Source organism: Paroedura picta, chromosome 1 (genome assembly GCF_049243985.1).
Source record: "Paroedura picta isolate Pp20150507F chromosome 1, Ppicta_v3.0, whole genome shotgun sequence".
NCBI lineage: Eukaryota > Metazoa > Chordata > Lepidosauria > Squamata > Gekkonidae > Paroedura > Paroedura picta.
This window is the reverse complement of record NC_135369.1, coordinates 165131569-165203657: the sequence shown is the minus strand read 5'-3', so window position 1 is coordinate 165203657 and position 72089 is coordinate 165131569. Positions and strand designations below refer to the sequence as shown.

General features: G+C 45.2%; 1 long non-coding RNA gene across 1 annotated transcript; it reads left to right on the top strand.

Annotated features, from left to right (window-relative positions):
* Positions 1-19393: 19393 nt before the first annotated feature.
* Positions 19394-46525, top strand: LOC143819773 (uncharacterized). Its single transcript, XR_013225091.1, has 3 exons — positions 19394-19442; positions 43226-43269; positions 46204-46525. It is a non-coding gene; the product is annotated as an uncharacterized LOC143819773 (long non-coding RNA).
* Positions 46526-72089: the final 25564 nt, after the last annotated feature.

Genomic DNA, 72089 nt, shown 5'->3' with positions numbered 1-72089 from the left:
AACCTGTAATACAGAATCTGAACTGTAAAATAATCAATTTGTATTGAAAAGCTCAATCTCCTCATTCCAACTGCCCCTTTCTTCATCGTAAAATAAAAGAATGCTAGTTGTTATCAATATCTCAGTGCCATTCTCACAAAAGGTTAAAGAACAGTGAGCTCTTCCTAAAAAGTTCCAGGACTGAGTAAAGCCAAAAGCTCTGTCAGTGACAGGGTGGGACAGTCAACTTTATTTTATAACAAAGAAACTATGCTATGAGGGCTACTCAGTCTGTGAAGAAATAATACTTTATTATTTTGGAGGGAAAATTCATCTCAGAGTAGGGAAGTGTGCAGGGGTCCATCATACCTGGGCTATCAGGCTGATTGACTAAAACATGGGTAGTCAAACTGCGGCCCTCCAGATGTCCATGGACTACAATTCCCAGCGTTCGCTGGCAGGGGGCTCCTGGGAATTGTAGTCCATGGACATCTGGAGGGCCGCAGTTTGACTACCCCTGGACTAAAACATCTTCAATTTCCCAGCAAGGAAATCTGATCACAGACTTCAGAGAGGAATGGACCCACATTTTTGTTTACAGATAATATGACTTTGTGAATTCCTTCCTGGTCCCATATATGACATGCGGTGCAAATGCGCATGGCAGCAGTCTTTTAATATATCTTGTAAATCTCTAACAGCAAAGTGTATTCACACCACTTACCCAGTTACTATATTAGTATCAAGATTAGGGAATGTATAAATATCTATATTTCTGATCTGCTTAAATGTTGTGCATGACTCAGAAGACTATTTTTGTTTGGTTTATTGATACGATAACATTTACTGTATGTAGCCGAAGGCCATTACAAAGTACAATTAAAACTGTAGGGTACAAATGCAAAAAAATAATATTGTTCCAATATTAGATACATACATCTGTAAACATGGACTACTGAGCCACAATAAAATAAAATAAAAATTGGTGTATCAAGTTGGAGACTCCTGTACAAATGCTTTGTCTCGAATCTTCCCGGAAACCAAAGCAAAAAGTGAGACCTTATATGAAACATGGGGTCGACAACTGATAACAGATAGGAGAGTTTGTCAAAGACCGTTTATGCACTGGGAATTTCACTGCTCCAGCTCCCATGCAAGAGCACAAATAAGGGGTTGATGAGGTGCACCAGGCCAAATGCTCCCCCATGTGGGTGCAGGAAGAGGTGGGCCAACCTGCCACGACTAAAACTCCAGCCTGCAGCACAGCATGAAACCTCCAGTGCATAAACGGTCAAAATCAGAAATAGGGTCTGAGTTGGGTAATAACTTGGCAAGGAATTTGCCCTTGGGTTTGGAGCACAGGGGAGAAGTCGAAACATAGTGGAGCAGGTCCTCCAAAGAAAATTACCCATTTTTTGTAGCAATAGATGCAAAAACAGGAGTCCATTTAAACAGCCATATTTCGTACAAGTCTCAGTATTGTGGATGAGGAAAATGAAAACCACAGTTTCATATGAGTGTGGGAAAACTATGAAAGACACTTGAACTTTCAGATCAAACCAGAGTTGTCTCAAAATTTGATTTTAAAAACTTTCTCAAAGCCAGATCTGTGTCCAACAGCACCTTAAAACCAACAAGCTTTGGGGGGGTATAGACGTATGAGAGCCAAAGCTCTCTTTGTCAGGTACCTAAAAAGCTTATACTTCGATAATCTCATTGGATTCAAAGGTGCTACTGGACTCAAATTTAGCTCTTGTACTGCAGACCCACTAGGGATGCCAGTCCAGGTAGGTCTTGGGGATTCCCTGGTTTTACAGGTCAACTCCAGACAAAAGCGATCAGTTCCCCTGGAGAAAATGGCTGGAGGGTGGGCTCCATAGCATTATACTCCATTGAGGTCCCTTCTCACCCCAGATCCCACCCACTTCCAGCTCCACCCCTAAAATCTCCAGGTAGAGGTGGCAACTCTAAGACCAACTTAAGTACCCTCTGAGACGATCTCTAATCGACACATAGCACTGAAAACCGCTCTTGTCTTTCTCTGTTTTCTTAGATTATTTTCTAATTTCATTCTTGAACTCTCACTGAATACCACACTAAAGATGACAGCAGTCAAATATTGGATTTTAAAAGAAATGAAATTTGAAATCTAATGAAACTATAGTGTGATGTAGTGATTACAGAGCCACACCAGGAACCAGGAGACCTAGGTTGGAATCCCTTCTCTGCCGTGGAAAGTTGCTGGTAAAATTGGAGATGAGAATAAGCTACTTTGGGGCTGATTCCACATGGGTGGAAAAGGCCGAGTGGGTGCTCATATAGAAGAGGGGCTAATCCCTGCTAACACATGACGCAGCCACTGGGCACGCCCCCTCCCAGGCCTGCGATGTACCAGGCCCTCATTTGCCCCTGACTAAGGGAATGCAGGAAAATCCATGATCCCTTAGCCTGCTGCTGGGGCCAACAGGGCCTGTCCTGCAGCAGGCCCATGTGGACAGAGAAGAGCCAGGCCTTCCAGGTCGGGCTCCTCCCTATCCTATGGTGGCCCAGAGAGGGCAAAAATGCCCCGGTCTGCTTTGCTGCACCACAGGGCGGACTGGGGCATTTTGTTTTATTTTGCAAGAAGGTGGGATTACATTCCAAGCAATCCCACCTTCCAGCAAAATTTAAAAAAAAAACACGACCCCCCCCCCCCCCCCGTGTGGTAGAACCTATCCGCCACTGCTGTGTTTCCCGGGGGAACACATTTCAGCACTGGCGCAGATTCAGCGCTGAAATGTGTCCCCTGTGAGGACACAGGAAGCTGCGGAGCATAAAGACCCACAGCCCTGCATTGACAGTGGCCAGGCATAGTTGCTGCCATGCAAAATGGCCCTGGGTTTCCCCTTAAGGAGAAAACTTGGGTATACATATCTCAATAAATAAACAAGCCAACGTGACTTTTAAAAAATAATTCCCAGATAAATAATTTCATGTTTTGGTGGGAGTGCATGATTCACCAAGAAAGTTCAAAAGCCTTTTCCTGAATGCTCTCAAAATTAAATTGTGAAAAAGCAGTGTATTCTAAGCACATTTGTTGTGGTTATTTTTTTATACTTCTTAGCAACCAGAGATATACTTGGATCTGAGTAATAATCACATGCAGTCAAAAACAAGGGATTTGGAGAGGGATAGGTGGGAGATTGTCTCCTGTCCTCCTAAAATACTGTTTCTGCATCAGATGAAGTTATTTAAATGCTATAGACAGGCCTCAAGCAGCAGTACTGCCTAAGACTGCGGCATCTCTGTGTATCTGGATATGTTTCATGTTTCTAGGTTTTCCTATTCCAGTTTGGGAAATTACTGGAGGTAGAGCTGCAGTGCCTGCAGAGGGCAGAGTTTGGGGGAGAGAGGGATTTTAGGGGGAGATCATCCAGGAGGAGTCATCTTGGTAGTCTGGAGATCAGTTGTGATTTTAGGAGATCTCCAAGCCTCACCTCAAGTAAAGCAACCAAGTATTTGTCTTCAGGGACAGATTGATTACATAATATACTCAGGCTAAAAAAAGAAAAGGAAGATGGCAGAGGCTGTTTCTGCATTAGGAGATACTCTTTTTTAGTCTCACTTTCCTTTAGATGCTGCGAGCCAACTCTAGACTTTCTGCACTTGGGCTTTCTTCCCCTCATTTCCCTGGCTGAAATTCACAATGTGCTTTACACACCGAATCCAATGGAGGCAGCCTCCCATCATGCTTTGCTCCCTTCCCGTTTTCACAAAATTTGTTTTTGGCAAAATGGTGCCCACATGCACCTTTGGTTTCATTGTGCTCAATCCCAACATTCTGCGCCCTTTCCCCCAAAGCGTCCTAAAGGTAATAATAATTTTAAAAATTTAAACTCTGGGTTAACTGTTCCATTTAATATTTCTGGTAATGCCTTGGAGGAGGAGCATGACTCATGGCTAAAGTGCTACTCGGTGCTTGTCACCCACTCAGGGCAGCTGTCCCGCCCCCGCATGCCTACTCCTGCAACCAGCTTGCTTGTCTGTCCAATGGCTAGCCAGTCACCTTCTGTCCCTCACCCATGACCATCCCCTCCTCCTTCCATTTCCCTCTGAGGCTCGGAGGCTGCAGATTCCTGCCATGTAAGAGCTGCCCCTGCCGAAGAGTTCCCTAACAGCTGCCTGCAGCCTTTCCAGGTCCTGGGGGGAGGGGGAGGCCATCCACATATTTCTTCCACTCCACCCCCCTACTCTAGCACCCATTGCATTCCTGTAGGCTTGGACCCTAGTAATATTATAATGCTGCTGTGCAAGACTGATTTTTTTTTAAGATTTAGAAATAGTGTTGTAATATGATCACCCCAGTTTTTTTTTTTAAAGGCAGATTTTTCAGAAGGAAAAAATGATTCCCAAATGACTCAAAATGATGAGGAAAGGAGAGTGCTCAAATGACTCAAAATGATGAGGAGGAGAGTGCCCAAATGACTCAAAATGGTGAGTGCAGCAGAAAACCCAAATGCACATATTTCTGTGCTGAACAGCCCCAAATTAGACCCCATTAGATCCCTCTTGAAAAGATGAAATTGGGTTTTCTGGGGATTTCTTTGCTGCAGGGCAAGTGAAGGGGCAATTTGGGTCTGTATCTGAAGAAAAGTATTTCAGTGCGGAAATGGACAAAAGGGTCGACCTTTTAAAAATGCAAATCTGAGCAATATCGCTATTGTGGAAATAGTTCGAGATTGTATAGGATATGGGTTTGAGTCTATGGAACAGTAACTGCTTCAAGAGAGATCAGGAGAGTTGTCTCATTGAACATCTACTTTCCATGAGGAAGGCTGTATGTATGTTAAGTGAAAAACAAAAAGGGAAGAAAACCCCAATGTATCATCTCCAGGAATTCCCCAACTCAGTTGGTGACCCTAGAAATAGGTCTCAAAGACAGTGATTTTTTTTTTAATTGGAAAAGGGAATATAAACAGAAGAGCAACTGGAAACACACAGTTAAATACTGGAGAATTTCATTTGTTACTGAATCATCATCTAGACCGTTTATGCACTGGGAACTTCACTGCCCCAGCTCCCGTACAAGAGCAAAAATCGGGGGCAGATGAGGTGCACCGGGCCAAATGCTCCCCTGTGTGGGTACAGGGAGAGGTGGAGCAACCTGTCACGACTAAAACTCTAGCCTGCAGCCCGGCATAAAACCTCCAGTGCGTAAACGGTGCTAGTGGTAAATCCTTTCTCTCAACTGCAACAATTAACTTACCCACAGCAATAGAATGAGGAAATGCAGAACTACCAGGTATGGTGGTAAAGCAATGTTTATCTGGCTTCCTAATGCATATTCGACTGTAAAGACAATTTACCCTCACATAATCAGCTCCTTGACTACTACATATTATTACTATTCATTGTTATTTATTAAATTTCTAAACCACCCTCCCGGAACTGACTATGGGCAGTGTACAACATACAATTAGCAGTTAACAATCTGTTCCATTTAATATTTCTGGTGAGGCCTAGGAGGAGGAGCTGGTCGTATGGCTTAAGCGCCACTCAGCGCTTAACCCCCACTCAGGGTGGCTGTCCCACCCCTGAGTGCCTTCTCCTCCTGCAATGGGCTTTCTTGCTAGTAATAAACATAAAAACAGTTTAAAACTTTTGGCAGCATCTACACCCAGGAGCAGTTTCCATTATTGTTGTACTTCCCAGAGATTGGTCACTATCAACGGATCTCTTCCAGGCTATCTATCTGTGGGTGTGTTTTGTTGGAGAGGGGAGGGCCCATAGATGTGATGAAGTCACTGGCCCCAACCAAAGGCTTGGTGGAAAAGCTGTCTGTGCCAACTCCAACAGCGCCTCTGGGAGCTCATTACACCAAGTAAAAGGGGCTTTAGAGAAGCCATTTTAACATTTTGAAATTTCCAAGCCGTCTGGATCACTCTGAGAATGGAATGAATGATTTCATTTTTCACACAGGTTTTTAATTATTATTATTCAGACAGCAGGACAGTGGAAAACACACATTTATTTTAATAATTTAGAGCCTGCTTCTGGTATGAACAAGCAGCTTCCCAAGCAATCTAAAACACAACAATCAATCAATGCAATAAAAAATAGCCGTACTGAAACACCACAGTAAAGTAATCAACACAGGCCAACAACAAATACACTCCCCCGAGTGCAACCCCTTCATGCCGACCGGTGCCACGAATGACCACCAGCAGCAGTGAAATTCAATCAACTGCAGCACAGTCCATTAGCAGACAAACAGCTTTCAGATTTCAGCAGCAATAGAGCTCAACTATGGAGAAACTGAATGAGGGAAAGCTCTAGAGCAAGGTTGCCTTGCAGTGCTTCCAAAACTCTGTGTCATCTCCAGCAAACCTCTCCCTAAAGGGGGAATGGGGAGTGAGCTGCAACCATTCTGTTGGTAATATTCCACAGACCCTGTCAGCCTCATCCCAATCTACTCTGCTGTCTCCTTTGGTGCTGGCATCTTTTCACGGCTTGGTTGGGATGCAGAGAAATTTTATATGTGGCTGACCTACCGAAGGCTTCTGAATTGGATGCTGAGGAGAGATGCAGTCTGATTTCAGCCTTAGCTGAGAGCAGTTTAACATGTGGAACTGGGAGAAAATTGGCAAGGAAGTTTGGGAAGTAGGCAAAGACTCCTATTTAGGCCAAGTAAAGGGGACAGAGCCTCTTGTGGTGCAGAGTGGTAAGGCAGCCGTCTGAAAGCTTTGCCCATGAGGCTGGGAGTTCAATCCCAGCAGCCGGCTCAAGGTCAACTCAGCCTTCCATCCTTCCGAGGTCGGTAAAATGAGTACCCAGCTTGCTTGCTGGGGGGTAAACGGTAATGACTGGGGAAGGCACTGGCAAACCACCCCGTATTGAGTCTGCCATGAAAACGCTGGAGGGCGTCAACCCAAGGGTCAGACATGACTCGGTGCTTGCACAGGGGATACCTTCAAAGGGGACAGAACTTCAAAAGAGAGAGAAGGAATTTCCGTAGCCAGTCAAACAGGGAGTTACCTCTCAAGAGTGTAGAGATCCATGGTCTGGTGTGGTTACACTCTAGAGACCTAAAGAGTCAGTTAAAACCCAAGACAAGTATTGGTGTTTCAAGAGAAGGACTTTGGGTACTTGGAAAAGTATACTCTGGATTCCAAAAGAGTACACAGGATTAACATCAGGGATTCAAACCACTGCACTACACTGGATCTCTGGCAGGGGAAGATAATTCCTAGCACCTTTTTAACTGGAGATCCTAAGGATTTAACCCCAACTCTGATTCTTCAAAGGGCAAAAGGAAAAAGGAGGAAGATTGTCCTCTTCCACTGTATCACCATTGCTTCTCAACCTGGACACCCAAAAAGCATCAGTCTAGGTGACAAATCATTGATCTCTGTGCACAACTAGTTCTCCGTCTGAATACATGAAAGGCTGCAAAAAATAATGAACCTTTGTTTGTGTGTCAAAATCCAGGCCACCTGGCATCCGTAAGAACACTGTCTGCCTTTGGCTGCTTCCCTCTTAACATCAAACTTGAGTCAGGCTCCTTGGAGAACGGTCACGCTCCCAATCACCTATTAACTTGGCGGTGGGAAATCTGCTGCTCTGCAAATATGCAAATGCGAAAGCAAGTTCCCCCCTTTCTCGCTTTGAATTATTTATGTTTACTAGGCTTCAGTTTAACAAACTAATTAACTGCTAATTAATAAGCAGATCTTTCAGGGACATTCAGCACCTATCAAAATCAGCGAGTTCTCTCTGTCGGCTGACTTGTCAGTTGTTGGACAGGCTGCCTGCGCCTAGGTTAGAGCTTCTTTCTGTCATGCCCCTGACATTTGCATGGATGACGGGAGCTTCTTTTCCTCTTTGCTAATGTACAGTACACAGCTTTGTATAAACGAGTGTGTGTGCGTGTGAGCGTGAAGGAGACTCTCAATTAGAAAAGCGTGGAATTATCACACGATATCAAGAGTTTCAAGAAACAAGGAGAAGATACATCCATTCATAGAGCCTCAGAGCCTAGTGCAATGTGCAGCTGCTCAGTTCCTTTTAAACAGGTCCTTACAGATCCATGCCTTGGCTGCAAAACACCCAAACGCCTTTCCTGCAAAATATCCCATGAGAATAGAGCGACAAGTGTTACGGACACTGCAGGACAGCGCATATTTGGGCGATCAGCAGGAATATTTGCCCATTAAATTATGTACCGAGTCACCCTCTCTCCCCTCTGCTCCTCCCTCTGCCCATCCCTTTCCTTTTGCAGTTGTGAAAAGCAGAGAGCGAGGCACCAGAATAACATTCATTCCCAAAGACTTTCAGAGGCTGATGAGCATCATTATTTATTAGCAATTGGAGGCATCATTTCTTTCCAGTTGGTTGGTTAATTTTAGGAAGCATCTCTCAGTACATGGAAGCCATAACAACCATTTATCCAGGGGGTGTGTGTGTGTGTGTGTAACAGTAATTAACAAGCATTGCATTGTATAACCAAGGTGAATCCTGCCGAAAAGCAGAGCAGCTTTATCTAGAAAAGGGGTAGTCAAACTGCGGCCCTCCAGATGTCCATGGACTACAATTCCCAGAAGCCCCTGCCAGCATTCGCTGGCAGGGACTCCTGGGAATTGTAGTCCATGGACATCTGGAGGGCCGCAGTTTGACTACCCCTGATCTAGAAGCATGGGAGTCATTTGCAGTTGAGCCCGCATGCCGGAGTTATTTTTCTCACACACCTGGGATGAGACCCTTCTAGAAATAAATCACTTCAGTTTAAAAAGTAGTACATGATGCTTTCTTGCATGCTTCTTCTTCTTCTTTTGAAATATGGAAGGTAACCCTAATTACATTTTTTTCCCTTTTGTTTTCTCCCACTTGTATCATTTATCTGAAAAGTCTAATGCTAATTTTGCTAGGGAACGGGACGTTTACAGTCGTCTGTCTCCAGACAATGTGTCCGGTGGTGGAGAAATGATGGCAGACCGTGGTTGCTTAATGAGCAAAAGGAGGGGTTTTTTTTATTATTATTTGCATCGCGGTGACTGTGCAAGATTTGCTGGCTTGCCCTTCGTATTATCTTCCTAGGAGTGAATTGGTTTATTGGTCTATATAAGATTCAAAATAGTTTACTGCCTAGCAGGAAGGTTGAGTCCCTTCTCAGAGAAGAAGCAAGATTTGCTGTGATTGCCAAGAACATTCACCATAAATATTTTCCGCGGGAACACAGTTGTTTGCAGAAGAGAGAAATTTATATAATTGGGTTGCCTGTGTCCATGGCATTTGGAGATTTGCCTTTATTTTTATTTTTATTTCCCGCCTCTCCCGACAGGCTCGAGGCGGGTCACAACAACTAACCCCATTAAAATTCCCATTAAAACGTCAATCTACTAACATGACGGCTAAAAATCCCATCCCTCCCCCAATTATTAAAGAGGTGAAGAGGAAAGGATGGGGGAGTGGCGTACACTCCAACTCCTAGGGGGGGGAGCGATGTCCCTGATTCGCTGGCCCCAGCCTCAACCATAGACCTGGTGGAAGAGCTCCGTTTTACAGGCCCTGCGGAAAGCTGACAAATCCCGCAGGGTCCTAAGGGCAGACTTTTTGTGGTCCTAGGGTAGACTTTCTCTACCCGGGTGGGTTTCTTGAGGGCCCTGGAAGGGACCAAGCCCTATGAAGATAGGTTGAAGGGACCAAGCCCTATGAAGATAGGTTGAGGGACTTGGGAATGTTCAGCCTGGAGAAAAGGAGGTTGAGAGGGGACATGATAGCCCTCTTTAAGTATTTGAAAGGTTGTCACTTGGAGGAGGGCAGGATGCTGTTTCTGCTGGCTGCAGAGGAGAGGACACGCAGTAATGGGTTTAAACTTCAAGTACAACGATATAGGCTAGATATCAGGAAAAAGTTTTTCACAGTCAGAGTAGTTCAGCAGTGGAATAGGCTGCCTAAGGAGGTGGTGAGCGCCCCCTCACTGGAAGTCTTCAAGCAAAGGTTGGATACACACTTTTCTTGGATGCTTAGGGCTAATCCTGCGTTGAGCAGGGGGTTGGACTAGATGGCCTGTATGGCCCCTTCCAACTCTATGATTCTATGATTCTATGATTCTATGATTCTATGATTCTATGTTTCCTGAATGGGTGGGAATTAATGTTTTTATATATATTTAAACTAGTTAAACATTTATCGGGTGATATGACCATACATAGTTATGTCAACCTAACCACCCTTCCCCAAATGGCCACTGATGGGCCTGGAGGGGGTGGGAAGGGGAGGGGCCCTGGGTGGGCGTGTCCACAGCTATGCTACCCAACCATATTCTGCACGATCACACCACTTCTGGGGTTTCTGGAAGCCTGAAGAATGTTTCAAAGGTTTCTTAATGGTGAAATAGTTGAAAAGGCTGCCCTGTGGTAATAAAAGTTAGCATTTTCTTGAGGCAACTCATTATCTGTTCAAAAAGTAACAAAGGTTGTATTATAATTGCCATTGTGAGAAGATCACGAGAGCTCTGCTTCAGCCATTAACAGGATACCATTCCCGTAGAAGTCCCAACAAATAAAGGAATAAGAAAAGTAAGAACATATAAGGAGAGACTATTCTTGTTTCAAGAGCCTCTTGTGGCGCAGAGTGGTAAGGCAACAGTCATGCAGTCTGAAGCTGTCTGCCCATGAGGCTGGGAGTTCGATCCCAGCAGCTGGCTCAAGGTTGACTCAGCCTTCCATCCTTCCGAGGTCGGTAAAATGAGTACCCAGCTTGCTGGGGGGTAAACGGTAATGACTGGGGAAGGCACTGGCAAACCACCCCGTATTGAGTCTGCCATGAAAACGCTGGAGGGCGTCACCCCAAGGGTCAGACATGACCCGGTGCTTGCACAGGGGATACCTTTACCTTATTCTTGTTTTTGGTAGTATTCAGTTTATTGTACTGCCTTTTCTGAGATTGTATTCACCCAGGCAAAAGACTGGCCAGCTCAGCATCCTGTTTCCCACAGTGGTCAACCAACATTGCAAATGTGACAACAAAAATTTATTTAAAAGCCTTTCGGTGCAAAAATATTTTCCTTCCTTTTCCTCATAATCCATAACATGGAACTTGCCCTTTTCACTATTGCTACACAATGAGCCTCATTGAGCTATTACCCTCCCCCCAGCCCAATCCTTTTTCATAACAATTCAGAGCCATTCAGTGAGTGCACTTACATTGAATGTCATCTGCCATTTTGCCAAGCAGTTCTGAGAGAGCCTTTTGGAGCATGATCATCCTCATTTTCATTTATTACTTATAAAATGTCTGCAGTGCACTGAATGCTGCAGAAGAACGGAAACATCAGCAAGATGTTGTGCAGATCAGTGGTCCCCAACCTTTTTGTCACTGGGGACCGGTCAACACTTGACAATTTTACTGAGGCCTGGGGGGGGTAGTCTTTTGCCGAGGGACTTTGCCACCACCTGAGCCCCTTGTCCGCTTGCTTTCCCACTGGCGCCCCTGACTTCCCGCCGCCTGCTGGGGGGCGCTGCCAGCAGCAGCTGTGCAGTGCCATGCTGAGGGGGAGCCCCAGCCATGGCAGCCGCTGGAGAGCACCAAAGGTGAGCTGGTGGCAGAGTGGCAGGGCAGCCCCCGAGGCAGCAGCTGGGGAGGAGGAGAACAAGGAGGAGCTGCGGCCCAGTACTGACTGATCTATGGACCGGGACCGGTCCCCGGTCCCCGGTCCGAGGGTTGGGGACAGCTGAATTAGAAGATGTCTGTAAGCTTTGAACTCTGCAACTGCTTTCTTTTTCGTTGCCTGGGTTCTTACCTGGAAAGTCAGCTCTTGTTCCTGCATATATTGCAGGCGCTTGAGCAGCGTTCCTTTGAAGGGGTTTCCTCTCCCATCGCCCTGAGATTTCCAATCCAATTGCCTCTTCCAGCCTCACATGTGAAGTCAAGAGGCAGCAGCTGGGGAGGAGGACAAGGAGGAGCTACGGCCCGGTACTGACTGATCCACGGACTGGCACCGGTCCCAGGACCGGGAGTTGGGGACCACTGGTGCAGATGCTTACAAATCTGAAAGGGCTAAAGGAAAAAGGAGGAATTGATGCCAGGTTCCAGCTCCTTCTAAATACACCGATCACCGGCCCTGTTGTCACCTACTTAAACTGGTTTACACATACACAGCCTCAGCCATTGGACTGGGTTATGAACTGCTCTAGGCAGTCCTCACTGGTGTGTAGAGTTTCTCATCCACGTAAGGATATGTATAAATGAGCTCCGTATGCTCGTAAGACATGGATACATAAGCCCTGTACATGCATCACAGTGAAGGTTCATGCATCTGACAGGAGCATACACCATCTCTAAACATAATAAAATCCAAGTTGCATACGGATGAGGCATCCCTACCTGATTGGCCCTCTGTGGTGTGGGCTTCCTATAGAGAGCATCCACCATGGAGTACCAGTGGCTGGTCTTCTCTGCCCCTGGCTGCCTCCCACTCCTCCTTCCACGCAGAGGAAGAGCCAGCCCACTCTCCAGGCCCACCTCTCAAAGGTAAACTGGCTGGACAGCGTGGTTGCTGGGAGGGAGAGGCTGGGCCACAGGCCAGCCCCAGGGAGGCCAGCCTCTAAGGTGGCCAGCCATCTGCCTGAGATGGGGTGGGGGGGAGGCCAGGAAATGCCCACCCACCAGCAGGATGGGGCCTGCAGCGGCCTGTAGAGGTCTTTGTGTGGCCTAACCAACTTCTCCCTTCCCTTCCTTTTCTTTCCATTCTCCCTTTCTTTTTCTTTAGTCCTCCTTATCTCCTTTTTCTCCCTCCCTGTAGCTTCAGCTCTCTCTGCCTAGTAAGATGTTTAACCCTTCACTTACTGTTGCTCTTACTTCCTCTTCCTTTCTCAGCCTTCAGGGATTGAAACCTGACTTTCTAGGCACTGGGCCTTTGAAGAAAGGGCCTTTGAAGAACAAGAGTTGGTTTTTATAACCTACTTCTCAATGTCCAAAGGAGTCTCAAAGCGGTTTACAACTGCCTTCCCTTCCTCTCCCCACAGCCCACACATTGCGAGGTAGATGGGACTGGGTAAGCTCTAACAGAACTGCTCTGCAAGAACAGCTCTATCAGAACTGTGACCAGCCCCAGGTCACCCATCTGGCTACATGTGGAGGAGTGTGGAATCAAACCTGGCTCTCCAGATTAGAGCCCACCAATCTTTAGCCACTACGCCAAGCTGTATCGTGTCAGCAAAGACACAAATATCTCTTCGATCCTCAGCTTATTTTAAAAGGGGACATTTGCAAAGGAAATAAATGACCCTCTGTCATTGTTTTGTTCAAAATGGAGACACAACGGTGTGTTGACTGCACCTGCTCAAAGTGGAGTGGTGATTGGAGGAAACCAATGAGAATGCTGCTAAGTTTATGGAAGCAAAGGATGCAAAAATAACCCATCGAAGGTTGTCAGCAAGGCTTAAGAATTGTTTTTCCCCTCCTTCCTTCTTGCCCGATCTTTCACGCAAGGATCTCCGAGTTTGGCACACGGAGTTTTCTCTCATTTTGCACTGAAGTGAGCTCGGCAAAGAGAGAGTAAGTGTCCCGAGACCATCTCGTGAGCATCACGGGTGAACCTAGACTGGCATTCCAAATCCCACACCCACTCCCCTACAACAGCTCTGCAAACAAGACTCTTGCTCATTGGCGTCGCTAAGTATTTGGGACCGCTGGCAAGAGGCCTTCCCATTTTTGTGCATGCATGTTTAAAACGATACATTCCTATTGAGTTGCAAACACAGTCTCTCTTCCCATCTCCTTACTCAAGATTGCAAAAAACAAAAACAAAAAACGTTTTGAACATTGTGTCTAACAACACAATGAGAGGGGACATGATAGCCCTCTTTAAGAATTTGAAAGGTTGTCACTTGGAGGAGGGCAGGATGCTGTTCCCATTGGTTGCATTGGAAAGGACACGCAGTAATGGGTTTAAACTACAAGTACAACAATATAGGCTAGAATCTAGCTGCTAGATATCAGGGGAAAAGATTTTCACAGTCAGAGTAGTTCAGCAGTGGAATAGGCTGCCTAAGGAGGTGGTGAGCTCCCCCTCACTGGCAGTCTTCAAGCAAAGGTTGGATGCACACTTTTCTTGGATGCTTTAGGATGCTTAGGGCTGATCCTGCGTAGAGCAGGGGGTTGGACTAGATGGCCTGTATGGCCCCTTCCAACTCTATGATTCTATGATTCTAACAACATGCCCATCTCCCCTGGTTCTTCTGATCTTCTTAATGACCACGACTGCATAACTTGGTTTATCTGCTTGTTGGTTTGTAGCCTTGTTGAAATGCAAAGCAGCAAAAGCATCCCCTGTGCTATTTCCCCCTAATCCAGCTCTTCCCCTAGTAGCACTGCCCTGGCATTTGACTGGGGCTTAGGTGCCAGATGGAGTACAGGCCCTTGGGAGCTGCTGGATTCAGTCCACTAAGCCTAGCTGCTGCTTCTAGGTTAGATACACACTTTTCTTGGAAGCTTTAGGATGTTTAGGGCTGATCCTGCGTTGAGCAGGGGGTTGGACTGGATGGCCTGTATGGCCCCTTCCAACTCTATGATTCTGTGATTCTATGATTCTCTGACTCTCACACCATCTTCAGCAGCAGGGAAGAAATCCTGCCGGTTGGGCCACATTACCAGGCTGCTCGGAAACATACAAGAGCAGCAGGCGACCCAGCTCTGTAGCAGCAGCCGTGCTTTGTTTGGTAGATGCTGCAGCCTCGTTCTAATTGGTTTAACCTTGTCTTTCCGTTAAAATCGCAGGAGCTAAAAGGTAGTGAAAGGGATGCCACAAATTGGGCATTAGAAAGCCCTTCAACTAATATGTCGTCAGAAGAGATTATCCGAGACAGCGGAGTAGGCTGGAAGATAGTGACTTGACTTCACATGTGAGGCTGGAAGAGGCAATTGGATTGGAAATCTCAGGGCGATGGGAGAGGAAACCCCTTCAAAGGAACGCTGCTCAAGCGCCTGCAATATATGCAGGAACAGGAGCTGACTTTCCAGGTAAGAACCCAGGCAATGAAAAAGAAAGCAGTTGCAGAGTTCAAAGCTTACAGACATCTTCTAATTCAGCTGTCCCCAACCCTCGGACCGGGGACCGGTCTCGGTCCATAGATCAGTCAGTACTGGGCCGTAGCTCCTCCTCGTTCTCCTCCTCCCCGGCTGCTGCCTCGGGGGCTGCCCTGCCACTCTGCCACAGGCTCACCTTTGGTGGTCTCCAGTGGCTGCCATGGCTGGGGCTCCCCCTAGGCGTGGCAAGCGGAGCAGGGGCTCAGGCAGCGGTGGCAACAACGTCCCTTAGTAAAAGACTACCCCTCCCCCGGGCCTCAGTAAAATTGTCAAGCATTGACCGGTCCCCGGTGATAAAAAGGTTGGGGACCACTGTTCTAATTGACCAAGAATGGTGGGATAGTCACTGATTGGCACATACATATAAGTTATTTCATGTTGCATTTCTGTCAAGGGATGGGCATGTTCCAGCTAAAGTTAAGAGTGTTTTAAATCCTATTAATTTCAGCGAGGCAGTGCTGTGGTCTCACTCTGTCCTAGAAGAACTACACATTATGGGACACCCAAGGCTGTTGATGCAAATGGCACCCTTCTGTTGAATTCTGCTGGTATGCCTCTGAAATGTGCAGCACTCTTGTTCCATGCTTGGACGTCATGCTGTGGGGCATTTCGCCATTGGGGAAGGCAAGAATATGCATCCTGTTCTCATTTCTAGGAAGAAGTATCACTTGTTGAAAAACGCGAGATCTGTAGTGTGCCCGATTCAGCAGCATAAGGAGAATATCGTGCAGGGGGCATCAGAGGAGATGCGTAGGCAGCATCGTCAGATTAGGAACTTCCTGGTATTTTTTCAGAGAATCCCCTTCAGTGTTCTGATTGGTTCATTCGGAGACTTCCTGCTCCTTTGAGCACACTTTCTTCCTCCTTCCAGACTGAATGAATAGCTGGCCCAACAGTGCTGACCTTGTCTAATACTGGTTTCCTCACTACCACCCACAATGTCGTTTGGTTCCCACCAGTGCACAGTCAGTGAGAAGTACGCATCATGTGCCTGAGGGCAAGTCCAGATGTCAAATTTGAAGTGCACGGTTCTCCCATGAATGTGGGAGAACTGTGCCTTCGTGTAGTCCCTGGCAGCCCTGTAGAGCGAGGGCATCACAACCCTGCTCAGCGTGGTATGGGCAGGGACTACATACAAGGGATAGGCATCCTGAAGTAGCCTGCAAAAGCTAACATCTTCGATCATGGAGAAGGAGTAACCATCTAGAGCTATCATCTCACCAATGAGGTGAGTGACCCTCATTCCCTGCCTGTTGTTTCCCCTAGTTCCCCTAGTTTCCACTAGTTACTCTAGTGCCAACTTCACTAAACATCTCCATCTGAGATGGTTGGTGTTCCTTCCCTACTGAAGACCATCCAAGAAGAGCACAGGAGGATGACTCACCTCCTGGCTTGCTGGTGACAGCCATCCAGGCACCCCAGCAGTAGAATCTCTCTCACCTTATGGAACTTCTTCAGATGATCCCACAATCTGGTAGCTGAGAGATGAGCCAGGTTAATTAGCATAGATCAATTAAAATACTTTCTAATGTGTGTTTTGAACTTCAATACTTGGAAGACACTCCCTTGACTGATCAGGGCCCCACACAGATGGCAGTGTGTGAAGGAGGGATCCTCAGTGTTCTGGAAGTGCTTCTAGACCATGGAAGTGTCAGGGCACCCATGATGGCAATCAGTTGCACCCCTGGAGCTGCCACCTGTGCAGACATGCTGTGTCCCGGAGGGACAGGAAGAAATGCCCTAGGGCGGTGGGATTGATATGGATTCACCTTAGATGTATCTCCATCTCTTCCTCTTATGCCACTTTTGGCCTTCTCTCCTCTTCCTCCTCAAAAGAGTCTGCTAGATTCTGGAGGAACTCAAGCTTGGCACGCAGTCATTCCTCCAGCAGCCTCTGGGTCCCCGGGGTGAGCTCCAGAGCCAGGGAACTGTTGTCCCCCAAAGCTCATCCCAAAGTTCAGGCAACTCCTCCCCTTCCTATTGCTGAGCATCAGCAACAACAACTGGAGAAGGGGCAGCCTGAGCAGCAGGTCCCTCCCCAGTGTCAGCACTTGTGGGTACTTCTGCAGGGGATGATCCAGCAGAGGGCCTTGTGTGGCCTCTTTGTTGTACTGTTCCAGCAGGAGGATGGAGTGGTGGAAGGTGATTGTGGAATATGCTTCCAAACTGGGGGGGAGGAGCCTACAGGCCTTTCTTGCCCCTCCCTCATCTCCCCCCTCCCTCCTCTAGTCTTCTCCTTAGTCTTGCCCTCAGTACCTGGCCGCATTCTCTTCCTACCAATCATTGTTACCTTGGGCCAAACTCTGAGGAGTGCTTGAAGGAAGATAGGTATCTAGCCATCTGCACTACAGCCTAGCAGACTCTGAAACCTTTTAAATCTACCTTTTATTTTTAAATGCACCCAAATTTCACCTTTTGGGGGGGGGGCTTGTTTTTTAAAGCTATTGACTTCCTATATTGAAATCTGACTATGTTTTAATAGAAACCCCCCTTGCAAACATTTTTAAAGGTTTTTAAAAACAAACAAAACACTTCTGGCTTTATTCTATTTGAGCAGACCTGATTTTCTCTTCACAAATTTAGGAACTCCCTTCTGAAAAATGAAGCTACAGGAACAACTTAAAGCAATTTTTTTTTTCTACGAGCACCTGTTTTCAAGTATTGAAGCTCAGAACACACACTGGAAAATATTTTTGAAAGTGAATCTAGGCTAATTCAACTACTGCTTTTGCAGACAGAACCTTGCCTCTTTTAAAAGCCTAGCACTGACCTAATTAGGAAGGAACTAAAGCCTGATGCTAAAATTGAATTGGTTTAAACAATTTCTAACAGACCCTTATAACAAAAAGCCTCTATTTAACACCTACTAGAACAGAGATTTAACAATTAAGGTGCCCCTTGAGCCAGAAGCGCACACACTGCACCAAACCAGACCTTTAAATGAAACACCGAACCATGAATCTCCAACACCTCTCCAACCAACCTGGTAGAAATTAAAGGGAGGACATAAAAAAGAAACCCCAACTCAACTATTCAAGTGAAAAGTAGAACAAAAATCTTTCAGCAAACTAAACCATCAGCAAGTGAATTGGGGGGAAGGTATTGGGGGGCAGGGGAGAAAACAGGAAGCAAAGAAGAAACAGACCCCAGAGGACATGAAAAATAAGCAGAGAAAGCAAGCGGCAAAGCCTCAAAGCTCCCTCTCCCACCAGACCCTGCCCCCCATAAAAAACAAAGGAAAGAAAGCAAAGGATGGTGCAGGGGGGAGAAATGGAAGTTCAAGTAAAATAGCTTTTCAAAACCCAAGCACAACCCACACATGCATAAGCCCCCCAAAGAAGCAAAAATGAAAAAAAAAAACACTTTTAAAGTACCTCAAGAAAAACAAATGAAAGCTATAGCATGGAAGGAAGGAGGAAGGAAGGAAGGAGGGAGGGAGGGAGGGAGGGAGGGAGGAAGGAAGGAAAGGAAGGAAGGAAGGAAGGAAGGAGGGAGGGAGGGAGGGAGGGAGGGAGGAAGGAAGGAAGGAAGGAAGGAAAGGAAGGAAGGAAGGAAGGAAGGAAGGAAGGAAGGAAGGAAGGAAGGAGGGAGGGAGGAAGGAAGGAAGAAAGGAGGGAGGGAGGAAGGAAGGAAGGAAGGAAGGAAGGAAAGGAAGGAGGGAGGGAGGAAGGAAGGAAAGGAAGGAGGGAGGGAGGGAGGGAGGAAGGAAGGAAGGAAGGAAGGAAGGAGGGAGGGAGGGAGGGAGGGAGGGAGGGAGGGAGGAAGGAAGGAAGCCTGAGGCCCAGCAGAGTCACTCTCTCAGGACGCAGCAGGAGTTGAGGCTCCGAGCAGCAGCAGCTGAAGTAAAAGCCAGCACTGCACTTTCTCCAAACCGCTCTCAGAAATGGAGTTTAGTTTATCCAGGCCCTGCTTTGATGCTTTTTGCCCATGCATCGAAGAATCTGAAAACAACCAGCCATGAAACATCTGTAACTGGGCACTGTCCCCCCTAACATTGAATCCTGTTTTCCATTTATTTATTTTCCCATTTATACCCTGCCCCTCCCAGCATGATGGCTCAACACAGCCCCCAACATTATTCCTTGGGAAACCTATTATGGGAGTTTGGGGGCGGGGGAATCATTGGGCTTTATGTTCGAAGCCAACAACCTTGCAAAACCACTGCAATGGCTGGCCCTAAGGTACTTTTCCCATTTGCTTGTGGAGACGCCTCACACAGCCTCCCTTCTTTTGCCCTGAAAATCCTTTAACTGTCGCGATTTGGAATTGCCAAATATTTCTGAGGAGACTCCTCTCCCCAATCAGTTCTTTTTTCCAGGATCGGCAATGCCAGATATCTGGTCAGATTCTCTAATATGTATTCAGCTGGAAAAAAGTATCTGAAAAATACCGGCAAGGTAAAAAGCAGAGATGTTTTCCCCAGTCCTGCTGTTGGAGATCTTTTAACAGGAGGGGCCTAAGAGAAAATCTGGGGGCCTTCTTCATTACTGCACAACAACTGACCTACCGCCCCTCTCTTTCTCTGGAACATAAGGGAAACAGCTGCCTAGGAATGCCCCCCACAAGAACATGGGCAGCCTAAACAGTGAGGTATCTTGATTGCCCCCTCTGCTGCAGCGATCAAAGTGAGAGTTCGGCCTCCCCCAGTCCCTTATGCCTTCGGATTCCCCTCACAGCTCTTCCTCCACCTCTGACCAGAAAGCTGCCGTTTTCTCCGGGCCATTCCCTTCAGCCCTGCACAGAAAGGCGCCATGAATGATTAATGAAGTTTCTCATCTCCTTAAAAAAAGAAAGATCTCCACGTCGTGGTGTAGTTGCAAGTTTTACAGTAGGATCTGTTACCGGGGAATGTACCTCTCGATGTTTCATTTGCTGGCTGTATTGTGCCGTGAACTGAATAGACCTTTGCCGATTCCCCGTCCTTCCCTCCTCACCTCCCTTTCGGCGGAAATTTATCCACCGAGCAGAGGTTCCTAATCCAATCATGTCACAAGCGCATTAGAGTCCGCAGGCTACGGAGAGCGTAACTCTGCTTAGGACGGCCCAGTAAGTGGCTTTTCCTGTCAGAGCATTTTCGTATTTCCCACTTTGCCTGCTGAATTGTTTGGGGAAATGAAGGGAAAAGAGAACTCCGGGTTGGGGGGAAAGGAAAGGAACCTCAACCGAGAGTTTGTGCTTCTTCTTTTTTTTTTTTTTAAAAAAAAAGGTCTTTTTTTCAATTATGCTGTCATTTGCATAATTTACCAGGGCAACCTCTTTAGAGGCTTTATTAATAACCTCTGACGAAAGAGAGATGTGGTCCTCCCGGTAGTGTGAGCCTGGAAATGCCGAGTCATGACTGAGTTGTTGAAGCGGAAAGGAAAGGATGAGTCATCGCAAAATGGAGAATAGAAACTAATCTGACTGGAGAAACAAATGGAAATGTGAAGGGAGGATGAATAGGAAGGCAAGTTCTTGCTTTTTGAGGCAAGCTGTTGATCAGGTGCCTGATGAGGCTGAAAGGTTTGGATGACCCGTGAACAGCCCTTCAGCTGCTTTGTAAATAGCAAAGCCAAGGGTGTGTAGATTGCTACTCAAAGTCTTGAGGCTAGAGTTCAGGAACAGTTCATTTCTTTCGGGGGAAAAAAATATATTTTAAAACAAAGCAAAACCGCACCTTGCTAAATCAACCTTGTTTTGTTCATGGGAAGTAGGAATCCCGGTAGAAGAACCCAAAATGGTTGTGGCTTCATTTTAGTTTGATGGTGGCAGGCTTTTTTAAATGAGCCAAACTCCAAACCTTGGAGTTGATGATATGGTCAAATTTTATAACATTAGAAGTAGACACAAACGGTCCAGGAAGCTCAATGCAGTCTTAAAGGTGCCCCTGGACTCTAAATTTGTTGAGCTGTAAAAATACCCGCTAACGCAGATGCCTTCAGTACAAAACATTACAGACATTGCTATTAGTGTGCATAAAAGGGAAGCATGATGGTCCTGGCCCCTCCTCTGCACAGCCGTCAGCTAATGAGCATGGTTTTATGTATGCACACTTCCCTGCCTCTGTTCAGGAATGCTGTTTTTCAAATGTTCTCAGCCATGTACTGCCTGGTCTCAGAAATTGTTCCCTGACTGTGGGATCCTGGGAAAGGTAGTTGAACTGGTTGCACTCCCTTAGCAAACCTTTTCATGTCTGCTTGTGAAAATGATTTGAAGATGGCTTGTAGAATAGATTTTCCCCCCTCAAGCACACCTTAGACCTTACAGAGTGTATGAGGTATACGCTTTGTTCTCTCCTCTGAACAGCTCCTGCTGTTTGCAGCACCTTTCTTTGCTAAGTTGGGAGATAACCTTTCCCCCATATTCATTAGCACAAACTCACATGGACACAATCATTTTATCAAGTAAGGACAAAACTTTCTTTCTTTCTTTCTTTCTTTCTTTCTTTCTTTCTTTCTTTCCTTCCTTCCTTCCTTCCTTCCTTCCTTCCTTCCTTCCTTCCTTCCTTCTTTCTTTCTTTCTTTCTTTCTTTCCTTCTTTCCTTCTTTCTTTCTTTCTTTGCCTGCCTGCCTGCCTGCATTCCCTTCCTTCCTTCCTCCCCTCCCTCCTTATCCCTCCCCCTCCCCCAAATACTGCAATTGAAAGCAGAAGGCCCATGTTGATGTGAAAAAGTCCTATGACCCCCAGCATTTTCCCCCTGCCACAAAATGACCCCACCCAAGCCAATATTTTTAAACCTTTGAGGCAGCAAATAAATTGGTACAATTTTCCCCATAGGGGGACAAATCTATCTCTGATGCGTGTGTGTCTTTCGTTTTTGTGTCACCATCGCTGCAGAGGGAGAGGGGAAATGTGTGCCTGGCCCAGAGCTGCTCTTCAGCCTGCAGCCTCTGGATCTCCGTTTTCTAAAATAAAAGAAACATTGGAGGCCGCTGCTTGCAGCTTTGCTCTTATTTCCCACAGAGATTTCTGCTGTTCGGTTATGTATCGGAACAAAATGTGTGGCATGATCCACATCCCATAGATCAGGGGTAGTCAACCTGTGGTCCTCCAGATATCCATGGACTACAATTCCCATGAGCCCCTGCCAGCAAACGCAGGGGTATGGCAGGGGTAGCAGACGCTGGCAGGGGCTCATGGGAATTGTAGTCCATGGACATCTGGAGGACCACAGGTTGACTACCCCTGCCATAGATATCACGGGAAATAGTCCCTCTAAGAGTCTCCACAGCCCTCGCCTAGAAGGCCAGCTTCACGGATTCATGACTCTGAAATTACAAAAGAAAACAATGGAAGGCAGATTGCCCCAGGACCCCAGACAAACAGACATTTGTCGCTCAGTAAGTTCCAGTTGTCTGGCCAAGGCCATAGTTGTTGTGGTCGTCATCATCATCATCATCATCATCATCATCATCATCAAGCAAGCCAGAATGTAGACTGGAGCTATGCTGGGTAGCAGACGTCCCTTTCTTGAGCTACTTTAAACAGTGGAAACGAAGTGTACATTCTTCTGCCTCATGCTCAAGTCGCTCAAAAATAGCCGAACTGTTTCCACTGAAGCTGTCCAATCACACTGCCTTCCAACTGAGATCAAACAAGGAACATCTCAAAGTGTTAAACGAGGGGAAAAAATCGGGAAAGTTGGCCGTGACTGAAAGGGAATGCAAAGAATGAAAAACTTACACTTCCAAGAATGCAGTAGAATAACACATTTTACCTGTTTTGAATCGCTAACCAAAGCTATTGTCTTCTGAGGTCCATCCGGCTTCTTTGGTATGATCTTCAGGGACAAAGTGAGGGGTTTTTTTGGGGGTGGGGGTGGAGTGGAACCGTATTTGAAGAAGCCGTTTCTAGAGTCCCAATGGACTGTGGTTTTAAACTGTCATGCATACTTATTGTCCACTAGATGCTTTTGTTGTTTTGTAATGTCTTGTGTATTTAACAGTGATGGTCTTGTTATATTGTTTTGAATATTTTAATAAAGGTAAAGGTAAAGGTATCCCCTGTGCAAGCACCGAGTCATGTCTGACCCTTGGGGTGACGCCCTCCAGCGTTTTCATGGCAGACTCAATACGGGGTGGTTTGCCAGTGCCTTCCCCAGTCATTACCGTTTACCCCCCAGCAAGCTGGGTACTCATTTTACCGACCTCGGAAGGATGGAAGGCCGAGTCGACCTTGAGCCGGCTGCTGGGATTGAACGCCCAGCCTCATGGGCAGAGCTTTCAGATGGCTGCCTTACCACTCTGCGCCACAAGAGGCTCTTATATTTTAATGGCATACCACTATAGATAAGTAGGAGATTGGGGGGTAGGGGGGACTTTAGGGCTTGGGGAGGGACCTGAGGACCCACCTTCCCAAGCAGCCATTTTCTCTGAGGAATCTGATCTTTGTCATCTGGACATCAGTTGTAATTCCAGGAGATCGCAAGGCCCTGCCTGGAGGTTGGCAACCATACAGAAGAATGTGGCTAAGAAATGGCTTTAAATGAATAAATAAGTGCACACATGAATGGTTATATAGCCTCAAAGTAGGACATTCATAGAATCATAGAGTTGGAAGGGATCTCCAGGGTCATCTAGTCCAACTCCCTGCACAATGTATGAACTCACTCTACGCACAGTGACCCCAATTTTATGTCCAAGTGATCCCCGCCCCCAACAAAAATGTTCAGAATACAGACTGACTTGGAGGAAATTCACCTACCACTCCACAGTGGAGATCAGCAATTCCCTGGATATGCAAGGAAGGGCCACAAAAGACAAACACTGACACATCCCTTCCTGCCCATCCATTTACAATCTGCCTAAGTTCATACAATCAGCATTTCTGTCACATGACTATCTAGACTCCAAAGAAGGAGAACCCACCACCTCCCGAGGAAGCCTGTTCCACTGAGGAACAGCTGTAATTGTCAGGAACTTCTTCCGGATGTTTAGCTGGAAATTCTTTTGAATTAATTTCAACCTGTTGGTTCTGGTCCAACCCTCTGGGGCAACAGAAAACAACTCTGCTTATTTTATTTATTTTATTTATAATTTGATTTATATACCACCATTTTCAGAAATTCTGTAGATTCTTTCGTAGTCTGGAAAAAGATCTTTTTCTTTATGGGCTGAGCATTCCTCCCTAAATGCCTAGGCTTGAATGAACTTCACCTGGGGCCTTGAAAAGCTAACATTGTCTCTGATAAGGTAATGAGTCACAGATGTCCCCAATTAGTGTTTTAAGAAATGGGCTTTTAGCTAGTTGGGAGTTAACATACCATCCTAGGATTGGCTCCTTTTGGATCACCTGTCTTGACACCAGTAGTTTTATTGGCTCATTAATAAAATTGGCAGATAGTTCTTGACTGGTTTAAGGGTCCAAAACCTCAGGTGGGAAAAGGCCATAAAGAGTTTAATTTGTAACACCATGTTGTTCAGAGGTTAGTGAAACCTTTTTCTGTATCCTTTGTTTACCTGCAACCTGCATTACAGGCTCTGGACTTTAAAATACTACATCAGAGCTTTGCCATTCTGTCTGCTTTTGTGAATATATTGTGCTAGTTAGAAATATTTCACAATATTTTTATTTTCTCACTGCTTAGTATAACAATTTATTCATGTGCACCTTAATAAATATAAAATAACTTGTAGAAACCTGGGCAGAGTCTGCACTTATTTTGTTTATTCCATTGTCAATCCTGTTGAATTCAGATCGCTTTGAACTCGAGTCTTCCTCTTCCCCCCCTCCCCATTGAAACAGGAAAGTCTTCTGCACGTGGTTAGGGAGGCTCAGAAGAGGGGGGGAAATGGAGACTCTTTCTTTGTTTTCTTGAAGGGGAGAGAGGATCCAAGAAGTCAGAGGAGGGAGGAAAAAAATCCTTTCTTTTCTTGAAGGGGGAGTGTAAGAGGATCGAAGAAGGTAGAAAAAAAATCCAAGACCAACAGAAGTTGAGAGAAATTAGGGGCTTCTCCTTTAAGGCAGGCTTATCACATGACCACCTGTAGCCAATCATGGGTTCCCTACCACGGAGGAGAGCCCAGATTCAAAACAATGTGATTTTATAATATATTCAGGATTAAAAGTACTCTAAGATATTGCACAATAAAGGTAGGGTCACTCCGGATCAATCCTTCTTGCTGCAGAAGGAAAATTTAAATCGCCCAAAATCCAAACGGAAATTGCATTCTGTGTAGAGGGCAGGGACTGAATCAACCTGGGGTTGGAATAAAAGCTCCGTGCAGTTTACACCCTATTGTCTGATTGTTGAACAAGCTAAGTTGTAAACCTATGCCTTTGCCTTACTTGTACTACCGTACCCAAAACTCATTTGCTTGGTGGTATCTTGTCTCTGGACAGAATCAAGACTCCTGTTAATTCTTGACAGGCCTCAAGACTGCCTCTGGGTCTAGAATGCCTTGGGAAGCCATCCAGAGGTGATAGCTGTACTATTTTACAGGGAGCTTGGCATATCAAACGTCCTTGGTTTTGTAATTGTTTTGACGCTCTCATGGACACCTTCTTAGTTTAGGACTTGACCACACCCCCTGGTTGCCCCTTCCTCTTTCTGGGAAATGAAGTTGTCAGCAAGACAAGTCAATAATTTATTGGACTTTTCATTTTTAGCAGAGCTGGTCTTCCAAGAGATATCTGAGTAATTGAAATCTCCCATGACCACTAGGGCCTGTCTCTCTGAGAACTTTGGAATACCACTATTATTTCCTACTCATTTTATTTTTACCCAATGACTCAGCTAAACTCTCATGTTCAGAGACATGTATTTCCACACAAATATACACATTCTTAACATATAGTCCTACTCCTCCCCCTTCTTTCTTTGTCTGTCCCTTTTAAATAAGTTATACCTCTCAATCCTGTTATTCCAGTTGTGTTATGCCACCAGATTACTGTAATGCCTATTAGATCATACTCCCCTTTGTTTATTAAGACTTCTAGTTCATACTGCTTGTTTTCCATACTCTGCGCATCAGTGTACAGAAATCAATGTATATCTTGCTTCCCCATTAGACTTGGTTTAAAGCCCTCCTCACCAGGCTTTTCTACAGTCTCTCCCCAACCTGCTTTGCTGAAAAGTTTTGGAAAAGATAGCAGCAAAGCATAAATGGCTACTGTGTGGGTGGGAAAGTTCTGGTTTTCCTGGGCTGGTTCACACAGCAGCCATTTCCCCTGCCTGTCCCCATAGCAACCATTCTCCCCTTAGCACTGGGAGGGGGGGGACCTTATTGTTTTATAAGTCAACAATTGAGTATAGTAACATCAGTATAATAATGTATTTGTCAGAGCTTCTGAATCCCCAAACTACTTTTTAAAGAAAAAAACAAGTATCGAGATTCTTTCTTGGCAGAGATTTGTCTTTCCTATTATTTGTGCAACAAGAGGGGGTAGAAACTAACTTTGAAAAAATGAAAGTTGAAGAGTTGGACAACCTGATTTACATGCTGTTATAACATTATAACAATACTAACAAGAAAGCCCATTGCAATCAGGAATGCAATGGGCGCTAGGACCCAAGGGACACCGGGAGGTGCAGATCTCTCTCTGTGTCTCTCTCTGCCTCTTGCTGCGTGTCTTAGTGTGCCTTGCAGCAGGAGGCATAGCAGGTAATTAGCGCTCATTCTTATGAGGGAAGGAGGGCTGGTGTGCAGTTCGGGGCAGCTCTCTCTGCCTCCGTTGCAGCAGGGGCGGCTCTCTCTGTCTCTCTCTCTCTCTCCTTCTCACTGCTCCCAGCAGGAGTCATAGCAGGTAATTAGGGCTGGTTTGTAGGAGGGAAGGAGGGCTGGTGTGCAGTTTGGGGCAGTTCTCTCTGTCTCTCTCTCTCTGCCTCCGTCGCAGCAGGGGTGGCTCTCTCTGTGTTGCTGTCAGCAGCTTGGGGCAGTTCTCTCTGTGTCTCTCTCTGCCTCCCTCACAGCAGGAGCAAGAGGAGGGAATGAGAGCTCGTATGCAGTCTGGCAGGGCTCTATGTGTCTCTCTCTGTCTCTGGCATGTCTGAGAGGAATGTGGCTAGCATCCAGGAAGAGAGGGCCAGAGCTGTAGGGGTAGGGTGTTGCTGGCTGCACCCTGATTGGCACTATTCCAATTTGGCCAGCTGGACACGTCCCACCGCCCAGGGGTGGGAACCATGGATAGAGGAACCATGGATAAGGATATAATGATACAGGGTGGGATCCAGTGAAATATATGGAAGAGTAAGCAAACCAGAGGACACTGGGACACCTATATATTGATATTTAAATTCAAGCATCAAAAAACCCAGGGAGAGGGATAGTGGCTGCTAGGGGGCTAGGTCAAGGGAAACATGCCAGAACAGCAAGAGAGAAACCATTCAAGCCTGTATCTCATTACTCATTCTGCACTGAGAAGGGAGTGGGACTAGATTACCTGTATGGCCCCTTCTGACTCTATGACTCTACGATTCTCTACATAGCCATTTTTTCTGTTAATTGAAGAGAATGCAGCAGTCAAATCTCTGAATTGCCCTGAAATTTGCAGTAATAGCAGAAGTTGCTTCCAAAAAGAGGCTCTGTTCCAATTAAGCATCTAAACCAGAATGGGTTTTCTTGGATCATCTATGTGACATTATTGGCAAATGGACCTCAGCTGACAATTGCATCAGCCAATTGCATAATTGGTGCATTAGTAGTAGATGCCTGCATTAGATGATGATTCAAAACAGTTCAAATGTGTCATTCTACTGTATTACTGTAGGCAGGAAATGTTGTGCTCTTGCATTCTCTTTCAGTTACACACAAAGCCAGTGTGGTATAGTGGTTAAAAGCAGCTTCTAGTCTAGCCTAGAGCCAGCTGGGTGACCTTGGCCGAGTCATAGTTCTCTCAGAGTTCTCTCTCAGCCCCACCTACCGCATAAGCTGCCTGTTGTGGGAAGAGGAAGGTAATGTGATTGTAATCCATGTTGAGACTCCTTGAGGTGGAGAAAAGAGAGGTATAAAACCCTTCTTCCTACCCTTCTAAGTAGACACCTCCTGGGTTTTCCCCTATTTTGCAACAACCTTTCTCCAAACTGGTTTGATAGCACTTTCTGGAAATGTCTCAATCAAAGCACACAATATGAGATCCTGCTCTTACTGGTGCCATATCCCTGACCTCAGGCCTTGTGGACAATATTCCGCCAACTACAGGAGGTGCTACTCTGTGGTGCAATAGCATTATACCAAACGATTGCAATAGTCTACTTGGCCTCCGAGTTCCCAGCATTCACTTGTTTTTTTTTAAAGAGAAGTGTATCCCTTTTTAATTGCAATAGGTCACTAGAAGGTGAAGAAGACCAAGAAGAGTTGGTTCTTATATGCTGCTTTTCTCTACCCAATGGAGTCTCAAAGCGGCTTACAATCACCTTCCCTTTCCTCTCCCCACAACAGACACCCTGTGGGGTGGGTGAGGCTGAGAGAGCCCTGATATTATTGCTCAGTTAGAACAGCTTTATCAGTGCTGTGACTGGCCCAAGGTCACGCAGCGGGCTGCATGTGGGGGAGCAGGGAACCAAACCCGGCTCGCCAGATTAGAAGTCGGTGCTCCTAACCACTACACCAAGCTGGCTCTTTGGTGACCTAGCAGCTGGTGGTTTGTAAAAAAAAAGGCTTCCCAAATCCAGAAAAATGGTGGCCCTGGGAGGTTGAGGTAAGTAAGTAAGGTGGAAACTGCTGCCAGTACCCCTGCAGTCACAGCCACAATGACAGCTACATGGAGAATGGTCTCCATGTTGGAAGTATGGGAAAAACCATGGGCTTCAGACTGGAGTCTGAGCTTCAGAGGACTGCAAGTGTTCTGATCACCCATCACAAACCATTGTCATGTCAACATGAGTATTCCTGTGCAGAAACGCTGAAGGCACTTCAGGTCTGGTGCTTTGATATCAACCCTGGAGGGTTCCAGCAACTGTAAATGGCACATCCTAAACTGCAACGAGAACTTGAATGAGGTCAGAAAACCAGGAAGTGCCAACTAAGAAGCTGTTGGCAACCTAAATGATACAGGGCAGTTTGGAGCAGGGATCTCATAGGGGTGGCTAGGTATGCTGAAGGAGATGTTGAATGGGGCAGCAAGAGTTGAGAAGGCTTTGATGGTTTCCACCCACATCAAAAAGTAATGGCACTTCAGAGCGGAGGGATCAGAGCTGCCCCACAGACTATGCACTCCCAAGAGGGAGGCTGGGGTGCAAAAAAGAACTGGAAAAGTATTACAAGTTTATGTTTCAGTGGCGAGGTTAGTGATCCCTCCCTATGTCTACTTTTAGAAGTGTTTTCTTTTTCCTACTGTCACTCTTCATTTTCCTTTAATCAACAAAACCAGAGAACCAGGGGAAACCTTTTATTTGGAACTATATTTGGCAAAGTTCCATTGCGTTTGCTGAATTTTGAAATCTGTCAAAAAAAGAAAGAAAAAGCAACCCAACAAGCTTTCTGGCCCCTTAAAGATTAACAAGTGCATTGCAGTATGTAAATCTGCATGATGAGGAAAGCCCACTTGGCCTGAGGTCTGGAATGTACACACAAAGACAGAATTAGAAGGAAGGAGAGCAGCAGAAGGGCCAGGGTAGCTGGAAACAAAGATGTGTTATATTATGTAGCCGAACACAGATGAAAACAGGTTCTTGACAGAATAGTAAGTGCAATCTTAACAGGGTTCCAGTTTTTGAAGACAATGAATGAATGAATGAATGAATGAATGAATGAATGAATGAATGAATGAATGAATGAATGAATGAATGATCATAGTGAGGATGTAACTCAGGTTGTAACTCATTGTGTTGTTGTTGTTGTTAGTTGCGAAGTTGTATCTGACACATTGTGACCCCATGGACAATGATCTTCCAGGCCTTCCTGTCCTCTACCATTCCCCAGAGTCCACTTAAGTTCCCACTGACTGCTTCAGTGACTCCATCCAACCACCTCATTATCTGTCGTCCCCTTCTTCTTTTGCCCTCGATCGCTCCCAGCATTAGGCTCTTCTCCAGGGAGTCCTTATTTCTCATGAGATGACCAAAGTACTTGAGTTTCATCTTCAGGATCTGGCCTTCTAAGGAGCAGTCATGGCTGATCTCCTCTAGGACTGACCGGTTTGTTCGCCTTGCAGTCCAAGGGACTCGCAAGAGTCTTCTCCAGCACCAGAGTTCAAAAGCCTCAATTCTTTGACGCTCGGCCTTCCTTATAGTCCAACTTTCACAGCCATACATTGCAACTGGGAAGACCATAGCCTTGACTAGACGCACTTTTGTTGACTTATTGTAGGAGGGTGTAATTCAGTTCTGGATAGCACTGTACGTTATCTGGTTAGGGAGTTACGGATCTCTCTGGAATAATGAAGAACTGGCAACAAAGATGAAAGATTTGCATAATGTCAGAGAATGCAATAATAGGCCTTCCGGCTTAGTTCTGTTATAACTCTTCCCACTCCCACATCTGCCAATTTAATGTAAGACTTCTTGAACTTGATACAAGTGGACTCTCGCTCAAGAAAGCAAATGCCACAGACCTGTAAGTCATTAAGGAACCACAAGATTCTCTGTGGTTTCAGCTGCGACAGATTTACCTCTCTAAACAAGCTGTGCTTTTCATAGAATCATAGAGTTGGAAGGGATATCCAGGGTCCAACCCCCTGCACAATGCAGGAATTTGCAACTACCTGCCTACCCACAGTGACCCCAATTACATGCCCAGGTGATCCCCCCCCCCTTCACCAAAAAAATCTCCAGAATCCAGCCTGGCCTGGAGGAAAGTCATCTACCATTCCAGCAATTTCCTGGGTATGCAAGGAAGGGCCACAGGAAACAAACACTGGCACATCCCTTCCTGCCTACCCATTTACAATCTGCCTAAGTTCATACAATCAGTATTTCTGCCAGATGACTATCTAGACTCTGCATAAAAACTTCCAAAGAAGGAGAACCCACCACCTCCCATGGAAGCCTGTTCTACTGAGGAACCACTCTGTCAGGAACTTCTTCCGGATGTTTAGCTGAAAAGTCTTTTGAATTTGTTTCAACCCATTGGTTCTGGTCTGACCCTCTGGGGCAACGGAAAACATCTCTGCTCCTTCTTCTATATGACAGCCGCTCAAGTATTTGAAGATGGTTATCATATCACCTATTAGTCGTCTTCTCTCCAGGCTAAAAAGACCAAGCTCCCTCAACCTTTCCTCATACAACTTGGCCTCAAAACCCCTCACCATCTTCACAGCCCTCCTCTGGACATGCTCCAGTTTCTCTACATTTTTCTTCAGATGTGGTGCCCAAAACTGAACACAGTACTCCAAGTGAGGTCTTACCAGAGCATAGCAAAGTGATAGCATTAGCACTCATGACACTTCTTTTAAGACAGCCCAAAATCCCATTTGCCCTTTTAGCGACCGAGTCATGCTGCTGAATCATATTGGTCTGGTCTACTAAGACCCCCAGATCCTTTTCACACGTACTACAGCCAAGACAAGTCTCATCCATCCTATAGTGATGCATATGATTTTTTCTACCTCAGTGAAGAACTTTACATTTATTTCTACTGAAATTCATTTTATTCATTTATCCTCAAGCAATTTCCTATTTTCCTTCATCTGTATTGCAGATACCACAGTCATGCTGCAGGTATTGTATGAACAACCTCTGGTTTCAGCCTCTATCTTTCAAAGAAGGTGACCCTATTTTTTCTAAGCTAATTCATTTCCCAATTTTAGCTTCTTCAAAGGATTTTTTTTCACCTGGATTCTGGTTGCAAAGATTTTACAAGCTATGAAAAAAATAGATTAAACATCTGTATTCTTGCAATGTGTATAGTTAGAATAATAGAATCATAGAGTTGGAAGGGGCCATACAGGCCATCTAGTCCAACCCCCTGCTCAACGCAGGATCAGCCCTAAGCATCCTAAAGCATCCAAGAAAAGTGTGTATCCAACCTTTGCTTGAAGACTGCCAGTGAGGGGGAGCTCACCATCTCCTTAGGCAGCCTATTCCACTGCTGAACTACTCTGACTGTGAAATTTTTTTCCTGATATCTAGCCTATATCGTTGTACTTGTAGTTTAAACCCATTACAGAACATCATGGGGAACCTTGTCAAAAGCTTTACTAAAGTCCAAGTAAACGACATCAACCGAATTTCCACGATCCAGCAAACTTGTTACTTGGTCAAAAAAGGAAACCAGGTTGGTCTGGCAGGACCTGTTGGAGACAAATCCATGCTGACTTCCTTGGATCACCAAATTGTCCTCCAGATGTTTGCAGATCGCTCCCTTTAATACCTGCTCCATTATCTTCCCCACAACAGAGGTCAGACTCACTGGTCTGTAGTTTTCCGGGTCATCCTTCCTCCCTTTTTTGAAGATTGGAATAACGTTTGCTCTCTTCCAGTGTTCCGGGACATCTCCAGTCCTTAAATTGGTCCCAAAGATGATGGACAAGGATTGTGCAAGTTCTCTGGAAAGTTCTTTGAGTACTCTCGGGTGCATTTCATCCGGACCAGGGGATTTGAACTCATCCAGTGCAGCTAAATGCCTCTTGACAACCTCTCTGTCCATGTTAACCTGCCACCCAGACACTATCCTTATATCAGCAACCAGTACTGCAAACAGCCGTTCTAGTTAAGTTGGGCATATGCCTAGAAGAACTAGCCTGTCTGGGTGAAGGTCAGCTTTGGATGACCCAGAAAACTCTAGTAAGCCACCAAGGCTATTCTTTAAGAATTTCGTTTCAGTTTAGTGCAAATTATAATTATTATAATGTAGAACCAATAGGCTGGCTTATTAATTGAACCAGTTTATAATTGCTTGTAAGTCATTTAAGATTTAAACCCCTGCTTTCCACTCCCTGCAAAAAGCGACAGGGAACAAAAATCAGTTTAAATGTCTCTGAGCCACTTCTTCCCCAGCTTTCTGCTCACTACAGCTTTGGGTGGAGAACTAAAAGCAGGAGGTGAAATAGCTAGAAGTCATTTCAGCCCCTGCTTTCTGTTCACCATGAAAATCCATGGCTAGTAGAGAGGCATTGAAACCAAACAGCTGAGCTCAGCTGTTTTGCGAAGAGCAGAAAGCAGGGGTTTAAATGGCGCTCAGCCATTTAAACCTCTCCTTTCTACTCTTTACAAACTGTATCAAAATGCATGGAAGTTCATGGCGGCTTTCAGTTTGCAATCATCACTTTGCAAACTACAAACCAGCCAAAATTCATGACAAACTTTAGTTCAAGAGCTTGTTTATGCCCATCCTTATTTGAAGCCCAGCTACTTTTTTCTGCACTTTCTCAAGTATGCTTGTAATTACTGAGGGCTTTCTGCATTGTGCTGTGTAGGAGTTCCCAATAGACTCTGGTAGTCAATGAAAATATGAATTGATTGGCTTCTCACAATGAAAGTCAATGAAAATATGAATTAATTGGCTTCTCACAATGAATGTGGGGGGTATCCCAGGGCAAATCTTTACCTATAGAACTTCTCAGGCTCACCTTTGTGCACTTAATATAGGAAGGGGACCTCTAGGCATGCCTAGAGGAGACTGCACAGGCTAAAAACCATAAATATAGGGACCAGGAGCAATTTTGTCTTACAGCAAAAGCAAAATGCAAATTGTCAGTGAAAAGCAAGCTGCTATTAACTGCTACTCCAAGGTTTGAGAGCTGAAAAAAGTTTAAAGTGCTGATAGTGCATTTGGTGCATTTACTCTTAATTAAAAGGCTTCAACACTTTTGTAATTTAGCAAAATGGATGATGCTTGTAGAAGAAAGATTATAATAAGGTTCAGCAATTTATACCTTCAAAGGCACCACACCAGTATTAATGAATACAGCACGCTGGGGTATGAAGTATTATGCTTCCCATTTGCAAGATGTGTTAGCTGAAGAACTGAGAGGTTGTGTTATTAGCCCTAAGGCACAAAGCAAATTATTGTAGTTGTGAACAATGGTAAAAGATCACAGACAGTGTCACTTTCTTTGAACAAGGAATAAGCAAGAATAAGGAAGCTACATTTACCTGTTTAACCAGAGACCCCTCAAAATTTGCTTTTTAAATAGGATTACATAGACAGTAAGCTTCTAGAGTCATTCCTTCCCACCCCCACTCTCCCATAACAATGCAGTAGTATGTACAGTTACACTTGTTGAAGCCTGTTGACTTCAGCGGACTCTGAAAGGTGTAGCTCTCCTTAAAATTACACTTACCATTTTCCTAGGGGCACCCTACAGCAGAGGGCTCCACCCATTCCTAGAATTCTTAGACCAAGGAGAGAGCATCAACATAAAATGGCTGCCATGGAGGGAAAGGACCAATAAAAATGGCCGCCAAGGGGGGAGGAGGGGTGGGGCCAAATCAAAACATGTAAAGTTTCCACAAAAGGTCATGAAGGTCCAAACCAAATATCCACCTACAGTGGAGGCTGCTATTTTTGAAAGGATGCTTCCAATGGTGATATAAGGGATTCCTCCTTGGTGCTTCTAAAACACCTGCCAATCTAGTGAAGTGGAGACCAGCTAGAGTTCGGGGAAAGATGTTTCGGGCAGGAAGCATAGGGTGCCAGAAAATGCATTGGTGACTCAATGGTGCCCTTGGGCCTTGCCCTACAAGAAATCATTGTGGAAGTACTTCATGGTATAAGGGAATGTAGATCGCTGGGAGGCAAAATCACAAGACTCCGGCTTGCTTACTTTGACCATATTATGAGATCCAATTCAACGGAGAGCGCAATTATGCTAGGATTGTTCAGGGGTAAAAGGAAACCAGGCCAACAAAGGCCACAGTGGTTAGATATGATCAAAATAGACACTGACCATGGCATTATTCAACTAAAAATTGAAAACTGTGGTGACAGTTGAGCCAAAAGTCGGACATGATTGAATGGTTAACATTATCATCATCATATGGAAATACGGCCATAATTGTGCATTTGAAATTGAACCTATGGGGAACTGTGATATTTCTTGAATGCATCATGCGTATATACTAATGCTTGGGCAGTAATGCCGTGGTGAAGATTCATATCATTTGAAATGTGAAGCACATTCATTGCAATTAGCTCACCATATGGATAACATTTTGCTAACTAATTGGTTTACCATATGGCTCTCTCTATGTACCAGGAACAAGAAGTTAGGCTTGCAGTATGTGTGATGACCAGACAATGGGGCATATAACAAGATGGGAAACTCATTTCTATGCCTGTTGATTTACAAGCAAATCTTATGGAATTAAGAACATAAGATAAACATAGTATGAACTCCTTGTCATGAGCCAGCCTCAGAGCAGCACAGATTCCTCAGAGGATGAACTGAGCTATGCAGAGGTGAGACAGGCAGAGTCCCTTTCTGCCCAGTTCAAACCTAGCCAAAGAGCAGGCTGCTCAGGACCCTGAGCTGGGACTGCCTGCAGAAGCTCCTCAGATCAGTTGCCAGATCTGCTGGAGTGCAGCTGTATCTCATCAGGCTGACAGCTCTCCCCCCTTCCCAGTCTTCAGAAGCAGCTGATAGCTAAAACTGCAAAAACACAGTTTGTTTCAAGGTGATACCTTCTCAGGATGCAGCCTGGGCCAGGAGAAGATATTTGCCTATGAGAAGTTTGGAAACTAAGCTGGCTTGGAACCAATGGTGCATCCAGCCATGATGCTGACACCTACCATGCCTGTTTCCTGCCTCACAAGTCTCCTTGAAACCCTGGACCTTGGTGTGGACTTTTGGACTACACCTTTGGATTGGCCCACTTGTTTGGAACTTTAAGGATTCATGGAGCCTGTAGTACCAGAGCCACTTTAAGGATTTGCAGGGTCTTAGCAGAGCACAACTGGTGCTGTTACTGGTGCTTTAACATGGATAGTAGAAACTTTGAAAGCAACTGGAAGCTTCTCTTTTTTCCATTCTTGTGGTCCGTGAGCCTCAGAAGTATGAAGACCCCCTGATATAGCACTGTGGGTCCCCTGGAACTGCAGGGCACAAAGCATGTGCTACATGTGCTAATAAGAGAAACCACCTCTATTGAAGGTGAATCCTTAAACTGGGACTGCTCTTCAATGGCTCCAATTTTTGACAACCCAGCTGTGGTTAAGAAGAGATTTCTTTATGTCAGTGGTTCTCAACCTGGGGGTCAGGACCCCTTTGGGGGTCGAACGACACTTTCACAGGGGTCGCAGCAGGGCAAGCAGCTTGGCCGGGGTTGATCGAGATAGAGCATTCATCTGTCTGGAGCAGTGGAAAAAAGCGAGATGATCATGGTGGGACAAGAGACAGAACTGAAATGAGAAACCCCGGGGGGAAAACCCAATTTATATGCAATCATGAACAATGGATATTCACACATTGGTCGGTTTTGGTTTAATTTCTGTGAAAGAACACGTGCATAATTTTATGGTTGGGGGTCACCACAACATGTGGAACTGTATTAAAGGGTCACGGCATTAGGAAGGTTGAGAATCATTGCTCTATGTGCCTGTTATGTGCGATGGCCATATTGTGTGAATTGGACAATATATTTATTCTCTCTCTAGGATCCTGAGTCACACCGATGAAATAAGGACCCAGAAATGCCTGAAACTGCTCAGACAGCCAGTGGGTTTCATTTAATCCTCCCCACCCCCATCCGTCTGTAAAGCTTTTGGTTTAGACATTCTCCTGGTGTAAATCACAACACAGTTTGGGTCATTTGTGGAGCTCAGTTACCTTCTGATTTACATTACATTAAGCTAGAATTATAGCCATGATTAACCATCCGTGATGATTGTTCCAGCATTCTCAGACTCTCTAAGCTTCTGCAGCTAATACTTGGCTGGCGTTGGTCCATCCCACTGATGAGCCTCCCTAGCAATAACCTTACTAATTTAGGAGCCAGTCCAATTCCCATTAAAGTCAATGAAAAGACTGTAAATGACTCTAATAAGAATTGGATTGGATCCTAAACTATGACCCTTTGTTCTGGAGCCCTGTGCACTCATTCTTCTCCTATCCAGTTGGGCTTGAGCTCTGTCTCTGAGTTTCTGTGTATTAACCACAATTTATATATATAAAAGAGCCCACCATTATTTTCAAACTAACATTTACCGCATAAGGCTTCAATTTGGCACGGTCTTTCTCCCTTTCTCTGAATGAATCTGTCTAACAAGCTCCCTGGCAAACTCTGTCCTCTCAGCCCTCGCTGAAAGAAGAGTCAGAAATTGCAGGTAGCTATATTGGTCTAGGGAGGAGGGGGGAGAAACAGTAGGATAATAAGAACAGAAGCCATGTTGGCCCATCTAGTCCAACACTCTGTGTCACACAGTAGCCAAACCCAGGTGCCACCAGGAGGTCCACCAGCAGGGTCAGAACTCCAGAAGTCCTCCCACTGTGGCCACCCAAGCACCAAAAATACAGAGTACCACTGCCCCAGACATAGTGTTCCATCTATAAAGGTAAAGGTATCCCCTGTACAAGCACCGAGTCATGCCTGACCCTTGGGGTGACGCCCTCTAGAGTTTTCATGGCAGACTCAATACGGGGTGGTTTGCCAGTGCCTTCCCCAGTCATTGCCATTTTACCCCCCAGCAAACTGGGTACTCATTTTACTGACCTCGGAAGGATGGAAGGCTGAGTCAACCTTGATCCGGCTGCTGGGATCGAACTCCCAGCCTCATGGGCAGAGCTTCAGACAGCATGTCTGCTGCCTTACCACTCTGCGCCACAAGAGGCTCTTGTTCCATCTATACCTTGTGGCTAATAGTCATTGATGGACCTCTGCTCCATATTTTTATCCAAACTCTTCTTGAAGCTCTCCTTGCTGCGGTGAATTCCATGTGTTAATTTCATTGGGGGTGAAGAAGCAATGATCCTTTTTATTACAATGAACCAAAACATCATAATGTAGCGGTCAAACTTTCAAGGTTGCCAGAACTCTTCTCCAGCCTGGAAGAGTGCTGGAGGACTCAAAAGCTTATTCAATAGTTTGTAGATTTTAGCTGATCCTAATTAGCAATGTAATTCTTGTTGGAAGTGAAAGACTGAGCAGTGATCCTTTGAACAAAGCACATGAGGGAGGCAGTAGAGCAAGCAAGGTAAGACCAATCTGTTAAAACCCAGAATCATAGAGTTGGAAGGAGCCATACAGGCCATCTAGTCCAACCCCCTGCTCAACGCAGGATCAGCCCTAAGCATCCTAAAGCATCCAAGAAAAGTGTGTATCCAACCTTTGCTTGAAGACTGCCAGTCTTCCCTTAGGAGAAGTCTACTCTTCTCTTAGGAGTCTTCTCTTAGGAGAACTTCTCTTGGGAGTCTTCTCTTAGGAGGTCTACTCTTCTCTTGGGAGTCTTCTCTTAGGAGAAGTCTACTCTTAGGAGTTTCTCCCTTCCTGTTGACTCCACCTCCTTTTTCTTCTTTGTTAAACTTGCCTCCCTTAGGACAAGATGTGCTTTCTGCAATTTATTTCCGTACCAGTTTAGACAGACAGCTAGAATCCTTTTCTCTGTATTTCCTATACAGTATGGATAAATTATAAAATTATGCATGGGTGGAGAGAGTCTTTTAGGGATGGCAGGGAGAAGGGGGGGGTGCACACTCAGTTGAAGGTTAGATTCATTCCTATCCCGACCATTATTCTTAACTAGCCCTTGGCTGGTCCACTCCGCAGGATCCTGTTATGAATTATTGCTAAAGCACAGCAATAGTGCAGCATTCGATGATATGTGGATACAGCCTCAGGCTGCCCATGGTAATTCTGAGGTTTGACACCACAGTAGCCAAGAGACAAATGCTTTTTAACTATTCCATCTCGACGATATCCAAGAGTCACCCAGCTGTGAATCTTGTTGTCTACCCAACTCAAGAATTCTTCCCCTTCCAATGAAAACGTGACTCCATTTATAGTTCCAAAAAAAAAATGTTATCCTTGCCACTACTGGCAATTGCCTTGACTGCTTGGGTTCCTTCATTCATTGGGGAGTAAGAATTTAGGAATGAAGAAGGAGAAGAAGAAGAGTTGGTTTTTAAATGCCGCTTTTCTCTACCCAAAGGAGTCTCAACATGGCTTACATTCACCTTCCCTTTCTCTCCCCACAACAGACACCCTGCGAGGTAGGTGGGGAGAGCTGTGAGAAAACTGACACATGGAGGAGAGGGGAATCAAACCCAGTTCTCCAGATTACAGGCCGCTGCTCTAAACCACTACACCAAGCTGGCTCAAAGTCAGTACTGTCTACTCAGTTTGGCAATAGTTCTCCAGGCTCTCCAGCTTTCACATCGCTGGCTATCTGATTCTTTTAACTGGAGTTGCTGGGGATTGAACCCGGGACTTTCTGCATACCAAGCAGTAAGCCAGAGCCCCTCCTCAGAAGGCAGAATTCATAGGATTAGTTGCTACTGGTTCTCTCTCTTCTACAGGCTGAAGAATGTCATGGATTACTGCTTAGAATCAGAGGAAGTGTCTTTTCCTCAGACCATAATTAATGTTTCCCCAAGCAGGAATGGTTTGACTTCAGATCAGTTAGAACCCAAGAAAACCCATAATATTTTAACTAGTAGATGGGCTGAATTGGCAGAATGAGGGGCTTTTCGCACGCCTTCAAAATCGCACTGAAACGCTACTGATTTGCCATTATGCACAACGTCGTTGACAATCTGCCACACACCTGAAACCGATCCGCAAAAAGCGCTTCCTTGTAGCACTTTCAGGGAAATCCCCAAAAGTGGATTCACCCTCCGGAAAGCGCTACACTCCTGCAACCAATCTGCAACACTAGCGGGAAAGTTCTGTGCGTTACCATTGTTGTGGTTTCTACAAAGTCCCTCCCCCTGGCTCTCTCCTCTGATCTTCCGGCGAAGCGATCACCATTTTTTTTTCTCCGAGCGAGCGGGGCTCAACCCACCAGCAAGCCTCTGTTTAGAGGCTTCCCCAGCTTCAGTCCCTCCCCAGAGCTGTTTAGTCACTAAGCACAGAGAAGCCCGTTTGCTGATGTATTTTCCCTTTATTTTTTACACTGTTTTCGGCCGAAAATCGGGCCCGTGAGGGGGGGGGATTTTTTTTTTCACTCGGGAGGAGCGTGGCAACGATGAAACGACAGCTCAAACACACCTGCCAGCTGGATGGGTCTCTCCGTTGCAACGAATTAACACAGATTCGTTGCAATGGGTGTGTTTAAAAAAAAAAAAACCTTTCTTAAAGGGAAAGGGGCTGTTTGGGAGCATGCTAACGGCTGCCCATTGGCTGCTTGATGGCCAGGGGCGGGACGAGCTCGGCAATAGCGCTTCCTTTCTAGCGATTTTTGCTGAGACCGGAAGCCTTTGGGAAACGATAGAAACGCAACCGGATTCCACTACAAAGTCAGGTATGCATAATGACGAATTCCACTATTTTAAATGGCGATTTTTCGTTCAGCAAACAATTTGCTATAAGGATCCCAGTGCGGAAAGCCCCTGAGAGTTGTGGAATGAGGGTGCTATGTTAGGGACTGAGTGGTCCAATTTCTGCCCCCAGTTCTGTTTTTCTCTCCCCTCCTCTTTAACTCATGCTCAGATGCACTCAGACTCCAGATGCTCTTGAAGGTCAATGAGCATGCTCAGTGCTGCTTGGGTCATTTCATATTTACTAATATTCTATTTACTCATATTTACAGCACCAAATCTAGAGTTTCAGGGGGTCCCCGTTTCCTTCCCCTATAGAAAAACCTGTGACCCCATCATGTTGGCTGTTAGAAGGAAAGACAATATTGACTTAGTGAAATACCACCAGTGTAGTTGTGGCCTTTGAAGATTCCTAAACAGAAAATGAAGGAAATGTGTCTCCAAGAACTGCACAGCCTTTCCTGCAGAATCAGCAGCGGCAAAGGTGGTAAACGACCTCTTTTAAAGAGTCCATGCATAATGCATAATGGCGAAAGAAGGACAGCAGCCCATGAGGGTTCATTTCCATGCTCACTGCATGGAGGCATTTATCTCATGACACTTTCCCACAGACGCAGCTGGATCGGCTTTCACACTTCTCCAGCCCTCCAACTTCCAGTTATACACGTGTGTTGTTTAGTCTGGAGGAGAAGGAGCGCTGAGGACTTCATAGCAAACATGCATTCCAGGAACACGGTACCTTATTCAAGCTCCCTCCACTGCACATGAAGAAGGAGGAGGGCTGGATTTTTATACCCCACCTCTCACTACCCAAAGGAGTCTCAGAACGACTTACAATCACCTTCCCATCCTCTCCCCTGTGAGGTAGGTGAGGTTGAGAGAGCCCTGTAGGCTGCCTGTGGAGGAGTGGGGAATCAAACTTCCATGACAGCCACAGTATTTGCTCAGTTGCAAAATGGATTCATCTGATTTGCTAGAGAAGCAGCACAGGCTTGTATAAAGCATAGAATCACTTGCCTTCATCCCGTCTTTATGCCTGCATTCTTTTAGTGGATGACAGTGGACAGGGTTCCAGGACCATGTTTTTGTTTTGTTTTGTTTTTTGTTTTTTGTTTTTGCTTCTGCTCTTTCTGTGCAGTTCTTCTATGTAGGAAGTGATCAAAATAAACTGATTGCCACTTGATCTGGGCTCATGGGCAGAGATGCCCAAGGCACAATGGCATTACTTTCCTAAGACTTAGAAGGGCATAACTTTGCTTAGGATGGTATTGGGAGACATGTAAATAGTAAACCTCAACTCAAAAATGTCAGACTTCGGTTTTTTTATTATGCATCCTAGTCATTCTAAACATTCTGCCACATTGGCACTGTAGTGTCAGAGCTCTCTCAGCCTCACCTCCCTCACAGGCTGCCTGTTGTGGGGAGAAGAAGGGAAGTCAATTGTAAGCCTCTATGAGATTCCTTCGGGTAGAGGAAATAATGATATAAAAGCCAACCTTTCTTCTTCTTCTTCTGGCCTGGGGCCAGGCAGCAGGAGCTTGCCTAATACCTCTAGGCAAATTGTAAGCTTGGTGGACTTGGTGGCTATATATTGCTTTAATAAAGGTAAAGGTATCCCCTGTGCAAGCACCGAGTCATGTCTGACCCTTGGGGTGACGCCCTCCAGCGTTTTCATGGCAGACTCAATACGGGGTGGTTTGCCAGTGCCTTCCCCAGTCATCACCGTTTGCTTTAATAGGGATTAGCTAGATTCACAAAAGAGAGGTTGATGATGATTACTAGCCATGATGATTAAAGGGAACCTCTCTATTCAGAGGCAATTGAATACAAATGCTGGGAGGCAAAACCAGTGGTAATTGTGTTGGCTTGTAATCCTCATTTGTTGGCCCTCAAGACAACTGGTTGACTGCTGTGTCCAACAGGATGTTGGACTAGATCAAGGGTGGTCAAACTTTGCCTCTCCAGTTGCCCATGGACTACAATTCCCCTCTGGAGAGCCACAGTTTGGCCATCCCTAGACTAGATGGACCACTGGTCAGTGCATGGATAGAAGAGTTTCTGTCCTGAGTTTCATGATGCAAGAAAGGCAAGATATTAGGAGATGAACGTGAACAGTTCTACATCCCCATGATGGCCTTCTTTCATAGGCTTGTAAGCCAGCTATTGTCCCGTCCTTGGCCTGAGTCACAACTTGTATTTCTGATGCTCACCAGGTGGTGGGGAGATTAAACAATGCCTTACTTTGCATTTCGTGACTCACTTGCTCAATGACTAATCCTGCTGAGAATCCTAAATCTATAATTTTGTATAATGTATGCTCTCTTTCTTTCTCATGACACCTGCACCCTCTAGACCAGGGGTAGTCAAACTGCGGCCCTCCAGATGTCCATGGACTACAATTCCCAGGACCCCCCTGCCAGCAAATGCTGGCAGGGGGCTCCTGGGAATTGTAGTCCATGGACATCTGGAGGGCCGCAGTTTGACTACCCCTGCTCTAGACCCAGAAGCCAGGATTCGGCATGATTATTTTAAAACATAAAACACCCACAAAAAAAAAAAGTTTTCCATAGATTTCATTTTCTGAACATGGTGGTTTTAGCGAAAGTGTCAACCGAGGAGAGGCTGGGCTGTTGCTCGGTAGCTAAGCAATATGCAATAAAGAACATATTAACAATAATTTCCAGCCAAGATGATCTCTGTTTGTGAGATATTGCAGAGGCTTGATGCCTTCCTGCTGCTACATTACAAATAGCTACCTCACTGCTATTTGCACTAATGAGTCGGGCCTCTTTCCCTTGGTTAAAATTAGAAAGAAAGAGAGGGGAAAACACATGCAAAATTATCAAAAGCCAGACAACATAATACATATTTTGAGATGTATTTTCATGGGTGTTTTGGAACTGTGTTTCAGGATCCAAGGCAAAAGAAGATAGAAACTGTATAAATCAGATTCAGGTGGGTAGCTGTGTTGGTCTGAAGCAGCAGAACAAATTTAAAGCTGGCAGCTTTAAGGAAGTTTTATTCAAGGTGTTAGCTTGTATCTGAAGACGTGTGCATGTACATGGACGCTTATACTTGAATAGGAGAAAGGCTACAAAGATGGTGAGGGGTTTGGAGACCAAGACATATGAGGAAAGGTCGAGAGAGCTTGGTCTGTTTAGCCTGGAGAGAAAATGACTAAGAGATTATATGATTTGAAGAGTTGCCATATAGAAGATGGAGCAGAGTTGTTTTCTGTTGCTCCAGAAGGTCGGACCAGAATTCAAAAGAATTTTCAGCTAAACATCCAGAAGAAGTTCCTGACAGAGCGGTTCTTCAGTGGAACAGGTTTCCTTGGAAGGTGGTGGGTTCTCCTTCTTTGGTGTAGTGGTTAGGAGTGTGGACTTCTAATCTGGCATGCCAGGTTCGATTCTGTGCTCCCCCACAAGCAACCAGCTGGGTGACCTTGGGCTCGCCACGGCACTGATAAAATTGTTCTGACTGGGCAGTGATATCAGGGCTCTCTCAGCCTCACCTCCCTCACAGGGTGTCTGTTGTGGGGAGAGGAAAGGGAAGGCGACTGTAAGCCGCTCTGAGCCTCCTTCAGGTAGGGAAAAGCGGCATATAAGAACCAACTCTTCTTCTTCTTCTTCTTCTTCTTCTTCTTCTTTGGAAGTTTTTAAACAGAGGCTAGATAGTCACCTGCCAGAAATGTTGATTTTATGAACTTAGTCAGATTGTGAGTGGGTGGGCAGGAAGGGATGTGCCAGTGTTTTTCTCTTGTGGCCCTTCCTTGCATGCTGATCATCACTGTGGGATGGTAGTTGAACTTCCTCAAGGCCAGGCTGGATTCTGGAGATTTTTGGTGTGTGTGTAGGCATGAAATTGGGATCACTGTGGGTGGGCAGGTAGATGTGAGGATCCTGCATTGTGCAGGGGGTTGGACTGGATGGCCCTGGAGGTTCCTTCCACCTCTATGATTCTGTGAATAAAAATGTTTGTTGGTCTTAAAAGTGCCACTGGACTCAAGCTTTGCTTAAATCAGAGTTGGGCAGTATGGTTGCCCATACAGAATCAAGGGTCTAGAAGAACATTTCACCACATCATCAATAAACAGTTTAGTGGAGAAGGCCCAGACTTTATTAAATGAAAACAAACAAACTTCAAAGAATGACATTTAAATGAAGAACCCCTGTCCCTTTCTTTTATGCTCTCACACAAATCTGTGTAGATCTAAAATGTTTTTTTTATTCTTGTGTGCGTTAAAGCCAGTTATGGATGCCAGTGGGGGATCTCCTGGAATTACATATCCAGGCAATCAAGGTCAGTTTCCCTGGAGAAAATATCTGCTTTTGAGGATGGGTTCCATAGCATTATCCATTGTGGAGGTCTCTCCCTGCCCTAAATCTTACCCACTCCTAGCTCTACCCCCCCCCCACCCCCAAAGTCTCCAGTTATTTTGCAACCCAAAGCTGGCAAACCTATGAAACCCACATTAGGGAAATCTAAGCAAATCTCACCAAATGAAGAACAAATGTGTCTCTGCTTTTTGTTCAAGTCCTTAAAACAAATTATAACTCTTACTGGAGCTACGTAGGGGCTGCCAAAGGATGCTTTGTTAGCTACAGGAAAGGTGGAGGACACAGCTCAGGGAAGCTCCCAAGCCCTGGAAGCAAAAGACAAAAGGAAACCAAACCAAAGCTGTACAATCCTTGAACTTTCTTGATTCAGGCTGTAGGCTTGGACAGAGCATCTAGCAGTCACTTGGGTTGAGGGTAGGGTGTACAAATCAGCTCTACTGAAGTTTCATTTGAGGGAAACCTTGCCTGAGTGTATAATGGCTTCAATGAACTTAGAACGGGCTGTTTAGGACTGCACTGAAGTCATATAAACTTAGTATAGCCTTTTTTAAAGAGCCTCTTGTGGCGCAGAGTGGTAAGGCATCCGTCTGAAAGCTTTGCCCATGAGGTTGGGAGTTCGATCCCAACAGCCGGCTCAAGGTTGACTCAGCCTTCCATCCTTCTGAGGTCGGTAAAATGAGTACCCAGCTTGCTGGAGGGTAAATGGTCATGACTGGGGAAGGCACTGGCAAACCACCCTGTATTGAGTCTGCCATGAAAACGCTAGAGGGTGCCACCCCAAGGGTCAGACATGACTTGGTGCTTGCACAGGGGATACCTTTACCTTTACCTTTTATAGCCTTTTTTTAATGGTTTGCCAGCTCTAGGTTGGGAAATAACTAGGGATTTGGGGGGTGAAGCTGGGAATGGGTGGGATTTGGGGCAGAGTTGGACCTCAGCACAGTATAATGCCACGGAGTCCATCCTCCAAAGCAACCATTTTCTCTGAGGGAATTAATTTCTGTTCCCTGGAGGTGAGCTGTACAACCGGGGGATTCCCAGCTCTCACTTTGTCCCCAGGTCCCACGGACATGCTTTTACTTCCAAGACATGCTTTTACTTCCTGAGCCCCCGGGGAGGGCGGTATATAAATATAAATATAAATAAATAAATAAATAAAGTTTGTCTCTCAACAGTGCCCTGCAAAGTAGCCAGGAAAGGGCTTCGTTCCCTAATACAGGGATCCTCAACCTGTGGTCCTCCAGATGTTCATGGACTACAATTCCCATGAGTCCCTGCCAGCGAATGCTGGCAGGGGCTCATGGGAACTGTAGTCCACGAACATCTGGAGGACCACAGGTTGAGGATCCCTGCCCTACTAGACTTAAAATCTAGCCTTCTATTGACTGATAGATTGTGCAATCTTAGTTTTACAGTCTTTATGAGCTGGATGAAAAACAGACAAAGTCAAGAAAGAAACGTTTAAAATAGATGTGCTTTTAGACAACAATATTGGTGGGGAAATTGAAAGATGTTTCAACTCAGCTCTCTCTTTCTCTCCATTTCTTAGACATACACCTTTTTTTAAAAGGTAGACTTGCTGTGACAGGCCTTTTCTCCCAACTGAGGGGACCTATGAAGTCTCATGATTTTGGAGAACGAGGTGTGTTGTAAGCTATAAACCTTCCCCTCAATTGCCAGATGTTCTTAAGGTAGCAAGCACAACGGCTTTGAGTTTGCTGCCATGAGGTAAGTTTTGTGGTGAACAAATGGAACATGGAGGTCACCGTGGCAGAAGTTGTATAGAAATAACTAAGAAGATTTATTTATTTACAGACTGATTTCACAGAACAGGTCAGTAGCACAGGCCTCCAAAGAAGGAACTTGGCCAAGACACGTGCATTTAGGCTAGTTATGGCTTCAGAATGTGGTTTAAATGTCCTTTAATGCTTTCAAGTACAAACTAGATTTTTCCTGACTAGCACCTCAGTTGGATCCCCTCTGGATTTCACCCACACTGGCCTGTCCTTTCCCAAGACTGACTCAATGGTGCAAGGTTTGCTCATTGCCGGAATCAGGCCTAACAATCAGGTTCTCTGTTCTCTCTCAGAGACTGTTTATGCACTGGAGGTTTCATGATGGGCTGCAGGCTGGAGTTTTAGTTGTGGCAGGCTGTCCCGCCTCTTCCTGCACCCACATGGGGGAGTATTTGGCCTGGTGCACGTCATCCGCCCCTGATTTGTGCTCCTGCACGGGAGGTGGAACAGTGAAGTTCCCAGTGCATAAATGGTCAAAGGTGGAACGAAAAGACTCTGCCATGCTACCAGGTAGAGCTACCCTCCTGTCTGCTCTTTTACTGAGGCAGACTCTAAAACTATCACTGCCTTCTCCCTGAGGCAGATCTGGGCCCCTTATGTGCAGTTTGGGCAAGGCACTTTCAATGTGCTTTTGCAGCTGGATTTTCCTGTGTGGAACAGGATAATCTCCTTCTAAAGTGCATCGAAAGTGAATTATCCAACATGTGCAGAATGGGCAGGACTCTTTCTTCCTGTGCTGCCTTCCAATATTCCACCCCCCCTTCTAAAAGGTGATTGAATGCTGGAGCAGCAGTCCCACAAGCTCAGCTGGGTGGCTGCTTTTCCCTCTTCAGGGGCAGGACCGCCTCCTGTCCGTCCTACTTGCCAATTCTTGCTGCAAGACTTAAGACAGGGGTAGTCAAACTGCGGCCCTCCAGATGTCCATGGACTACAATTCCCAGGAGCCCCCTGCCAGCGAACGCTGGCAGGGGGCTCCTGGGAATTGTAGTCCATGGACATCTGGAGGGCCGCAGTTTGACTACCCCTGACTTAAGAGAAGAATATGGTAAACAGACAGGGACAGACTGAGCCAGCCACACCCTTTCAGCTTCCTCTCTCAAAAATCAGACTGACTCAATGTTCCAATCAAGAATAAACCAACAAATAAGAAACAAATAAATAGTTAAAGTGGACATCTGTCTTGTGGCCTCAGTAATAAAGTGGAAAACAGACTTACTTTTCAGCTATCCCAGCCTTGTTCAACTCTTTTACCACTGAGAAAACCCTGGAACAGTCTTCAGGCTCTGAGAAACCCCAGAAGTGATTTCCCACCCATTTGGGAAACCCTTCTGGGGCTGTCAAGAAACATCAGGGGTTCATGGAACCCTGGTTGAGGAAGCCTGAGCTAACCAGAAGAGGAAGGGGTCACAATTGTGGGAAACTGGCCAGTTGGCTTACAAATGAAATCACGGGGAAAGATCTCACTCTTTCTTGACTCAAAGGGCTACCAGTGGCCGGTTGCATGCAAATCAAATTCAACCTACCTTCTGAAGAGGATAAATGGGAAATTCTGGGAGCCACAAACCTAGGGGCAGGGAAAAGAAGGAAACAATGAGAGCCAGCTTGGAGTAGTGGCTAAGAGCGGCATCCTCAAAGTGGGTTTGTTTCCCCCACTCCTCCACATGCAGCCAGCTTTATGACCTTGTGCCAGTCACAGTTGTCTCAGAGCTCACAGGGTATCTGTTGTGGGGGGAGGGAGGGAAGGCTGCTTTGAGACTCCTTCAGGTAGTGAAAAGCAGAGGTTAAGAACCAACTCTCCTTCTATATCAGTGGTCCCCAATCCCCGGTCCGGGGACCGGTACCGGTCCGTGGATCAGTCAGTACTGGGCTGCGGCTCCTCCTCATCCTCCTTCCTGGCTGCTGCCTCGGGGGCTGCCCTGCCACTCTGCTGCCTGCTCACCTTTGGTGGTCTCCAGGAGCTGCCATGGCTGAGGCTCCCCCTCAGCATGACACTGCACAGCTGCTGCTGGCAGCGCCCCCCAGCGGGCGGCGGGAAAACAAAGGGAGCAGGGGCTCAGGCGGCGGTGACGTCCCTCGGCAAAAGACTACCCCCTCCCGGGCCTCAATAAAATTCTCAAATGTTGACCGGTCCCCGGTGATAAAAAGGTTGGGGACCACTGTTCTATATGATATGAGGTAGTAGGCGTAGGCAAGACAGGTATTTGCGCAGATGACAGATAGTGGTAGAAATCATCTGGCAACGTTTCAGGACGGCCCTGGACAGCAACTTTCTAAAACGGACCAGATGGCTGTGTGTAAATTGATTGTGCTATCTCCTACATGATAGGAAATAATCTGCGGGAACATGCTGTGCAACTCAAGTAAACGCAGCGCATGAATATTGTATGGTGTGGGGATGACTCTGCACACACAGAATTATAGTTGGCACAGGAGGTGCCCGAGCTTCAGCGCTGATGGAGGGGTTTGCTCACATGATTTCCCTTGCCATGCACTGGGGAAAAGACAATGAGAATTGACAGTGTCGTGTCTGATAAAAGCATGGCTAGCGTGATGCTTCTCAGCTTCCCTTTCTTACAACTTATTCATCAAGCGTGCCAAAATGCTGAACTCTTGAAAGAATTCGTATCAGCTGGGGAGGACTGAAAATGTCAGACGGGCCCATGTTTTGAGTCAAAATGGAGATTATCCTGAGAGTACTGAAGACGGATCTAGCAGAGTGCCTAGTGGCATGAGATGTAATCCAGAAACTCCAGGGTTGAAATCTCACCTCACGTACAGAAGCTTTTACTAACAAGCTCTTCATACTTTATGACTGCAAGGACTTGGGCTCTGCTAACTAACTGAGTATCTGAAGTGGACGTTATTCATGGGTCTTGCTGATGCATGCACTTGCCATGTTGTATGAATGGAGCAACATGTGCATCATGCCTCCACATAGAAGAAGAAGAAGAAGAAGAAGAAGAAGAAGAAGAAGAAGAAGAAGAAGAAGAAGAAGAAGAAGAAGAAGAAGAAGAAGAGTTGGTTCTTATATGCCACTTTTCCCTACCCAAAGGAGGCTCAAAGCGGCTTATAGTCGCCTTCCCATTCCTCTCCCCACAACAGACACCCTGTGGGGTGGGTGAGGCTGAGAGAGCCCTGATATCACTGCTTGGACAGAACAGCTTTATCAGTGCAGAGGTGAGCCCAAGGTCACCCAGCTGGCTGCACGTGTGGGAGTGCAGAATCGAACCTGGCATGCCAGATTAGAAGTCCGCACTCCTAACCACTACACCAAACTGGCTCTGGTTCACATGCACTTATGCTTCATGTTCCCTGCAGTCCTGCAGCAGGTTGGACTAGAGAATCCTGGAGGTCCCTGCCAACTCTATGATTCTAGGATGAGAATCTGCATGGTGTCACATTCAGACGACATGATGACTGTGAATATAGGCATAAGCCCTGTGCAGTGACCAGCTTCTTGGGCCATGAGATTTTAGCATCTGGAAAAGGCTTAAATGTCTCCACCTCAGACTACTTCTTGGAATATCAGAATAGCAATATTGATCAGAGCAGTCTTTCTCAACTTTTTTTTACCATTGAGAAACCCCTGAAATATTCTTCAGGATTTGAGAAACCCCAGCAAAAGTGGCAAAATCATGCAGAATATGGTTGGGAAGCATAGCTTGTGTCCATGCCCACCTGGGGCCCATACCCTTCCCACCCCTTCCAGGCCTATCATTGGCCATTTTGGGATGGGGGAGCAGGTTGATGACCTGATAAATGTTTTTAAAAATTCAAAAATATATTAAAATTAATTAACTCCCACCCCTTTAGGAAACCCTACCAGCGCCATCAAGAAACACCAGGGTTTCACAAAACCCTGGTTGAAAAAGCCTGGATCAGGGGATATTGTAATGATGGATTAAATCCCATGAATCCATTCAGTTAATGAATATAAAAACACAACTGCATTTGCTCCTAATCAGAACAAAGGTCCCTCTAGGCAAGCACCTACTTCACTTGCAATCTCAGTTGTTCTTCCACCTAAGGAGCCTGATCGCTCATGTTGCTGCATGTGTAGATCCATCTTCCATCTGGCCTGATGTGACAAAGAACTCAGAACACTTATATCGGTGTTAACAATGGTTGAATTACACAGTTGTGTAATTGGTAGTTGTAGTTTTGGGATGCAGCTAAAAATCTTCAATGAAAAAACCCTACCCTACCTAGGGGTAGGGTAAGGCCGGCTGAGGCACTGGAGCAGGCTTTCTCAACCGGGGCTTCATGAAACCCTGGGGTTCCGGAAGGCCCTGGAAGGGTTTCCCAAGTGGGTGGAAATTAATTTTTTAAATATTAAAAAAATTGTTACACATTTATTAGGTGATATGGCCGTATATGATCATGTAGATCCACTCTCCCTCCCAAAATGGCCAATGATAGGCCTGGAGAGGGTGGAAAGGGGAGGGGCCTCAGGTGGGCGTGTACATAGCTCTGCTTCCCAACCATATTCTGCACAATTGCGCCACTTCTGGGGTTTCTCAAAGCCTGATGAATGTTACAGGGGTCTCTCAATGGTAAAGAAAGTTGAGAAAGGTTGCTCTACAGTCTAAGCTATGCCAAGCTTAAGAAGCCCCATAGCATTACTTTAACAATTGTCAATATTTTTTTCTTTTAGAGGTTCCAACTAATTTCAGATCCTAAAGCTCTGCTTACTTAGCTTGATGCTCTGACCCCACCTCAGCCTGGTGTAGCAATTAAGAGCGGCGGCCTGTAATCAGGAGAGCTGGGTTAGATCCTCCACTCCTCCTCCCCATGCTGCCAACTGGGTAACCTTGGGCTAGTCACAGTTCTTTCATAGCTCTGTTACAGGGTGTCTGCTGCGGGGAGAGGAAGAGAAGGCAATTGTAAGTCACTTTGAGACTCCTTTGGGTAGTAAAAAGTGGTATACAACCCCCCCAAAAAAACCCCCAGCTCTTCTTCTTCTTCTTCTTCTTCTTCTTCTTCTTCTTCTTCTTCTTCTTCTTCTTCTTCTTCTTCTTCGTCACAGAATAAGGCCAATCTTATCTGAGCAGAGGAAAAGACTGTTAAAGTCATATAAGTCACTTGTTTCCTGATATTACACAGAACTTTTTATTTGCTATGATCAGATACATATTTTTTCTTCCACTATGACATTTTTGAGATTTGTGGGGGAGATGCCATATTTACTCTCTCTCTCACTCACTCTCTCTCTCACTCACACACACACACACACACACACACACACACACAAACACACACAAGACCACTCCCTCATGAGCACAATCAGGCCCAAGTTATGCATTGCTAAGGGGAGAATTGATTTTGTTGATTTCGGTGGGACTGTTAAGACTTGCACTTCAGTCTCTCCCACGGCAATCAATGAGACTTCAAGGTCGTTAACTTTGGCTCCAAAAGTCCACGAAGTTGCTTGGCGTTGATTGGCGTGTTTTCTGCAATTCCAACATACTCAAAAATGCTGAAACAACAGCATCCGCAATCAAGCTTCCACAGAGTCACACTGGGTGTTTTTTTAAAGGGTGTAAATATGATTCAGCGTATTTAATAAGACTTGCCTCTTGTCCTTGATTTGCGGGTCTACCAGCACGGCCTTCTTCCTGCCAGCTGCAGGTTCCGGCTTCAGTTAGAATCTGTCCAGACACGTTCACAATGCAAGCTCTTTGCTCTGTGCCCGACTTTAGCCTTCTTCCGCACCCCTCCCCACACCGTTGCACAGCCCTTGAAAAACCTGACTTTAAGCTCTGTGAAGAATTTGGCTCTACATCTGTTTATTTTCCTAATGACCATATGGCGTATCGTTCTTCTGTTGTTGTTGTTTTTTTTTAAGGACCTGGCTTTTTGTCGAGGAATTAAGATAGTTCTGGCTCTGTTGCCACTTGGAAGTCGAGGATAAGAATACGTTAGATGCTCCAAATGGACACAAAGCGTCTATTTGATTTGGAACCAGAATGAAGGAGAGAGAGAGCTATAAAGAGCAGGCTGTAGACGCTCTTATAAGCCACTTGTCTCATCACACCAGCTGTTTGACACTGGCTCTTCCTTTGAAGAAATCATTTTGTTATGTGTAGTCAATTGCGCAGTCTTTCGGAAATGTAAATGATTTCTTTGCTAAGAGTATATTGGGCTTGTAGCATCAAGAGAAGGAGAAGAGAGGCTATGGAAACAACTGTAGAAATGGGAATCCAAGCACTTAATCTGGATGAGTTCACATTGCAGTGGGATTAGAGAGAGGAAGTTCAAATATCTCACTGCCTGTCCTCTTGGGCCTCTTGATGTAGTGGTTAGGAGTGCAGACTCCTAATCTAGCAAGCTGGGTTTGATTCCTTGCTCCCCCCACATGCAGCCAGCAGGGTAACCTTGGGCTCACCACAGCACTGATAGAGCTGTTCTGACTGAGCAGTGATATCAGGGCTCTCTCAGCCTCACCTACCTGACAGGGTGTCTGTTGTGGGGAGAGGAAAGGGAAGGCGACTGTAAGATGCTTTGAGACTCCTTCAGGTAGAGAAAAGCGGCATATAAGAACCAACTCTTCTTCTTTTTCAGTAATATCAGGGCTCTCTCAGCCTCACCTCCCCCACAGGGTGTCTGTTGTGGGGAGAGGAAAGGGAAGACGATTGTAAACCAAGGGAAATTCCCAAGGAAGGTGGAGTTTAAGGAAGGAGGGAATTCAACAGGGGAGACCAAACTGTGGGTCTCCAGATGTTCATGGACTACAAATCCCATGACCCCCCTGCCAGAAATATGTGGCAGTGGATCATGGGAATGGTAGTCCATGGGTATTTTGGGAGCCACAGTTTGACCACTCCTGCCATGGAACCTGCCTTCAGTTATAATTCCAGAACTCAAGGGCCCATTGTTAGGCTCATAACCTTAAGGAGCATTGAAATCTTACAGATCAGTCCAGGAGAGAGAGGAAGCATGAGACAGTGTTTGATCACACACAGACACACACACACACACACAGAGTAACATGTTAGTTGCCTTTTTTAACAACTCTGAGACATTGTCTTTTTAATTGCAAGCAATGTTTGCCACCTTGCAGCTCACAAGGCCAAAATAACACAGCAACATATAATATCTTCCTTCTCACTTACATACACTGAATCCTTCTTTTGACTCATACCTTTAGTCATCTTTTAGGCTGCTCTTATTTTTGTTTTTGCTCTCCACAGAGTTTAGAAAAAAAAACACTTTTTAACAAGGACAGAAACGAAAAGGCTGTGCAATTTTCCTCTGGCCCACGATAAAGTCTTCAAGTGACAGTAGCTAGGTAGGCATACTCCCTGCTGTTTAAAAAGCAAACAAACCTGGAATTCAGAGGCTAGACCAAGCAGCAAATTTTGCCAATGAATCTTGGATTTAGAACATTTTAATTATTTATCGATTTGAATGTTTGTAACGGCAGTTAGTCGTTCACCCTATTTACGTTGATTATTTCCAGGAAATAATGAAAATAAATATGTTTTCTGCAGAGGTTGTAATGTGCCATCTCCCATAAGCATTGGCACATGCATCAGACTCATCAGTCAGATTTATGTTGCCCCATCCCACAATAAAAAGACAAAATGCAGTTTATAACCTCTGAGAAGCAAACATATCTCATATCCATAAGACTTACATAAATAACTCAATGTCCAAAAACTCATGAACTCAGTGGTTACTAACCATGGCAACCAAAGAGAACCTCCACCTTTAGAGGCAGTAAGGCTGCAGTTCTAATAATACTTTCCTGTGAGTGAAATGGGACTTACTTCTCATTCAGCCTGCTTGTTCTGTGGCTCTCTGAATAACAATGCTATGAGATAGCATCATGGGAAGCCCTCATCCTGTACACCCTGTTTCTTCCAGGGCAAGTGGTTGAACCATGTGTGAAGCAGGATCCTGGATTCAATGGGCCAGTGGCCAGATCCAGCAGGGCTTTTCTTAAGTTTAAGCACTTCTTCTAATCCAACCTGGCTTGGTCTTTGTTCAGGGTATCTGGTACTAACCTTCTAAACCTGAAGCTGGCAGGGGCTCCTGGGAATTGTAGTCCATGGACATCTGGAGGGCCGCAGTTTAACTACCCCTGTTCTAAACCCTAAACAGCCTGGACATTCAGACTGCTCAGATATTGAGTTCCATGGATGATGGTTCTCTTGTGAGGGGAAAAAATATGTAGTGGAATACATGATGACTGGGACCCGCGAGAGGGATTTTCATCCACAGCCTCCAGAATGCCGTCCCACTGGAAGTGAGATCACTGTAAGGCTCCCGGGTCTCTCACTATTGCAGGAGATCTTCCACTGGCGACCCCACTGCCTGCAGCCACTCTTTCAACTGGCGAGAGGACAATAAATTTAAATCTCACCATCAGCATGACAGTGTTCTGTCATTGCTGAGGAAAATCCAAATGTGATGTCTCACAGCTCTAGGAATCACCAGAAAGGCCATGGTTTGACCATAAAGTCTCTGATGAGTGGCTTGATGTCACATCTGGGTTTTCCATCAGCCTGAAGATGATGCCACTAGAGCAGCAGGAAATCTCCTTGTCAGTAAATTGTTGGAAGAGAAGGACTTTGTGATGTTTCTTAGTCTCGGCCTTCAGAGGACGCTATGAGAGAGTTTTAGGGATAGATAGGCTAGTGCCAAAGATAACTTCATATTCTTCAAAGAAAAGACTATGTTTATGTTTTTGAACGCTAAAAAAGGGATAATGTTTCTCGTATATTTTTGATAGAAGTTTTTAAAAATTCATATTGCAGAGACAATTTTTTAAAGATGGATACTAGGACTGTTCCTGCATGGAGAGCTAAATAGCGAGTTGCCTCCCGCTTGCAAATGCAGGATGGTAAATATTGCATTTTCAGCCCTCCTCATGGGGAGAATCCTCTCGCATTTTTCCTCTGCCCCGTCATGCCTTTTGGGCTCCTGACGAAGCTACAAGAGAAAACAAGCCGAACTTCTCTCCCCCCCCCCACTCCTTGGCTTGGCAATCACAGCAAGCCACCAATCACAGCACAGCAGTTCTCTCTTCAACGGAAACTCCCCCCCCTCGAATATTTTTTTAAAGGCACTTCTGTATTGCTATATTGCTATGTGGTAATGCCACAACACCAATGCATTTTTAATAAAAATCAGTGGAAAAATGGCAGAATGACATAGCATTCCCCCCACCCTTTGGGGGATTCGTATTTTGGGGGACTTTATGTCTGGGTAGATTCGTGGGAGGCTGCACATGGGAAACCAGAACCGAAAAAATCATTTTGTGTAAATGGAAGGCTTTCAAACAAGGGGCGTGCATGCCTGGATGATTGGGAGAAAGCTGCTTGGTCATCTGTCCCCACCCCCCTTCCCCCTTTAATTCCCCAGCTCCAAAAAACACAAACGGGGCTGTGTTTTGCCTGCCTGATCCCAAAAAGACCATGGACACTTAAAGAATATTTTATTTCACCTTGGAGAATGTAGTTTTGTGGTCAATGTGGACCATGCCTTATAAAATATATTTGGAGCAGGAAATAGAGATGGGAGGGTGGATGCAAGGGTAGAATAACACTACAGAGACTGTTGTGACTTTCTCCCTCCATATGGGCTTGCCTCTGGTTGCTCAGTGATGGGATGTGGGGAAAAAGTGGCAAATCCACTTTTTGCGATTTCCCTCATCCCGAGGCAAGTCTCAGCAAAACGCGAGCCAGCCCCTGGATGCAGGTGACATCATGTGGAAACCCACCAGCAACCAGAGGCTGTCCAGAGGCAGATTCCTCACGTGGAAACAGTCAAAGTATATGCACAAAACAATATGCAAGAATTATAATAAATGTATCCTCATCAGAGAAAATTGAAATTGGAAAAGTTATCTCAACAAGGATTTCCAGTCTCCCCTTTATTGTCCATTTTAGCTTTGGAAACACTGACCACAAGAATAAAAAAAAAATCAAAATATTACTGGAATGGATAATAGTGAAGAAAAAATAAATTGAAATGTTATGTGGATGATATAGTTATTTCAATAGGCTAGTGACTTTGCATCCTCCTTGCCTCTGTCTCTACTTTTACTGCTGTCCCCTTTGATCTGTAGACTGATATTCTTAGGGAACTTTCGATCCTTCCAGTTTATTTTGCAACCTTCTCTCATACAACTAGAATCCATGTTTGGCAATATGAGAGCACCCTTGCTAGTTAAGACTTGCTAGTTAAGACTAGATTAGGACTCTTTCTCCTTTCCTGTATAGAACCATAGTTTCAATAATAAACTGCCCATATTACTTTGGACAGATGGGAAAAGTCTTAACTTGTTATTGTTTTCTTGCTTGTGCACACAAAGAGCACAGACTCCTTATGCTGCTGCCTAAGCCATTTGTGCACTCTGCTAACCTTTGGGAATTTCGTCCAGAGAGCATATATATGTTCAAGTATCAATGGCACCTCTAAGCCACAGTTAGAGAAAAAAGATCTGTCTCTCTACTGAAGAGAAAAGCTGGGTATAAATGAGAAAACAATTGAATGTGAAAGAGAACATGCAGCACATCTGGGAACGCTGGGGGTATCTCCTTTATGGTTCCTCATATCTATTTCCTATCTTTGGATCAGGCTGTTTTAAAATGGGTGCTATTCTTGTCCCAGAGAAGGTCACACAAATGGCCATTGACAATTACACTCTAATGACTTTTTATAGTTCACTTCTCTTACGCCTACACAGAATCTATTATTTCTGCTGCACAAGAGAGCTCGAGATTGCAGCAGCTCTCCTCTCACTGCTTTTATCTTTAGCCTACGTATACTATTAAGCAAAAAACTTTATTAGGGGAATTTTTACAAATGCGAGGGTTCTCCCCCTCTTGTTCTTGCAATATATATATTGCATAAAGGAAGCAGTTATTATTGACATCTGATGCGTAGGAACTCAGAAGTTGAGCTGTGCAATAAAATAGTGTAAAACTTGTTGATTATTTATTATAGTGCACAATTAAAAACAGAATAAAAACCTCATAAAAACTATACAGAACTAACAGCACATAAGACCAAGCGTGTTTCGACCCTACTGGATCTTCCTCAGTGGTCAGAACTGTGATGATACAATCTTATATTAGATACCTATATTAAACTCTTTATAAAGTGTTGCTGAGTGGTTAAATAGGATCCTGGAAAATAAGTAAACATTGAAAAACATCAGAATGAGTACGATTAAAAAGGAAAGTCTAATATGTAAGTCATTCAAACATAGGTGGTGACTTACTGTAAATTATGGCTCCAACCAATATATGTAAATTTTATCCTTTTTGGAGACCACCTCCTGTGATATGTGCCTAGGGTCACCACTCTGTAAAAATAATAAAAATAAGAGGCTACTTTTGAAAAATTAAAATCCATTCTGTAAAAAGAGAACAGCCTAGTTTCAGGAGACAAAAGCTCTCACAAAACAACACTTTATGTTAGCGACTGACTTGTTCTACAATCCACTTTCTAGATGTGTTTCTTTAGAGAGTTTATATGCCTATAAGCCAAAATTACTGAGGTCCACATAGGATGCTACGATAACAAGAAATCTTTACCATAGGAGGAAGACGGTGACTCTTGCCAAAATAATAAATCTCCCCAAACGCTCCTGAAGATCTTCAAGCAGTTTTTGATGCAAGTAGATGTCAGAGGCAGTGGTCAGTCAGTCAAACTTTATTACAGTCGTTCAGACCAAGTTATGTGAAGTTAATACATAAAAAAACAAAAGAATATGGTCATTTAATATAATACAATTTAAAACAGGTCATAAAATAGAACTTAAAATTATGATACTTTAGAGCACCGGATTGTTATGGTGGCGGCACAAAACTTAGCCAGCTGAGTTGTCACCTGGGGGGACTCATCCCTTAGCAGCCTCTTTGCTCGATCTACATCATGATGTTCTGGCAACTTTTTAAGGAGTGGTTCAAGGGCAGTGGTCCTTTCTCTCCCTTTCCCCCTTCCCAACTAATGGGTCAGTGAGAACAGACCATAAGTGCTCTGGTATCTGCAGGAGGAGTAAATAGATGCTGACATTTGTTCCTTCCCCCTTGAGGGACAGTATCTTGAGCCACAGGATTAGATTCTGCTAGATCATCCTGATTTTCAGCCTATGTATACGAGTTCCATAGTAGGAAGGAGATAACCAGGCCCATAGCCATGGGGAGGGCGGACAAGGGTGATTCTCCACCCCAAATGTGCCCTGGCCCCTCACCAAACAGCCTTGAAAGAGGTCCTCTCATCAGTCATGCCAAGGGAAGATACAAATAATTTGAAAAGTTGGGCAAGGCTCGAAGAGCACCCAGAGCCAAGGAAAGGAATGATGGCAGCGAAGGAACAGACAGGTGCTGGCTGGCCCCAAAGGACCATAAACAGAACACAGCTGAGTCAGGAACTCTCATGTGCCCCTCTAGGCATTATTGTGCATCAAAACCAGCCTGCTCTGCCTGCCAGACACCAAGCTTTGCCAGCTGGAAATTCTCACTGCACTTGACCTCCAGCACCTGCTACATAAGCTAGGAGAATGGTAGCTTACTGCAACTCCTGCCAGTTGCTAAGTTGGGGGTGGCATTCTGTCAAGCTGAAGTTCAAGTGGGCCATTCCAGCAAATGCTGAATGACCTGCCTTCTTCTCCTTGGGGAAGGAGTTCTGGGCTCAACCTAGCAGGGCTTTGAAATGCAGCTTGATTGTTGGCACCAATGGCTGATTTCAGCTCATTTTCTTTCTGTTCATATCCTATGATACCCAGCTTTTCCTCCTGATGGATGGCTGCCCTGATTCTGCCCCAGAAGCCTTAGCCAGATGTCTGGAAGCTGTGACAGGCTGGCTCAAGCAGAGCCATCTGAAGTTCAGTCCTTCAACGACAGAGGTCCTATGGCTAGTTAGAAAGGGTCCAAGCGAGGAAACGTGACTACCCAATCTGGATGGAGTGCAACTGTCAGTGACCCACTCTGCCAGAAATCTGGATGTGATCCCAGATGCCTCTCTTTATATGGAGGCATAGGTCACAAGAGTAGTGAGGCTGGTGTTTTTCCATCTGAGCCAGCCCAAACTACTTGTGCCCAAATGGCCCCAGAATACCTAGTCACAGTGATCCATGTGATGGTCAATTCTAGACTGGACTTCTGAAACCCATTTTATACAGGCCTACCCTTATCCTTGACCCCAAAACTACAACTGGCCCAGAATGCAGTAGCCAAGGTTCTCACGGGAACCACATCCAACCCGTGCTCCAACAGCTGCAATGGTTACCAGTTGAATAATGGCTCAAGCTTAAGTTTCTGGTAATCATCTTTATCTCAGCATCCCTGAGAGACCACCTCTCTGCCCATGGCCCCCAATGAGCTCTGCACTCAGCTAACACCAACCGGCTAATGATCCCTGGCCCCAAATAAGCACACTTGGCCTCAATGAGGGCCAGATCATTCACTGTCCTGGCCCCCATCTGGTGGAATGAGCTCCCAGAAGAGACCTGGGCCCTGTCGGAGCTACCAAAGTTCTGCAGGGCCTCTTCCACCAAGCATTTGGTTGAGGCCAATAACAACACCAATTGGGCTCTCATAACCCTCTCCCATCCAGATATACTCACTTTATTCAGTTGAAACTGTAACGTTACTGTGATTAAATGTTCTGGGAATAAACATTACCTATGTTACATTAACAAGAGCCTCTTGTGGCGCAGAGTGGTAAGGCAGCAGACATGCAGTCTGAAAGCTCTGCCCATGAGGCTGGGAATTCAATCCCAGCAGCTGGCTCAAGATGGACTCAGCCTTCCATCCTTCCGAGGTTGGTAAAATGAGTACCCAGCTTGCTGGGGGGTAAATGACTGGGGAAGGCACTGGCAAACCACCCCATATTGAGTCTACCATGAAAATGCTAGAGGGCGTCACCCAAGGGTCAGACATGACCCGGTGCTTGCACAGGGGATACCTTTACCTTTTGTTACATTATGACTATGTTGCGGATACCACATTAATGATATTATTATCACAATTTATGTTCTTTTTAAACAGCCCTGAGCTGCAAGGGGTGGTATATCAATATAAATATAATTAATAAATACATAAATCAATGCTTTGTATCTTTTAATAAAGAAGTGTTGCCCTTCATAGGAGACATAAAGAACAACCCTATGCAGCGGTACTACAATGAACAAAAATAGAGGTTGCATTTCTAAATATGCTTACTTTGAAGTAATGTTGCCCTTCTGCATTTGCATTGTCCCAATTTCTGGTGTCCTTCCCACTTGATTTGGGGGGAGGGGTGTTGGGTGAAGCTACAGCCAGCATTAAAGGAGCACAAGGCTGGAGAGAGCTTTATTTCCTGCCTTTTGACTCCCGAGCCTACAGTCAGAGCAAACTGGGGGAGGGGCAAGTGGAGCACAAGGCTGCTTGTTTATCTTTCTTTTCCTGCAGGAGTGGGGGGGGGGGGGAAGGGGAGGCAACAGCCTCATTGTAAATGAGGAGGGAAAAGTAAATCCAAGAAGCAAATCTCTGCTCATAGAAGTGTGGGCTTTTGGGGTGCAATCACTTTGAAACGGATCCGAAAATGAGGGCAGAAATAAGACTTGTGAGGGAATGGCAACTGGGAACCAGGCAATCTTTGAACTGCTGTCCTGACCAATCAGTGACAGACTGCTTCGCTAGGTCAGCGTTGGAGGCGCCAGGGAGGAAGTTAATCTGGCAAAATGCAGAGATCTACACTTAATACTGGGGCTCTCGAAGTGGATTCCTCAAATATAGCGAGTGATATCCGCTCCTGGATATCGCAGGGGGGGGGGGTAGGGTCACTGTGGATCAAACATAGACATTGCAGAGGGAAAATTTAAAGTGCTAAATATCAGAATGGAAATCGAATAACATATAGCCTTTCTTTAATTCGGGGTCACCAGACATAAAAAGCCCAGTTCAGATTCTACCCAGGTCAGGAAGAAAATAACGTCCTGTCCCTTTAACAGAGGCTTAAAAGGGACATTGTGTTATTACTTTAAATAACACCATCTGGTATTTCATGTGCGTTCATGCTGGGATTGCATTTCCTCTACAGGGGTTTTCCCAGAGGTGCATACAAATGGATCTTTATCCCGCTTCTGCGTAATAACAATTTGATGTTTAGGCGTTTATGGGCGATACAGCTTTAAGCTTCTTCCCATGCCACCCCAGGCATCACCTGCTGATTGCCTCAGATCCAGCTGCTGCTGAAGGAAGAAGAGAAGCCTGGACTCTGTTCTTTTTTCTGAACGTTTGGCAACGCAGCACTGGAGCGGAGGTTAAAGGAGGCTTTTAAAAAGTTGGAGACCACAGCGTTAAAGAAAAGACACTTCTGCTTCCATAAGAATTGTGGGTATGGGACGATAACTTCCACTGATTCTCCCTTCCTTCTGTATTCAATCTGTGAGACATTTAGTTTAAATGTATATAACTCTGGCTTCAATACTGGGTTCTCATTTGGCAACCGTTCAATAGCACCTTATTTTTCCCATCAGAAAACGGACACTGTCATTAGAAGCAGACACCAACCACTGCTAGATTTCAAGAGCAGGACAGTTCTGTACAAAACAATGGGCTGTTCTCCGCTCTGCTAAACTGCCCCCTTAAGTTAAAAAATTGTGCCCCTCCCCAACAACAAACATGACCAACTGTAGGCCAGGAGACAACTTTAACCTTGTCTGATCTCAGAAGGGTAACAGGGGTTGGTATTTGGATGGGAAACCTTAAAGAAAGACAATGCAGAGGAAGGTACTGGTAAATCATCTCTACTTCTCCCTTGCCTTGAAAGCCCCTTACTGGGGTCGCCATAGGTGAGTTGCAACTTTGACTGCACATAGGTATGTCCATGGTGTCTACAGTCTAGTTCACACAAGAAGAGATGGTCACTCATCCTACCTGTCCCTGGCCCAGCCCTCAAGGGAGAGAGGAACAGGTAGTCCCCCAGTCTAGCCAGCCACGTGGGGCTGCATCATGCCCGCCTACTCCCTGTGCCACTGAGGAGCTTGTCCAGCTGGCTAGGTGCCTCCTCCTTGCTCCATACAGCTAGGCACCTCCTCCCCATGCAGAATGGCTAAGGGAAATGTCTGGCCAGCCGGACACCTGCTCCCTGTGGGAGTCCCAGTATAGATCCTGGGCCATTTGTCCCCTGTGACCCATGCCTCAGATTGCCTCTGCACATAAAAGAGCAAGGTAAAAGGTAAAGGTATCCCCTGTGCAAGCACCGAGTCATGTCTGACCCTTGGGGTGACGCCCTCTAGCGTTTTCATGGCAGACTCAATACGGGGTGGTTTGCCAGTGCCTTCCCCAGTCATTACTGTTTACCCCCCAGCAAGCTGGGTACTCATTTTACTGACCTCAGAAGGATGGAAGGCTGAGTCCACCTTGAGCCAGCTGCTGGGGTTGAACTCCCAGCCTCATGGACAGACAGCTTCAGACAGCATTTCTGCTGCCTTACCACCCTGCGCCACAAGAGGCTGTATATAAAAGAGCAAAGGAGATAGCACAACCCATGTGCCATCTGTTCTTCTCTCACCTGTTTCTACTGACTGTGCTGCTTCTTAGAGGAGAAAGTTTTTCTTTGGCCAGAGCTGGCTCCTGCTCATTTGTGGCCCCAAAGGCTAACCTGAGGATGGATGAACGGTGACATTGCTAGGAAGAAATCACGTTTAGAAAGAAATGGAAGTGCTCAGGACTGATGTCACGAACTTGTGGCTAAATATACAAAATCTGATGACTGTTTATTGCTGTTTATTGTAAAGAATTTTTTTGTTTTGTTTTTTAAATAGACTGCCTTAATTGCTTTTCCTTATCCCCCTGCATTGTAATGTGGACTAGTTTTAGCTCTCCAGAGGAAAGGCAGGATATAAATAGTTTGCACCACAAATGTATGTGTACAATTGTAGGTGGCGGAAATTGCAGGATTGGATCCTTGTTCATGAGCAAGATTGTTCTGCAACAAGATATCTAAGGGAGAAGATATTTTTAATATGTAGGAGTGTTGTTATGATATGTCCCAGCAGAAATTTTAAATGCTATAATCTAGAAACGGTTTACTACTACCTATGAGCGGACAGCTCACCGCTGCCCAGGCTGGTGCTGTGGCTTCTTTTGCAGCTCAGTTTAAATTGAGCTGTAAGGGGGTTGGGGGGGCATCCCAGGATTGGCCCAAGTGGCCGGAGGTAACAGTTCACTGCCACCTGGTCTGGGGCAGGCTCCCTTTACCGCTCAGTTTAAACTGAGCTGCGGGGGGGGGGGGGGTAGCCTAGGATTGGCAGCCATTTCAGCTCTTCACTCCCTTTGGAAGTGGGGGAAATTGAACCCTGCACACTGAAATGGCTTGCAGCCATTTTGGGCTGACAGATGACAAGCATGCACCACCCACTACCAGAGTAAAATATCTTCAAGCCATTTCAGCAGTCATTTTCATTTCCCTTGATCCCTGAAATGGCTTGCAGACATTTTATTCTGGCAGCAGGGGACTCATGCTTATCTGCTGTCAGCCTAAAACAGCTGCCAGCTGATCCCCTGAAATGAGGCTCGAGGGAGGAACTTTTACTGAACCTTGATTTGAGGAGCACAAGCCAGGGTATTTTTAAGGGAAACTTTGGTTCATGCCCTGATTTGTGCCCATCCCTAGTTAGCAGCCAGACTCCTCCTCATATTGCCTCAAACATTAATTTGTAGCACATGGCCTGGCTGAAGACATTTGAGTAGATGTCAATTGCATCTCAAATGCCAAAATACACGATCTGTTCCTAAAAAGAAAAGAACCATGGACACCAGCCAGTTGTCAGTCGCCAGGATAAGCCTGGGCTTAGATTCTGCGGAAACTCAAAAGAGATGCATACCTTTTGGGGCAATAGGCTCTCTGAGAACTGGTAGCTAATCACGTCCATGTACCAGTCTGCCCTTTCCATCACATCCACAGACTTCGATTAACAATTTCTAACAGCTTGTCCCAACTTGATAGCTTCCTATCTGGTACTCAAGGGATCATCAAAGAAACATTATTTCTACTTAGGTAGAGCAATTACCATTATTGTCTAATCTCTGGGAAACCATTGCGATTTCTCCCAAGACATTGTTCATACCTCGACAAACCAATCATATGTCTTCTAAAGCCATTGTCACACACAGAAAAGTTCATCAGGACATTGTTTTAGGGACTATGCATCAGCATAGTACAATGTAACATTTACCCTATAAAACAGAGCACCAAGCACCAACCTGCGAGTGTGTTCTGGGCCTTTCTGCACACCCTCACTTGCATGTGGGCCTGCCTTCATGTTCTCTGTGTGTGTGTTCTTGGATCCAATAAGAACGTCCAGATTTGCATGTAGGTATCCCTCTTTCTTTCTATGCAGCACTGGACACTGATGAATCTGCGGACTTTTCTCTCCAACTTGTGATGATAAATATTGCCTTATTCCCCAACCACTATCACTCTTCACCCCTTGTTTTCCTTTGACAATCTTGTATGTGCATATTTTATGCGCTTTTGGTATGTGCTTATACCTCTTTAAATTCTTTCCAATAAAGAATATTTCCAAGTTTCACCTGTCTGGTTTAATTAGAATTTCTTAAGGGAACATCCCCATATACATAGCTGGAGGACTGTAGTTACCCGCCTCTTGCTAAATATCCAAATAAACTGTTAATTCCCCCAATCAATCCAGGAGACCTCCGATTAGGGCAACAACACAACCTTATTACCTGCACAGAAAAACCCTCTTAGATTATTTTATGTTATTTCTTTCATAGTTTGGCATATGTATATTTGAAAAACTTGAAAAAAGCGAATAATGTTATATTTAATACTGACAATAAAAGCTCCCCTTAGTAGTAGTTATTCCAAAATTATTAAAATAGTATTTTAAAAGGCAGGGTCAAAATTAATTTCAAAAATAGATAAATATTTGTCAATATACAATATAAAATAAATAAATCCTTCATTGGACATGAAGCAAGACAATTGACCAGAACATTCAACCCAGTGCTGGAATATCTACACAGCAATTATTATTTTTTTACAGTAGAGAATGACACAGTGCTTTTTAAATACACACAGTGATTAGTTGAGCAAGGTCTTAAATCTAAGATCTGGGTTAAACACATGAAAGGCCGATGTCTGCAACCTTAAGATCCAGTGGAATAACTCTGGAATAAATTTTATTAAGAGTTACTTCTATTATCTGTATATTAAATATAAAATTAAGTTTTTATAGATTCTCCCTGACCAAGTCTGCATGGCGAGATGCGTAGGTATTTTTATATAATCAGTCATCTATCACCTGGCCTTTTTTCCTTTCTGTTTTGTTGGCACATTGCTAGATCCAGCCCAGTTTTTCTTTGTCCTTTAATTTTATGGTCAGCCAGCAATATCTAGTACTGATTTTGCCAAACATAGATGCTTCTGACAGTTAACATCACCTGAATACCTAATGGATTATCTGTTCATCCTCTTATTTAACGGGTGGCTTTGAAATGTCTCAAATCTTCTGCAATAGCTGTTACCCTAAAGGTTAATTTCTTCAGTTTCAGGAACAATAGATTTGGGTCAGTAACCGGCGTGCCTATTTTGAGAATGGTTAGCTCAATTAAAGAAAACGGATTCCATCTCGTATAAATGAACTTGCTACAGTTTTCCTTCTTTCTCAACATCCAGTGAACCAGAGAGAATTGTTAAAAAAAAGAAGTTTTAGAAAGTGAATGCATGAGGGATAATTCGTATGCAATGCTTTTGTTTCTGAGTTATTATGATATCATTTATAATGTACTTTCCTCATGTGCAGCCATGAATCTGGTGCTGATTGCCTCAGGTGCTGTTCTTTGAAGCCCAGTCTTGTTGAATGACATCTAGTTCTGACAATGGACCCAGCGTGCAAATTAAGAAATCTGTACCATGGGGCCTGGTATAGAAATGGGTATTCTTCTATGAATCTAGGGAGAAGTCACAGCTTGCATTAATTTGTTATGTTTGGGGGTGGGTTAAATGCTCAGATCTCATGAAGATCTGGACAGCTTTTCTTGAGGGGTTTTTTAAAGCATCTGCAGCCAGAATAATCCAAAATGGATGGGTCCTTTCACACATTCCCATCACATATCAGAATGACTGAACATTGCCTGTTTCTAAGTATAGTTTTGCAGAAGAAGCAATACAGTCAATGGACCTTTCACTGACAAGTCAGGGGACAGAGCTGATATGTTATAGAATCAGTGACCCCACAATTTGTACCGATCGGCAACAGTGGTGCCGCTCTGGGCTGCCAGCAGTGTATTGCTTCCTGTGTCACTCATGGGGGACCTATTTCTACGGTGCCCACTGTCCACTCCAGATTACTGAATCCCCCAACAGAGTCAGGGCAGAAAGGTTCTGTCATATGGGTGGGAGGCGGGAGAGGGGGTTAATTTGCAAAATGGTGGGATTGTGTTACAATGCAATCCTACCTTCATGCAAATTTTTTAAATTCCCCATTCAGACCCATGGCACCGTGAAGCTGACTGGGGCATATTTTGTTGCTTCTGGGACAATCAATTCATGAGACTTCCAATTTGGTAACAGCCCAGCCTTATTACCTGCACAGAAAAGACCTCTTCAATAGGCCATATTTGCATAGTTTGGCATATGCATATTTGAAGAACTTGAGAAAAGTGAGTGAATGAGCACAAAGATCTGTTTTTTGTGTGATGAACCAGCTTAGTGTAGTAGTTAGGAGCACCGACTTCTAATCTGGCAAGCCGGGTTTGATTCCCCGCTCCCCCACATGTAGTCAGCTGGGTGACCTGGGGCTTGCCTCAGCACTGATAAAGCTGTTCTGACCGAGCAGTGATATCAGGGCTTCCTCAGCCTCACGTACCTCACAGGGTGTCTGTTGTGGGGAGAGGAAAGGGAAGGCGATTGTAAGCATCTTTGAGACTCTTTCGGGTAGAGAAAAGCAGCATATGAGAACCAATTCTTCTCCTAGAAATGAATGAACGAGACAATCTTTTTAGTAGTATGCTGGAGATTTTTTAAAAAAAGATTTTAAGCATCAATTTAAAGTACTTTCTGGAACTGAAGTTGCTGTTTCCTCCAAGAAAACTGAGTTCTGTAATCTGACAATTGGTTGCAATTCCATGAAAATTCCAAGCCTTCACATGAAGGTTGTTAACCCTAGGCTGGTAAGAAAACATTGCAGAACCTCCACTGAGGTTAATCGCTTGCATGCATATCATCCAAATAACTCCTGCTTCCTATGCCCCTAAAGGCCAGTCAGTACCATTGACTATATTTCTGGTAGGAGAAACAAGCTGTCTCTTCATCTCCTGCTGAAACGTTCTGCTGCTGGTCTTTGGGAGTCCTCAGCTTGCACCTGCATGCAGCAAAACAATGACAAGATCAAGGATCCAACTTCATAGGCAGAACCGTTTGCTGAGAAGGTCCCACACTCTTCCTTGACATGGCATCTATCTAACACAGACATTCTTAGCCCAGTCATCCCTGGTGAAGACCTGAATTTTGATGCTAGGTGCTTTCCTGACTAGGAGAGGCTACCACCTGTGCTGATTGATGAGCCGAATTGTGCATAGGGAGTGTAGAAAGGCCCCCAACTTGCTGCCAAGAATAGAACTTTCTCCAGCTAGATGATTGGTATCCAATGGAAGACTGCAAGAGATTGGCTAGCCACATTCTCCCCTTCCTTCTTATGAGGAACGTCTCTAATGAATGGATCTTCTTCATGGTCTTCAGCTGTTTGTTCTGAGATAACTGTTCTTCCTCTCTAAAGAGACACTGCAGGCACAATCTATGGGTGTGAATCATCCTCAATTTCAATCTGGATTTCAGAAAGGGCATTAGAAAAGAGCAAGATTTCAGTAGAACTTTAAAGACTAATAACATTTATGGCAGGGTATGAGCCTTCACATCACTGTTCGCTACTTCACATACCCCATGAAAAGGCTTGTAAGTATAAGAAGTCATGCTGACCTTATACTTAAAATAGTGTCTGAATGTATAGAACACACTAGAAAGTATACGCATCAATTTTATTATACATACCAATATGCTGATGACACTCTTCCTCCTTAAGGATGGCCGTCCTGATTTTCCTCTAGAAGCATTAGCAAACTGCCTGGAAGCAGTGAAGGGGTGGCTCAAGAAAAGTTGTCTGAAGCTCAACCCTTCAAAGACAGAGGTCCTGTGGCTGGGCAGGAAGGGTCCAAGTAAGGAAGTGCTCCTACCCAACCTGGATGGAGTGCAGCTATCAGTGGCCCACTCCGACAGGAACTTGGGCATGATTCTTGATGCCTCCCTCACAATGGAGGCTCAGATCACGAGAGTAGTATGGCTGGCACTACTTCACCAAGCCAAACTACTAGCAACCTACTTGGCCCTAGAACACCTAGCCACAGTGATCGTGCAACAGTTGCCTCTAGACTGGCCTTCTGCAATTGACTCTATGCCGGTCTGCCCTTAACCTTGATCTGGTCCAGAATGCAGCAGCCAGCGTCCTCACAGCAGCACCATGGGGGGTCCCACATTTGGCCCATCCTTCAACAGCTGCTCTGGCTTCCAGTCAAATTCCTGATCAGGCTTCAGGTTCTGGTAATCACCTTTAAGGCCATTTGCAGTCTGGGCCCAGTGTACCTGAGGGATTGCCTTTCTGCCTACACCCCTCAAAGAACCTTATGCTCTGCTACTTCCAACTGCCTAGTGATCCCTTGCCCCAAGGAAGCTTGCTTGACCTCAATCAGGACCAGAGCTTTCTCCATTCTGGCCCCAATCTTGTGGAATGAGCTCCTGGGGAGATCAGAGCCTGATCTTGAATAGTTCCACAGGGTCTGCAGAAGGAAGCTCCACCACCAGGCATTTGGTTGATGTCAGCCTGAATCCAATCATTTTCCATTGGCCCCTGAGTTTCCCTCCCATGAAAACCACTGCCAATGCGTCCAACCCATGGGGCCATCAGTATGTTATAGTAGAATGGATGTTCTCACCATGTTCTTCTGTTCCATTATATTGTTCTGTTGTTATGATCGTATTGTTAATGTTCAATCTACAGTGTTATCTGAATTGTTTTCCCCTGTTTTATGCAAACCGCCCTGAGCCTCAGGGGAGGGCAGTATATAAATATAATAAATAACTAAATAAAATAGCACACTTAATGCCAATGGATTAAGTCACAAATGCTGATCTCTGCGAGGATGCCTTGGGATACACAGCCCTGTGTTTTAAACAACTGTTGTAAATCACATGGACTGATTGAAGTTAAGACATAGTAGAGTACTTGAAAAAAAGAGGGTCTACATTTAAACTACTCGTTTCATCCTCTTGGACTTCTTCAGCAAAGTTTCTCAAAGTCCTTTCATATTTATGAATTTCACCATCACATTCTTAGGAATCCCCCCCTTTTATTTTAAGAGTTGTTTCAAAATAACATCCAGCCTGAGGAAGAGACCAGGAGAACCCAAAAACGTGCAGACTGTGATGTGTCAGCTGATTGGTCATAACAAGAGGTATTGTGTGGATTTTGTTCTGCTATATCTAACTTTGGGGCTGTCAACTCCTTCTTTAGACCATGTTAGGCAGCCATGTTAGCCTGTAATGGCGGAACAAAATCGGTAGCATCTTTACAGGCATCCTGGAAAATGTTGTCGGCCTTTAAAGTCCTGCTAAACTTCTTAGGATTTCAGTCAACCCTGTGGGAGCAAACCTGCTCAGGAAAACAAACCCTCCGCTAATGAATTGTGCCTGTCTTCCATTTCCCAGGGAGATCACTGGTGGGAAACCCACCCTCTGATGCTGGTTATGAATACCAAGTGCGTCAGGGGTGCAATTAAATTTTAGGGGATCTAAATCAGAGAACTGTCTCCTGTTTTAGTGCACCAGCCACCTGGGGGGATACACATTTGGCTGCTCGATGCCCATGGCAGAGTGTTCTCTTGTTCCCTCAAGCGTTCAATAAACCATCCTGTCCTGATGTTGGTCCTTTGTGAGGCAAATAAAGGCAGTTAGCGCACACGGAGGCATCCCAATGGGTGATTCTGCTAATTAATATTTGCTTTGGATTTATTGGAAGGGGCCCAAATGCTCGAGAAGGAGCTTACACAGTGCCCTGAGAACGGTTCAGCGTGTTCCGTACACATGCTGAGGCGTTGTCTCTATGAAATTACCATTTTGCCAACAAACAGTGCATGATTTATTCAATGTGCCTTCAATTATTTGTGGACCTATGCACCGTTTCCCCGGATGCAATCTTTTGTTTTGTGTGTGGCCACCCGTACAAGAAAATAACAGTTTACTATTTACACCGTCTTTGATTATTGGGGCGCTATGGAGCAACGGATTGGCAGCGTGACCCTATGCACAGATACTCTGGTATAAGCCCTTCAGAATCAATGGGATAACTCTTGCCCCAGAGGGACGGACCAGAACCAATGGAATTAAATTAATTCAAATTCCGTCTAAACATCCGAAAAAAGTTCCTGATAGTTACAGCGGTTTCTCAGTGGAACAGGCTTCCTCGGGAGGTGGTGGGTTCTCCATCTTTGGAAATTTTTAAAACAGAGGCCGGATAGTCATCTGATGGAGAGTCTGATTCTGTGAAGGTTCAAGGGGGTGGCAGGTGACAGTGGATGAATGATAGGGTTGTGAGTGTCCTGCATAGTGCAGGGGGTTGGACTAGATGACCCATGAGGTCCCTTCCAACTCTATTATTCTTTGATTCTATAATTCTAACTCTGCGTAGAATTGCACAGCAAGCCACATAGCTTGGCTGTGTTTTCGAAGACATCTTTTGCAGGCTTTTAGAAATGAGAAGCAAAGAAAAAAACAGGTATTAAAAAATGCACCTGGGAATGTTTACTATGATTCATTAATTACTATTTATTTAAAACATTTGTATTCCACCTCCTTGGAGAACAGCTTGAAGAGTCAGCACCTATACACGTGCCCTGGCTGCTACCCAGCTACAAGTAGGTATATTTACGATGCAGTTCTCAGCAGGGTTACACTTTTCTAAATGCACAGAAATTAACAGTCTTTGAAGGGTATGATGATGGTTAAGGTGACATTAGGCCTTTATGCACCGGTGTTTTCCCACACATTTGCAGTGCATGTCCGTCAGTTTTCCCCCCTCATTCCCATTTTGCATTTCGACTTGCTTTTATCCTGCATCACCGTCTTTTTTTTTTGTGAGACTGGTTTGGTAGTGGTTTTCCTCCTTGCTTTGCTCCCAAGCTGAGAGTAATTCAGAAGCATAAACATTCCCATGAATCCCCCCCCCGCCCTTCCCTTTTCTCATCTCTTGGAGGCCGCCCCTCCTCTGCCATTCTCCATTCCATTCCACAGTGGGGCCGATCCTGCAGGGACACCTCTCTGTAGTCCCTCTTCTCTCCCCTTTCTCAGACCACTTTTGCAGAAGCTTTTATTTTTTTCTTCCTAAATGGGGAAAGTTATTAAGATTTGATTATGGGTTTTTAAAAAAATGACAGATGAGGGAGGAAAAGAGGGTTGATCAATGCTTGAATCTGAAATGAGCTGGTGGTGGGAAGCTCGGGGTGGCAGAGCTGTCCTAGGGGGAAGTGTTCTTCGAACAAATGGGGTGGGGAATGAATGTGTTTACATGGAGCTCAAGGTCATGTCTTGTTGCTCACTGTTAAATGCTTTCTTGCCCCCTGCT